A 72089-nucleotide genomic window follows, 5' to 3' on the forward strand; every position below is an offset into this window, starting at 1 on the left:
ACTTGACATAGAGGTAAACTGAGAGGGGGGTAATAAAGTCCGGTAGAGCTAAAAGCCTTCCTGAATGGATGAGTTTTGAGTTGTCTTTTAAAAGAATTCATGGAGTCAGCTGATCTAATTAATTTCGGTAGGTCATTCCAGAATGTGCTCTCTGTGTGCAGTTTGCATTCTCTGTGTAGAGTTTTTTTGTGGAGATATGTATGTTAGGTTAATATGTGATTCCAAACTGACCCTATCTATGTGTGGGTCTATGTATGAGTGGGATTTGGTAGGGGCTGGCATCCAGTTCAGAATTGCTTTCTGTCTTGTGCTCAATGCTTCCAGGATAATCTCCAGGCCTCCTGTGACTCTGAATTAATTAGATTAATCAGGTATGAGAATATATCTATGTACTGTATATATGTACAGAGACAGCACTATTAAAATATAAGCTACTGAAACCTAGAGCAGCAGCAAAGACAAAACAAATGAATAAATGATCTGTTGTGCAAGTGACCAACATTATTTCCCTTTTGGCCACACAAGTACAGAGCACACCAACAGATTTAAAATTGGAGACTTGAATTACATTTTTTATTGTAAATACTGTAAAATGCACACAACAATTAAATCAGGTATTTACAAAAGTGCCACACCGCAACACCCCCCACACACATGGATACAATACAAAGCTCTCCATTAATAAAGCACAAATACACACGTAATAGTCCAAAGGATTCAGATAGAATAAGAAAAAAGTTCCTTTAAATGTCTATTTGTAGAATTACCATTCTCTTTTAACGTTGGTTATTGGGAGAGTTACGCCTTTCCATACTTCAATTCAGGGAAACATATATAACCTATTGTCTCCTTACACAGGCATGTCAGGCCCTCTCCCAAATACTACCTTAAAAGGGTAAAAGGATCCCTTATGCTGTGAAGTTCTCTTGCCTTCTATAAAAATGAATCCAGGTTCACTTCATATCTTCTGTAGGCGACATCATTTTTCCCTTAAGATATGCAACTTTCTCTCTGGTGCTGTTCCCTGCCTCTCTCTTCTTTGCTGCTGTACCTTCATTTTTTTTTTGGTATGGTTAGCTCTTCCCCTTTTATCTTTTATTGGTCCTCCAAGTCAGGTGCTCCTTCCCAGGTAGTCTAATACCTATTCATATTCTTTGCTATTTAGACTAATGATGAAAAGGGATAACCAAACAATGATACTAAACATGCATTACAACAATTGCATATATATGATCATGTCATGTCATTTTCTAACCCACTTAGTCCTGAACATATTTGCGGGGGGCTGCTGGAGCTTATCCCAGCTAGCAGAGGGAGCAAGGCAGGAACGAAGCCTTGACAGGGCACCAGTCCATTGCAGGGTGAACTCACACACTCACTAGGGCCAATGTAGTATCACCAATCCACGTAACCTGCATGTTTTTGGACCATGGGAGGAAATTGGAGCATCCAGACACAGGGAGAACATGCAAACTCCATGTAGGTAGGACCCAGGACGTGAACCCCAGTCTTTTAACTATGAGGAAGTGGTGCTACCACTGTGTCGCCCATATATAATCATGTCATGGTTTATTTAACCATATCTTATCCCTAGAGTTATAAATTCTAAATATGCGGTTATACACTATGAAATATTTTATGGATTCCTGAAATGTTTACTTTACCACAAATTAAAATATATGGAATGAAGTGGTGTTATAGGAAAAAGTAGTGGATACCTTATTTCAATTTTTTATATTTGCCTACAGTACAGGAGGCAGAAGTAATCACGTATTTTATGGATAATTTACAATTTCTTATAGTAGATTGAGTTCATTAATCCAATTATTGTACAAACATGCTGTTAAACAGATTATACAGACAAAAACCACAGTGTTGTGACTGAGAAATAAGGACAATTGTCCTGAATGTTGTAGACTATTCTCATTACTTTTTCATACGCACAGACAATTTACAGGACAAATGAGAAAGCTTCCTATTTCAAGTTCTTAATTTAGTGAAGAAATATGAAACATTTGGATATATCACTTAATGCATCCCTAGATATTTCTCACTAATGAAAGCAGTTTGACTTTGGCATAACATGTTGATGGAATTATTTACTTTTTTAAAGGCTTAAGAGTTACATTTTACTGGGTACAGAAGAATGGTAACAGAAGGCACAATTTCATTACTACATAGGAAATGAATCCATTTTAATGACATTAAATGAAGAAAAAGTGCTGGTATCAAATCAATTATTTTTTCTACAAAATTGTATTTAAATGTGCTGCATTTTGCATTTACTCTCTGTCTACCATTTCTATATTGATATACTGTACATTACATCAACCCTATATACTTAATCTTATTTGTATCATTACACATTACTATTACACATGGATTTGTTATTGAAAAAGCAATCTACAGAGTAGTAAAATGTTATGTCCTAAAAATGCAAGGTGAAAGCAGCTGACACTCCTGCAGTTGTTACAGTGAAAAACTCTCAACATATGGCCAGGGTACCAAAAGTGTAATTACTAATGCCTCATTCCAGTTTTCAAAGCAGAGTACAAGCAGAGAATGAAGTGAAAAACAGTGAGCCTACAGGCAGAGTGAATGCTTTACCTGCTTATCTTAATCTTCTAACGAGAGCTCTACAAGAATTGAGAAAGCAATGTTATGCTATCGAATTCAGCATGTTCACCACACATGCAGTCTAAACGGCTTCTTGCTTGTAAAGCACAAATCAGAGAAGTTGGTCCTAAGGTAATCAATGAGAAATTGTTTGGCTGTTTGCAAGCATTAAAGCCAGATTATTATTCAGAAAAAAAGAGCTATTGTGCAGCAGAACGAAAGCACAGATTGGAATACAGTAGGCAGTAAAGAGGTGCCCAATTGAAGATAATTTTAGCGCTGCTGATATCAGCTAAATAATTAACTGATCTGTTCACTTTTGAATCTTTATAGAATGCAAAATTAGTGAGTCCTGACAGGATGATTAGGTCTGCTTTTGAAACAACAAAATCACCTCATGCAGCGCTATCAAATAGCTCAGCATAATAACAGAGCAATCAAAAGCTTAACAATCATTTAAAAGTAACAATTTCCCTTGCTGCTCAGTATCTTGCTGTTGGGGGGAATGAAAAGGTTTTTGAACTCCTTTTTTATCTACCCATGCATGCTCTTTTCAAGTGATCAAAGATTGATGTGACAGCCTTTCATTTTAACAGAAAATTTGAAAATGTGTACACATTTTTTTCTATGAAAATCTTGAAAACTCCAGCTGTATGCCTTTTTATTTTAGTTTATTTTTAAATAAAGGTTTATTTTTTATTCGACTCTGGCAGGGATTTTCTGAAAGAATTTTTCCATTTCTGAATAGCGGGGGCTCAGAGTTTTTACTTTAGCCCTGGGCACTGTGGTGGATGGCTGGGACCCTTGTCTGATCGCGATGCCTCTATACTGGAAGGACTGGAGGAGAGAGCTTATCCAGGGCATTACCTTCCCCAGAATTCTAGAGCGGCTGCCCCCCTGGCTTGCAGCAGTGCCACGGGTTTGAGGCATAGAAGGTCAACCCACCTGAGGCTCGTGGCCACTGCTAGGGTGTACCTAGAAAATTGCTGAGCCCTTGGTTGCAGCACTTCCAACACCTGGAAGTGCTGCTGGAAGAAAGTTATCAAACACTTCCAGGTGCCCTATATAAAGGAAGCCAGCTGCTACTACTCAGTGAGCTAGAGTTGGGAGGTGGAGGACGAAGCTTGCCAGGAGGAGTCATGGTGGACAGAAGAGAAGACAAGAGAGGGAGAAAAAAAAGAAGAAGAGAAGTGTGTTTTGTGTACTGTATTTCTGCTGGGAACTGTTCAGTGAAAGTGGGAAACGATAGAAAGCGTTTCACACATGTGCTGAACTTGTGTCCGCATCTGTCTGTCAGGGATTAGGAGGCAGGAGTGCCCTCTAGTGGCCACAGCACTAAAGGCAGGAACCAGATCTGACCATCAGTGGGCACACCCCATCCAGTTTTGAGTGGCCAGACCATTTGATCAGCATGTCTTTGCGATATGAGAGTAAAATGAACTACAAGGTAAAACTCTGCATTTATACTAACCACAATGACCTTCAAATCCACTTTCCTAGAAATGGGAACCACTGCACTATCTGCCACACATTTCAGTATTTACTAAAATAAAATTATCGAACTGAAATGAGCCATTGCTACTGTGTTTTCTGGTTTTTAGTCTGAAGTTTGTGTTTGGTTACAGTATTCAAGTTTAGCATGGCACCTCTCCCCTCTACTGCGGTGGGCTGGCGCCCTGCCCAGGGTTTCTTTCCCGCCTTGCACCCTGTGTTGGCTGGGATTGGCTCCAGCAGACCCCTGTGACCCTGTAGTTAGGATATAGTGGGTTGGATAATGGATGGATGGACCTCTCCCCTCTATTATATTCTGAAACAAACATTGATATATTCAGTCTACAACTGCATTACTTTGTTCATAAATTGTATCCCTGTCTATTTGATGTGAGCTATCAAGGAGGCTTACAATACCCTGTAAAGAGGATTTATAATGCACTATGCGAAAAATATGAAAAGTGTATGGTCATGAAAAGCCACATCCTATCCTGGCAGAATTGAGTGAAACACAGGATGGGACACCAGTCCATCTCAAGATCAAATTAGTAACCTCAATTAGCCCTTCAACATTTTCATGTTTCTAAAAAAAAATCAGAATATTCTGAGACAGACCAACATAGATATAGGGAGAACATGCAAAATCTGCACAGGTCGTAACCAAGTATTGGATTTAGATTGTTGACCTCGTGAGATGACACTAAACTCACAAAGTAATGTGCTCTATAAAATAAAAAATAGTTAGATTCTCAAGTTGTCAAATGCTCTGTGAAACATTTTGCAAAAGGATTCACTTTAAAAGGAGCATTTGTAAAGTAATATTATAGGTTACACTTCTGACATTGTGCTAGAACATTTAAAATTGTAAAAGAGCATTTTAAAGTAAGTAGAAAGGCAGAGTTATATTTGTATATGAAGTATATGTTATTTTTAAACTTTCAGCAGTACTCCCATATGTATAATGTGCCATATGCTTCTGTTCTGTTATTGATGTATAGGATTTTTCCAAGCAACAATTTGATTAAAGTTCTAAATTACTGTTTAAAATCTTATTTTAGAATATCAATCAGTACCCATTTTTCAGCATGTGATTGAGAAAATCATGCTGCCAGTAGAGTCTCCCTATAACCACATGAGACAGACATTTCTAAAAATGGATAGATGGAAAAAAAAAAATAAATATACTTTTTTCCTTATTTCTTTAATTTTTTTTAAACTGTATGCATTCCACACTTAAAAAGCTATCAGTAAATTGCACATTTAATAGGTTCATCAAATACATACTGCATGAGAAGTGAACATAAGTTGCTATCAAATTTTAAATTGTCAGCTCGGTGTAATTTCGAGCCCCTTATGGAGTCTGTTGATGATGCATTTGTTTGTTTTTTATCTAATTTCTTTAAGTTTGGAGTGCATTTACTCAGATATGTATTATGAGATCTGCCCATCCATCTATTTTTTATGTGGTTAATCCAAGTTGAGGAGTACTTTGGCGACAGCCTACCCTGAAAATTTAAGTTGCAAGGCAGGAGACAGTATTGGACAGAATACCAACGCATCACCTAACATATTTTGTTACACACTCAAACATACCAATAACAGGTCAAAGCAGAGTTACTAGTCAACCGAATGTGTGTGTCCTTGAGAGAAATATGGCAGGATGAGAGAAATATGGTGGCATATTTAAACTGAGCACAGGAGAGACGGTAAGGCTAATACCGGAGGCCTGACAGGTACTGTTGACCCAGAGGAAGATCTGTTACCCCAGCCTCTCTTCGTACACCTTCCTGTTTTATTGGAAACCACTGAAAAGACTCAGACTCTGGATCAAAGCATCCAAATAATTCAGCACAACTGCTTTTGGAGTGAAACTCTCCTCACTACTTCAGTCTCCAAGCAACAATTAAATGAGGTTCAAATTTTTCGCCTGTTCTGATGTTCTCTTTTACAATGTGCTATACCCATCCACATGCAAAATACTGAAATATTTAAGCAGCATGTTTAAATAATAATTTAACAATGTACAGTAGATTTGATCAGATTGTTCTTCATTCACTAATATGATTTCTATGAAATTTTGATTATGTTTTGATAGTCATTCATGCAGAAATCCAAACCTTTTCTCGTAACTCAATGATTATGTTCAACTGAACCACTTAAATGCTGTAGAAAAAATGTTGCATATACAGTATAAGGTACAGTATGCAGACCAAGCAAATTAGAAAACATGACATTCTCAAATGTAGCAATCTAGTTCAGGGTCAGAGGATCTCAGCAGCCCTGGGTGCAAGACAGGAGCCAATCTGGACAAGAGGCTAGAAAATCATTCTTGCATACCCCTGCACAGGGACCACTTATAATCCCTCAAGATGTGGGAGGAAATCAAGAGTACCTGGACAGGCAAAGAGAACAGGCACAAAGACAAACACAGGTGCAAGAATCATATGTGAGACAGAAGTCCAAACCATTTTTATCATCTGGTAAGAAAAGCATAACCATAGGATGGATGAACTAATAATTAGAAAAAAACTTATTAGTAACACAAAGAAGCCAATTTGTATGCATTACAAAAGAACTGTGAAAGGGTTTCTTCTCATTGTCACAGCCAAGTTAAATGGAAGTTTTATTTTATACAAGTATGCTTTTTTCAAATATTCTCATATTTCAAATATCAAAGCCTATAGTGCCACACCTTGTCAAATTTAGAAGAGTAAATGTCATAAAATGCAGATACATTATAGAAATCACATCTTATTTTGTTCTTTTTGATATGCTTTATAAAAAGATTCTCATGTAGTTTATCCAGTCATCTTAGTAATGTGTAGATTTGAAAATTCACTGCATTTTCAATAAAATGAATGCTAAACAGATGCTGTTATCTTTATTTATCCTTTGTTTAGGTATTAATAATTCATGTTGGCTTTGTGGATAATATATTGTTAGGGTGAATTCAGTATCCATATACAGTATCAAGATCACGAAAAAAATATTTGGGTTTAGGGTAATTTTTAGTTCTTTCCTTTTACAATTTAATTTTGGACGCTCATCCAAATCCTTAATAATAAGGTCTTAATAGCTGAGCAGCTGTGTTAATTTAACACCTACAATTACTGTCATTCTGTAGTTCTCTCACCCACATTGATCCTTATGTCTGTTTCCCTGTTCTTATTTCTTATTAAGAAATGTTCCTTATCAACATATCCTGAATAAATTTTCACCTGGTGATTAGTTCTATAACATATATACCTTTCCTTTTTTTGTACATCGTGTTTAGAACAATGAATCTGAGAACAATGGGTCTAATTTTGTTGAAAGGAAAATGAAAAGGTGCATGCCTACTGTCGTAAAATTGTATGTGCTAATTACAAATACACTTTTGTGAGCATTTAGAAAGTACATATTGTAGTGAGGGGAAAGCTTTGAGTTGTAGGAATGGTGTGGATGAGAAGAATCAATTGAGTGAAGTTAATCAATGAATTAAGTCATTGTTTTGTCTTTGACAATGCAGTGATCAATTAGATAATTCAGTAAGGTTTCCAATTTATTTTTGTCACTAGGTGGGTTTTCTGGCCATTAGAGTTACATCAAGGTAATTTAAGCAAACTTATTTTTAGAAAAAGTATAATGTAATTTAATGATATTCATAAGGATTCGAGAAATAATATAACTGCTTATGTATCAATACAGAAGATGGGATGTTAGGCAGATGAGACAGATATACATGTAACACACAAAAGGTTGGCTGTTTTTAGCTCATTTAGAGTTTTTCTAGATTTTCTTGGTTTTACAAGCTTATTTGTTAAATGATTTGCTTTTGAAATTTGAGCATGTCATCACTATTAGCTTGCCCCTTGTTGTAATACATACTCTTTGGGAGAGAGGGCTAAACTGTAAAATAGCAGTTCAAGACTTTTATTTACAGTTTAGTTAAAAGCTTGTAGAAGTTATCAGTTTTTTTGACACAGTCATGAGCTTGTTAAATAGTAATAGTCACACATGGGAAAATAGACTTATCTTGACACAGATAAACAATTTTATGATACCAGCTTTGTAAAGATGGTGCTGTGTAGAGTTTTGTGTTATTGCACTGGGTTCAAACAGACAGTTTTGCTTGTGTTGGAGCGCACTCTTTGTCTTTACAACTTAGTCCTTTGTTTGTGGTGTAGTTTTGCATTCCTCAGCTTGTTGCTAGGCTCTTTGCTGTGTCCTTGTGATGATGCCCTGGGTTTCCCAGGACATCAACAGTCATAACTGAGGAGAGACCAAGACAATGAGGACACAAACAACAAGGCAGTGTCCAAAGCAAAGTGTGGCGCTATTCAAAAAAAAAATTCAGTAAATTAGTAATCTGTAAAAACAGTGCTTGGTGAGAAAGTTGAAATAATGACCATAAATAATCTGTTAAAATCAAAGAAAAAGTCAGAGTCAGAATTGGTCTTTTATCTTATTCCACAGTATTTCCTTCTCTCTTGTCTTGCCCTACTCACTCGTCATTCAGGTATACTCATCAGTGCTAAGACCCCCCACAAATTCAATCCACAAATATAAAACTCCTGCCCTAGCGACCTCACCCAGTCACTGCTGTGATCCTCCATTAGCATCTGCAGGTCCTTTGGAGCACTAGGTTGCTCCTAATTCCACACTCAACAGAGTTATCTAGTCCACCCCTGGAGTGCCTCGTATTATGCACCTCCATGGTCTTTTATCCCACTGCTTCACCATCTTCCATTAACATTTGCTCTAACTGAATTTTGCTTTTCGTCATTACACCAATCTTTCTTCCTCAATGGGTTTTCATTTTTTTTCTCAACCCTTCTTTCTGTCCTACTAATGCCCCTTATATCCTTGTGGGTGCAAGTGCTTTCTCTAACAAACTGCAAAGTTTTAATTCTGGAATGTCTGCACAAATTGCACCCACACGTGAAAGAGCAATCTGCCAATTTCCTCATCAAACACTCTGTGGCCAAACAGCTCTCTCACACCTACACTCACAAAGTGTGTGAGTCCAAACCCATGCTGTTTTTAAAATCGGTGCATTGCCATGGACCCTGGACACACTGCACCACAGTCCTCTTCAAATTCATAGTTTAAATGTGACTCTTTGTGTATAATTGTTTAGGTGCTGAAGTTCCATTTTTGAAGTAAGGTTGCTTCTTAGTCTTCCCAGACTGGTTTCAATCATTGGCACAGAGCTTAAACTTGGAGATGTGGATTTTAGAGATAGTTGAGTGTGTCCAGCTCCAAAGCTCTAGTAACTTCCAGGCCCAAAGAAAGTGCTTTCTTTCTCCCAAAAGAAAGATTCAGCTTCTTGCTTCAAAAGAGACTTTTATAGTTCTCTTTCCAAAGAGAATGAGTCATTAGTATCCAGCTCCAAAGAGACAGAAGAGATGGATGCACATAGTTTGACTGCATCAATGTCCCTACCAGTTGCAGATCCAGTGTATGCATAGGAGCATTAATTGGTCTGTTAAAGTCAGTGTTCAGCTTGTTATTACTAGCTTGAAAATGAATGTATTTTTGGGTACCTTTGCCTCTAAAGGAGTCTCTGCAAACATGTCAGCTGATCCTTGTTTTACACTTCTGTAATCAGATGAAATACAGGGCTGACTAAAACATTGTAGTTTAGCCTTTCATTTTGATGATAAAAATAACAAGCTTGTTTGACATAGAAGAGGTGAAGGTCTAGAGCCTAGGATAAAAGTAAGGTGGAAAAAATCAAACCTGTCCTGACTTTATATAACAAGAAATGTTTGATTGCTTATATATAAGATTTATGAACTGTTACATCTCATGGCAAGTCATGGTACTGTGATATTTTGGATACTGCAGATAACTGGCTTAAACCTCTTATTTCAGACACTGTTTTACTGTTGGATGGGTTTCATCAAACATAGTGGAAAAAATAGGAAGGGGATTGCAGATGCATGTGAATAAGCAATGGTGAAAAAGGCAGCACAGTACAATTAAAACTAAATGTGAAATCCAGACATTGAAATGTAAACTGAATTCATCCACGTTACTGCCCAGGAAAATAAGTTACATTATCCTGGTTGACTCAGGAACAGAAATAATTCACTTTGTATCAATAGATTAATAATGAATCGTTGTGAATGCTGGTGACTTCCAACAAGGAAACAAATGTCAAGCAGCATGTTCCATTCATGGACACAACAAGCAGGGCCTGCTCTATTCAAAAGTTAAGGCTTTTTAATATAAACCTGTGGTACAATCTGAGCAGATCTAACCTTATCTTACTTCCACTTACAACCCTGTTGTTGACAGCATCTAGGCCAGAAGTGCCTACGTTTGCTTATATATACTGTATATATATAAATATATGTATTTTTTGAGCTCATGGAGACACATAAAGTACAATCTAATCTAATCCTAAAGTGTGGGATATGCATGGAACCCAGTAAGTGTAATAATAGACATTATTTTATACATTTGTGGCATATACAGTACATTCTGTTTTTGATGTCTTTCATTTTAATTGATTTTGGAAAAATTCAATTTGACAACCATTATAGTTATATTTGTTTATGTGACACCATTGATTTGCATCAGGGGCCTCATGTTTAAACAGTGCGCAAAAATGTTGCGTACACCTGTTTCCACACTCACATCACAATGTATAAAAACTAAACTTTGGCTTAAAGCCACGCACATTCTCACGCCAGCTCAATCCATTGAGCTGTTTTCACCTCAGTTTTGCAAACTGGCAGCACCCAGGGTCAAAGCAGTGCTACTGTTCCAGTGTGGTTTCCCTTTCTATTTTAGATTCAGACCCCTGACATGGCTTTATCAAATACACGGAAATTTGCTGCATATCACTTTTTAGTCTATTTGAACTGCTCCCATAAGGCAAACTTTTCAGAGCCTTTCCTTTAGGGACATTGCGGTTCAGAAACAGTTTCATCCCAAGAGCTCTAAACCCACTGAATCATCATTCTATCAAGTGCTCCTGGTAGAACAGTTTGTTCTTGTAATTACAATTACCTCACTGTAAACTTGCACTACATTTGTAATATTGCACAACCTGAGCCACTTTATGAAACATTTCACTACCTGCACTATACATACATGTATATTGTACTTACGCTTTCATATTGTATATTTTTCATTGTTTTTTATCGTATTATTATTATTTTATCATTTTATAGGAAAATTATTTTATGAGGGATTTGTATACTGAATCTCATTGTACCATACATTAACAATATTCAATTCAATTCAATAGAAGAAAGTGCGTATTTACATATGGCGATGATGACTGACTTCTAAGTTGATTTAGATTTCCAAGCGCTATCTTCTTGGAGTGCTTGATATCATTTTTAAGATGAAATGCAGTACAGTATGTATATTACATTATATAGATAAATGTTTTACTTCATTTAAATAATGTATATTTTAATAATTAAACATGTGAGGGTGTGGGAGCGCAGCGGTAGCGATGAGCTGGCACCCTGTTCAGGGATCGTTCCTGCCTCATGCTGTATGCTAGCTAGGACTGGCGTAACCCTGGATGGATAGATGGATGGAATAATTAAACATGTGCTATGAGGATATTTCAATGTTCCTTAAAATTTTTGAAGAATCGGTGTTCTAAGCTTGCAGACAGCTTGACATTTATTTCAGAGCTTGTGTGGTGATTGGTTACTTGGAGAAAAAAAAGGAAGGACAGGAATTGGTATGTTCGAAAGAGACAGTACTGCTGCAATAAATTATTTCATCGAGGGTCACACACGGCACAGCAAGCATTTTGTGGGATGCAGGAACAATCTCTGGGTAGTGCGCCAGGTCGTTGAAGATTAAGTTTTTGATGTTATACTTTAATGACAAATAAACTATGAGATTAAAGTGGAAATTTTGAGTTTAAGTTGATATTTAGACCTTTTTTCCACTGTGTCCCTTTTTCTTTTTTGCTTTTCTCTGTACCCTAGTACACTTCCATATGACACTCAGACAGTGGGCTACAACTTGCCTTTTCACGGCAACTTTGATATATGACCACTTCTATTTTATTTTGGGCACTGTGTGACTTTCTGAACTTGAACTTTCGAGTTTCTCTGCCAGCCTATGTCACTCGATCAGCTTCCTTTTATTGTTTATACCACTGTTTAAACCAACAAATAGTACGTTTTCCCTGCCTCCACTTATTAACTGAAATTCTTCTATTTTTCCTATGCTTTTGCCATTGCCTTTTCACACAACTCTGAACTTAAGGGGCTATTTATATTGATTTGCATATTCAAAGAGGCGTAATTCTAGGAGGAGTTGAGGGGGGGTGACAGGCGCGTGCATGTGTGTTACATTTCACGCTGACCGGGATTTATGTAGCAGATGAACATGCAAATTGGCGTATGCACAGATTTATGCATCTGGATTTTTTTGTACACACACACGTTTCTGTTTTTGTCTGAACGCCATGTTTTAGTGTGAATTCTATGCACGCCGTTATACATGAGGCCACTGGTGACCTGATTATTGTGTTTGTGACATCATGATTATTACATTATAAAATTAATGATGGATAAAATATGTCTTATTTTGTGTGGCATAGTTAGCTTATTTTCCCAGTTCGACTCTAGCAGTTGTTTTTTTTTTGGCTTTTTGACTCTCATTTTTTTAACCATAAACATGGAAATTTAGCACTGCCTCACCATGTTGCTCTAAAACATTTGTTTACATATTACATTTACAGTAAATGGGTGTGCCCATGTATCCAATACTGATTCAAAGATTCCAGTAGCCATTTTATTTTACAAACATAATAGGCAGTATAACAGGGGACTAACATACACACAGAGAAGCATTTTCATGCTAATTGATAAAAATGACTGTTTCTTCAAGACCACAGCTCCGTAAATTAATAAAAGCAATACTCAATACCAGCTTAATGACTCAAAGTAGTACATTTAATGCACCATTGCACACCCCGGTGATATTTCTCAGAGATATAGAAAACATACCTTAAATTGTAATTCATAATTAAAAGTAGTAAATCAGTGAAAATGCAGTTACAATTCTATAGATATATGATTCATACACTACTTAAATAACAGAAAAATTATACAGGGTTTAATAATGACTTCTTTGGCAAGTGGCCAAAAACATATAATGATATAAATAAAAACTGTCATTTTTTTTCTGTAGATACTGGTATAATATATTTGCAGTGTATATATTTTACAGACTGAAATGCATTTACTAACAAATAATAACTATGCTAATGATGAATACATGCAAAAGGCACACCTCTTATTCGTCAAAATACTTCCTAAGAATCTGCTACTCAAATGGATTTGATTGCAGGTATTCACCTCTCCAGCCTGAACTGATCAAAATGCGGCTTTTTTCCTCACTCATTCACTCGGGTCACCACCGAACAAACACAGGACAAAACACAGATTTTTATATCTGCCCTCCCTTTTTTTCAAATTACTAATTTTAAACATAAATACATTGTTACGTGTGTGTGATTCAGAGACAGTGGACGGGCTCTGAGGATTGTAATTCTCCTCCAGAACAGGGGTAGGCGCTGTTGCTTAATGCCTTTTCTTCTCCCTCTGCAGGATGGAAGATTGATACCTACCCACCTCTGACATCACTTCTGTCATACGCCCTCCTGGACCAGCCCCTTCCTCCCTGGATTCCATATAAGCCACACCACACCACACACCTCAGTGATTAAATTGAAAAAAAAAGATTTTTTTGTTTTCCTGAAAATATATGGGGATCATGGAAGTGCCACAACCCTTTATGACATGTTCTTATATTTTCTTGCAACATACATTGTCAAAATTGCTTAATTTAATGCAGAATTGAGGGGTCTTGAAGCCAGCATTTTCACCAATCAGGTATAACTGCACATCACTGTGTGTAATATTCTTAAGGAGGTAAGCTCACTTATTACATGCAGCCCTCATATAGTACAAGTCCACACACAAAGACATTATCTTTGACACTAATACATCAACATAAAATATCAATATTTCCTTTCTTTTTGTATGCACAGTTTGCATGTTGTATGACAGGACATGTTTTTACCTAATGTGTTTGCAAGTTTTTCACAGATCTTTTGCACACCAGAGAAATCTCTCTTTGTAAATCCATACCAAAAGAAAAATTTCTATCATATACTGGATCAGCTGGTTTATTATCTACTTCTAGCTCAATCCCAAATAAAATAATATGAGCTCCACAAATACCTTGTCTTATTAAAATTTGCTAAAATGAGGTTGTATAATAATAACATGGAAAACATAACGACATCAAAACAATATAATGGAAAAGATAAATGTCTGTACTATAGTTAGTTCTGTATGTCAACCTCCATATTACTGTGTGGAATGGCTCACTAACTTGCTCCATACATCTCTTGGTTTTCATATCTGGCCTTTCTACCTTCCTGTCAGTGTAAATTTACCCATAATCATTTACTTTGGTGTTAATGATAATAATAATTTATTATACTTATATAGCACATTTCTTGATACTCAAAACACTTTACAAAGTGAGTGGGCAGCCTCTTCAACCACCACTAATATGCATATTCCACCTATTAGGTGGTGAAGAGATGAAATTTGTGCATTTTCTGGTATACATTTTGTATTCTGTGTGTATGAATGTTTTCAGACTGTTTCATATAACAAGGAAAAGTTTGTGAAACGCCTTAGAAACAGAAATTGATAATCCTTAACCAAAGGAACTAATTTCAACAGACATCCCACTTCATTGAGTTGCTACAGCATTTACCAAATCTATTCATATGAAAATGTTTGAAGGACTCTCTGCTTACTAATGACATTTTTAAGGAGATTGTAACATTCTTGTTATAAATTTGCAGTTCCTCTCTTGCTTGATTGTTGAGAGACACCTACTGCCATCATTGTAAGCTTTGAATTGATTTAGAAAAATATAGGTATGTGCCACCATTTCCTCTGCACTTTTTTATATATAGACTGTATTCTTAGATGATTGCAAATGTGCTTTCCACTTACTGAGCTTGTCACAAAAAGAAACCCAAGCTACTTTTATTCTCAATTATATGTTCAATCACTTCAGGATCAGAATGACAGGAAATTATTGATTATCAGGTAGTGCAGTTTTTAGTTTATGTTCCCTGTCATGCCACAACAGAGTTATTTCCTTTTTGTAACAAAAGCCCTGCCTCCATATCACTGTGATTTGAGAAGAATCTGACATTTTAGACTTTTAAAAGGGAGTGAATATGAGTCATTGTTGATGTAAGAAATCTGTAGACTGTTACAGCGAACGAGACATCTATTCTACATTCCTCTGACTTCTGTTCTTGGGAAAGAGTGAATGCTGAACATAATTTAAGAACGTGTATTATATGCTCAGGGAGACACTTGTTATAAAAAGAGATGATTTGATATCTGACAAAATAAATAAAATTGCAACAGAACACTCATGACAGCTGGCAATCACTGTGTGATCTTCTACTCAGAGATGAACTAGCTACTGCATCTGTTCTATCTGAGGAGAATCACTTTAATGCAGTTGCAGTGATATTATCTTTGCCATGAACATCTATTTTACAAATAGCACAAATAAAAACAGATCTTTGAAATATAGCTACTGAACCACAGATTCTAGGAACTGGGAAAGGGTCTTAACTGTGGTCATTGTGCAAACCTTGCAGATCTTCCCTTTGATCATATTTGGTTTCCACAGTTTCCTGCTAAAATAAAAAAATATGAACACACACTGTAAGGTCCATTAGTAACTATCAAATAGCTTGGGATAAGTTAGTGTGTAAGTGTATATAAATGTGATTTGTGTTAGAGCACAATAAAAAGTATATACAGTAAATCAAAATATATAATTTTGACATACTAAAATAACATATATAGAGATTAACAGCTAAATCTAAACAGACAATTTTTATTTAATATATTAAAGTCTCAATATTAAACACAATAATAAGGTAAAAATGATTATTAATGGATGGTTCATCAAACTGCCATGATTAAAAGTAATACTTTTTAGATAAACATTGAAATCAAGCGAAAGTAAGTTATGCAGTAACATCATAATTTTTATATGTGTTATAACATTGAAAGTTATTTTAAAATGAAGTTACACATTTGAAATTAAAAGCTGAATTTATGATGTAGAAAGGACAATGAGAAGATTAATGCCACTTACTATCCAAACTATGTCTTGTTTTTACCAGTTGTTGTAATTATTGAGGAGATGATCGCAATAGCCTTGATACATCCTGTGAATGTGACAGTAGCCATCTAATTCACATTCGGTACCCTTTTATTATTTCAATCACTCTAGATAAAAGACAAAGAACAGAAAATATAAAAGCAATGTGATATTTATTAATGCATAACAATACCAAATAGAAAAAAATATAGTGAAAAATAAAAAGGATAGCAAAGTTTGGATAAACAGTCTTAGAAAATCTTACTAAGAATCAGAAGTTTCAAGGGTTTAATGTCCTGGCCGGCTTTTGGTTTAGCGATCTCTTATGTCACCCTTTTGTCATTGTTTTTTCCTTTTAGCCAAACATATGCTTAAATTCACACATGGGGTTTTGGGACCTGTGACGTTGCATACATTTGATTGGCTATCTTGTCCAAATGATGAATGACTCTCGTAAAAGGGTTTGATCTTTTAAGTACATCTGCACTCCTTCCTTTTCCAAGCTGTAAACTAATTCAGTAATTCCTAGTCCTACGACATCCATCTGTTTGCAAGTAATATGTTAATTAAAACAGGTTATGTGGCATCTGTGCTTATTTCCTGGTCATAAAGCTATTGAAAGTTATTGAAAAAGAAGAAGATTGGAACAAATGAATAAATTACTGTTATAAAACAAAAGAATGCTTGCAGTGCCTTAATTAAAGTCCTGTAAATTCAGTTCAATTAATAAATAAAATTTACTATGAACAGTTTGCAGTTTAAAAACTGAAGATTTTCCAAACCAGAACACCAGTAATCAGTATATGCTATGTATAGTGATGGATCAGAAGCTGTGGATAACAGTTAGATGGGTGATGGATGTTGCCTTACAGAACTTTCTCTCTTGCTGTACATTCCACGAAGATGGTTTGCTGAGATAATTGAACAGTAGAGAAGTGCCATTCTATTCTCATATTTTTCCAAATTTAATAAGCAAACGTACAGTAGCAAATATATATGAGGACATTCCTGGGTCATTGGTGTCAACTATAACAGGGAAGCTGTCAAAATAATTCATTATTATGCAGCAGCTGGCTTAAATGAAGAAATAATGAATCTCACTAATAAAAATTACCTCATTATTTTCATTAAATTGAAGTTTAATTGTTATTTTTGTTTATGAGTTATCATTGTCATAAATGAATATTTTTTTAATAGGAAGTTTACTTCCTACATTCAGATTTAAAAAGATCTGTGGACTTTGCAAAGCCTGAACAGATGGCTAAATAGCATGCAGACAGTGTGGTAGCCTTCTTAAAACACTGTGATTCAAATTTTCCATTAAAGCCAGACAGTAGTGTAGTAACCTGCTGAGTTCTTTCGTGGCTTTTATTGGGCAGTAGCAGAATTAGACATTATATCATCGCCAGCTCGAACGCAATGTACTTTAATGAAGCTCCCTTTAACAATCCTGTCTGTGCAGGGCAACATAATTCTTTCTCTTATGTTTCTTCCTCTCTCTCTTTTATGAACACCTTCATAATAAATACAGTTAGTTATCTGTGAACAGCAAATTCCAACTGGCCCACTGAGCCTATTTTACCTTTATTAGAACATAGAATAAGACAATCATAAAATCTTGCCTCGGTGGTGAAAGCTTTCTTTGTTTGTTTTTTCCTTATTTAAAATTTTATTTGTTTATGTTTATCTAGTACCTCACAGCTTCAAAGCCCTTTGCGACTCCTTCAGGGAGATTGCATGGATTACATGACCAGGACAGGACCCAGCAATGTCCTAGGAGAAAGGAAAAAATCTGCACTGTTAATGGGGAATACAAAGAAAGAGGTCAGCACTGAATGAAAGGAAATTTGGTAAGCTTTGTTTATAAACTTGGTGCACCAGAAGGGCAACAAGCAGTGCAGCAGGGAGAAGTGCACCCTGGGAGGATAAAGGCTTATGCTTACTTAGTATTCTAGGAAGCAAGTGATATGGAAGGATTTTAAGAGACTGGCCACGAACTGTTTGCAAGAGGACAGAATTCTGTTCTGGCTGATAAAAGGGGCAATATAAGATTTCAGATAGAAAGAATCTGGGAATCTGTTTGAATTTTAAAGGTGGTGTCTTTGAATACCTGCAGGTAGCCTGTTATTACCCTCCAGCTCATTAGGGTTTAAAGATCTAGTGTCTCATGTATAAACAGTGCATACGCAAAAAAATGTTGCATACGCTCATTTCCATGCTCACTTCGAGATGTATAAAAACTAATCTTGGTGTAAAACCACGCACATTTTCACAGTAGCCCTTCATCTTGCGTACGCATGTTTCTTCTTGGTTTAGCAAACTGGCAGCACCCAGCATCAAAGCAGTGATACTGTTTCTGCGTTGTTTACCTTTCTCTTTCATATTCACATCTATCACAATGGCTTTATCGAATACATTAAAATTAATTGTATATTGTTTATAAATTCAATTTACTTGATTGTAATCAATCTTTAGCAATATAATGGTGTACAGAATGGCCAAACTATTCCCACTACTGTACTATAGCTGACATTGCAAATAGACGAATTAGAAGACAGCGCGTATTTAAAGATGATGGTGACTGGCTTCTAAGTTCATTTTGATCTTCAAGAGCTATTCCTCTTGGGCTTTACAAAGGCAGACTTTGAAGAATTGTGCTCTGCGTTTTAGCCACTGGAGCTTTTCAACATAAACTTGCTGACTGATCGGGTATTTCACAAACATCATTGAGTTGTGCAATGCCAGCTGTATGGGATGCTGTTAAACGCTTGTCATCCAGATATATAAGATTTCCTTACACTGTGGTTATACTGGCAAACATCAAGGCGCAATCTGCAGAAATGTATGGTTTTCCTAATGTAATCAGATTGGTCAGCTTCATGCACATTGCTATTGTAACAGCGCTGGACAATTTACATCAGTCAGGGATGGATCACCAAAAGAATGAGCTGGCATTACATCATCTATTGCAGGAGATCATATAAAAACGGCAGCTCTACATAGATGCAGGTGCTTTTTCCAAATAATGTGGCAAAAGGCAAGCAGTCCTTTTAAAGATAGTGAGTCACTTCAAAGAGCCATGTTAAGAGTAGAGAATCAATTCGTTGTGCCACTCTGCACTGACGCTACACTATAAGGGCACATTCAGAGAATGAATTTGCTTGTGTAAATAAACAGCATTTCCATTCTATTAAAGTGCTGCTCTATAGTCAACAAAATGTGTGTCACATTGTGCAAGCATGTAGCGTGCTTCATAATGTGGCACACAATCGTGACTTGCCCATAGCTGAACAACTGCAGTATGATGAACCTGACCCTGACCCACCAAATGATCAGTCAAATAAGACAACATTACAACTTCATTTGAATGTAATTAGCAAAATGTAAAAACATTTAATCAGATGCAGTATTTATGATAAAACTCAGATGCACCAGTATTTATTATAAAACTGTCCTGCTCCACTGACAGATTGAGGAGATTGTTCCTTCCCCAACCTATGTGACTCTTCAATTCCACCCGGGGGGGTAAACATTAACATTATATAAAATTATTGCCTGTTTGTACCTGCATTATTATCAATCTTTAATTTAATATTGTTTTTTGTATCAGTAAGGTGCTGCTGGAGTATGTGAATTTCCCCTTGGGATTAATAAAGTATCTATCTATCTATCTATCTATCTATCTATTTTTTATCCAATTCATTTAAATTGTGGTCAATATCACATAGTACAGGCCTTACATTCCTTAGTTCATTGGCCACATCATCCACTGTTGCATTTTGTGACTCCAGAACAGTGTCTGTCAGCACACAGCCAGCTGGTCGGTGATTTCAGAGGCACAGCAGCACCATCACTCCATGGAGTTGCGTCATCGGCACGGAGGTTAGCTTTTGTAATTTTGTCTTAAACAGAATAAACAGATGGTGGGTTGCAACTCGCCTTTTCACGTCGACTTTGATATCTGACCACTTCTTTTTTATTTCAGGAAATGTGCGACTTTCTGAACTTGAACTTTCAAGTGTCTCCGCCATGCTGTATCACTCCATAACTTTCTTTTCTTGATTATACCACTGCTCAAGACAACAAATAGCACATTTTTCCTTGCCTCCACTTTGCATTCTCTGAAATTTTTCTTTTTTCCATGTACTTTTGCTGTTGTCTTTTAACAAAACACCAAACAGAAGGTGATATTTATATTGATTTGCATATTAAAATGTGCAGACTTCTGGGATGAGTCGGGCTGTGGCTGTAGGCACCTGCATGTGCATTAAATTTCACGTTCATTGGGATTTTTAAAGGGAAAGTGTGTGGAACTTGTTACGCACATTTCCATTTTTGTCCGTACACCATGTTTTGGTGTGAATTCTATGCCCAGCATTATACATGAGGCCTCAGGTCCTTTAAAGTGCCACAGAAGGTAGGTGCAGAAGTTTGGTAGCCCTGACACTCTAGAATAGCCCCAAACTCTAGAGGTAACTGAGAAGCTTTGTTGGAAATAATCTCAGTAGGGAACTGAAAAGTGTCTCAAATCTGTTGAGCTTAAGGATCAAGAAGAAAATCATGGCAAGGGCTCACTACCAGGAGAAAGAAAGAAAGAAGATATTTTGTATGTGCAAAATGAGAAGGTAGACAAGCCATTCCACCAGCGAAAAATGTACTGTTTTCAAGATCAAGAGAGGCTTGATTTGTTTTCTTTCAAGTTACTTTATGCTTTGTGCTCTCCCTTTGTATTGTTCCCATACCTTACATGCCTTTTCAGTAAACACACCATTACTTACATGTTTTGGCCTCCTAGGGACTTCTGAGTATAGAGTGTGGCTAGGAGGGTATCCTTTTATCACAGTGGGTTTAGAAAACGTATGGGTTAAAGGAAAAAACAGAGTGGAGTTCTGGAGTTTGCAACAGCTTGTAAACTCTGTAGGTCTAAATAAAAACTTGATGCATTTTTTGAGTCTTTGTAAAGTTTAGCCATAGCAAAAAGGTCAAGTTACCATAAGGAACCATTAATGTAAAAACAGAATTCAAAAATCACACCTCTCCAGTGGATGAAAACTAAACAAACTGACAGTGTGGGTAAGATGGAGTACTAACCTTGTTGCACAGTAAGCCCTTTTGTTTAGCTAATTTCTAAGTTGTCCCAATATCTTATCCAGATACTTCTTAAAGGTTGTCAAGGTTTCTGCTTCAACTGTACATTTCTGATAAAGCTTATTGGACTTGTTTAAAATAATAATGGTAGGTATCTCTGTAACAAGAAATTAACCTGTTACTTCAAACGGTATAATGTGAACAGAATGTTCAAGCAAATATATACCCAGAAATTCATATTATTTTTGTCAGATGTAGAAGAAGAGTGTTTTAAGGGTTTACACCATATGTGACCCTTTGGTATTTAAAACTTAATTACTAGTACTTGTGTTTAAAATCTTGTCGACTTGTTAGTCTTATAAATAATTATTTTAATGAAGCCAGGGGAATTTTTTTTCAGACACTTGGCATTTGACATAAACTGTGTAAGGCATGTCATTCTCACAAAAACTATAAGCTCTTAACATAAACAATACTCAAAATAGATATCCAGAAGGTTAGTGCACCATTGCACCATTAAAGAAGTACTCCACACAAAAATGATATTTTTAATATGTTACGTACCCCATGTGTATTGTAGAAATGACTGAGTAAAAATATGTAATCTCTTGTTTTCAAGGATAACAAAGATGAAAAAGTTTAAGTTTGGGATTGAGGTTTTAAACTGAAGACAGGCCTCTTGATCAGTGAATGAGGGGAAGAGACAGATCTTTAGATCAAAAATTCAGTCCCATATAAATTGGGTTTCCTGTTTGTTCCTATTTGTGATGTGCACTGATTTTTCCAAAAATATATATTTAACAATACTTTACCAAAAAATGTGTGTGTTTTGCATGTTGTAAACAAATAACTGGATAACTGACATGTGGCTTATGTGACACAAGTAACAGTGGATTTTTTTTCTTTATGTAATGTTTTCACTCCATTTGCCATTGTACAGCAATCATCATTAGTGGCTTGCATTGTATAATACACTTTTTTATTTTCGTTCTCCATTAAAACATACAATATTTTTTTCCTCTGTCATTACTATTATACACACAGGGTAAGTAGCATATAATAAAAATATAATTTTTGGGTGGAATATTCCATAAAGCTTTATATATATCTTAGAATATTGTGAAAGGAAGCTAAATAGCATTGCAGTAGCTAAAACTATATAATCAGAACATGATGGTCAACTATAAATATATTATATTTTTATTAATACTGTAACTAGTATGTTATTCATGTTATAAATAAAAGTTAAATATTTCAATAGAAGAAAAAGTATAACGTGATAAAGTGAGGCAGTTACTGCTATCACAGTTGTATAGTATTATAGGCTTTTCACATTTAACAAAATGTTTTTAGGGCCTTGAAAGTCTACTGATCATGCTCCAGACAGATGTTTTGAGATTTAAGACATATATTGATATCTTAATTACATACACACAATCTATAACAACAACAAAAAAACATGGAAACTTCACATTGTTTGGTATAATGGCAATGATTTTTGCCTTTTAGTGTCAGTAAAATAAAGGGAAATAACTGTGGCGACTTTAGGTGTCTTGTGCCTATCTCAATAATGAAATTACTCTTGAAAATGTGAATAGCCTATAATTCCAAAGGGATCCACTTCTATGACAATCTTATAATAAAAATCAGAAAAATATAACAAGGCAATAAGGAGTTTCCAGCAAGGACAATGCAAGACAAATAAGTCTCAATACACAATTCAATGATGAAGTGAAAAAACAGCGATATGGTCAAAAATTGAATGAATAAAAATTGCAAAGCACAGCAAACGTAAAAAAAAAGAAAAAAGATAGGTAAAAAAGACAGAAGAAGTGACTGGATAGTAGCAAAGAAAGAGGAATTGTTAATAGAAGAGATTTAACAGAAATATTTATAAAAAATATTCAAGGCTGTCATATGAAAGAAAAGAGAAAGGGGGATCAAGAAGGATAGTGATGTTTAAAGCTTGGTGTGTATAAGAAAATCAACGTGAGCCCAGTAAAAGAATAAAAGAACTGTTTTCATCTTCTTTAGAATCAGGAGAATAGAAAAGGAAACCACCCAATATAAGTAAGAATAAGGTGATAAAACAAGGAGTATTTATGCAAAAAAAATGTATGAACAAAAAAGACAGATGTGGTTCATACTGGGGGAAAAAGCATAAAATATAAAAATGAAAAATAAGGAACCAATATGGGTAAAGGTAGGAAATAAAGGAATAAAATAAAAATTTCATGTCGAACAAAAAAGAGGAATAAATCTAAATATTACTACCATAAATGTCAGGAGAGTAGAGTAGAAGTACAGATGCAGGATTATTTTTTTCTGTTTCTGTTGTAGCAGACATCTGTTTGTAGGAGTGTCATATTCCTTTCAGTCATAACAAATGTATGACATCAACTGGAATAAAACATGTTTTTTCTAGGATTAATGGAATATAAATTCACTAGAGGGACTATAAAAAAAGAATTAAAGTATATGAGTAATAAAGGTGAAGTTAGTTTTTAGTTAATGATGAAATGGTATTAATCTTTACAGAAATATAACACAAATAGGAAATGTTTGAGTCTCTAGATGTAACAAATTGAAATATACACACAACATAATTGGATGATTTTAATTCACCAGTACAGAGGAAAGAACACAGACATTAATAAACTTGTTAAAATTACAAAGTTAATAATATGTTAGATTTAAAAAAATATAAACATAGTATACTTCTAATAAACAGTACAAATAGGAAAATTATAGCAAATATAACAAAGTCTATTGCAGTCAGTGCTTTTATTTATTTATTTTTTTGTATTTTTTTGTAAATCACTAGAAAATGATAGAAATGAAAGTTGAATGTAAGACTATAAAAAAGCAGTTTTGAAAGTTTGGTGAAGAAAAGCAAGTTTTAAAAAGTACAAAACTGATAGAAAAAAGGACAAACATTACAATAACAATGAGAAAGGACTTTTGTTTTCGGTGAACAGTGTTTTAAAATAGATAGAAACAAGAAGAGCAAACCAGAAATTTGTGTTTTTAAGACACAAAAAGAAAGACAACATTTAAGTGGAAGGCAAATGTGGGAAGGGAACATAACATAACATATATAACATTTTAAAACCTGTTTAATTCAGTTCAGAGATGCAGTTCTGACAGCACTAGATGATGTGGAATGGGGCTGGGGGTTAGTTTGCAAGGCACAAAACAGCCTTGGACAGAATTATAGAATGGTTCCTGTGTTCACAAATGTTTAACCTAATATTCCTAGTTCCTTCTACTTCCCAGTCATTTCTATGTCAGGATTGTTGCTGATTTTAAATTGGCCAGATATATAGTTGTGGAACTAGCAGTAGTAGTGTTCTTTGTACAGAGTACAGTGAAATTCTTACTTGTATATCTGACTAATATGCACCCTATTGCCGCTCTCTAGTGACATGATAAATAAGAATGTATTGAAAAACATAACTATACTTTATCTCTACCCTGTGGGGTAACCTCACTTGCCCATTATGTACCAAGAAACACTCCTTTCTCACACCCCCAAATTCTCCCACACTCTGTCTCTAATTCTCTCAGATCCTCCATCTTTTTGTCATCCTCTTTCTCTTAAAAGGACTAGCTTGATCATCTTCTTCAAGTATGAGACTACATGTGAAACTGTTGTAATAAAAAAGAAGAGTTGCAAAGTAGATATAATGTATTTGGTTATTGAGTTGTATTGTGTATTGTCTGGACACTGATCAATGACATATATTTCCTATACTATTAATGCAATGTCACTTCTCACTGTACCTCCCCCCACCACCCCAACTTTATTAATTTACATCTAACATCAAATATCCAAAGTCAAACTCTGTTCATGCCCATTTTCAGAGAGTTATTTATCACATCCAGAAGTGGGTGGATGTATAGGTTTGCTAAATTGGCTACTCTGATTAATTTAGTATCAAAAACCATCCTGCTTGTTATATCATACTCATAACTATTCAAATAAACTACAAATGCATTAGCTGTTTTAGTACTGATAGAACTAAGCAATAGAGCTAGAATTGTAGGTGTCCATCTTTAATATATTTGGGAAAATGCTTATTGAACCAGGAAGTATTTTATAATGTATTCAACTTCTTGACTTTTGAATTAGACCCTAATATTGATTGTTTCTTGCCTTCATTAACAAATTGCCTTACCACGTCTACTTTAGAACTCTATAATCTCAGCTTTGATTTACCATTGCTGCACCTATACATTCCATGGCTACTTCCTCAAAACATCAAACTGTGCTGTCACTTTCCAACCAGCCAGTTCATTCTCAGCACTGCTTTTGGATTGTAAGTACTGCTTCTGAAACTATCTGAACTGCTAATGTATGTGGTATATTGTATGTTAATAACCAGTATTGCTATACATTTTCTGTAAAATTCAAACATTTAATGTTCTTTATCTTAAGGGTTACTTTTGAAAGTGATTAAGGGATTGGTTAGGAATTATACTATCATTTTGCTTGCTAAAGAATGAAAGAAGATACTGACCGTGAATAGAAATTGCAAACCTAGAGGAAAGACAGCCTTCTGAAAATGACATTAGATTCAGACTGAAAATAGTTGCAGTAAAGATAGAACTAAATTCACATTTAGAAATGAACCCTGAGAAGGCCCCAGAATGGCACAGGCGGCTTATTGAGCATTCTGGGACCTGCTGTCTTTCGCCTTGCTGCAACTACAATGTAGAATCCCCAGCTACATTTTCCATTAAAGTATAAACACAGTAGTTGATATGATTCTGTTCCAGCAAAATAAGCATCCCTGTTGGATTGAAACTATCATCCGTTAACTGCCATTACTAATTAAATTAATTGTGGTAAAACAAGCACTATTAAGTCCCATTTGGCTTCTGATAAAGCTCATAGTTTTTATATTATTTATGATTTTTGCCTTATTCTGCCTATTCCACATTTTAACATAAGACAATTAAAAGGCATTTGACCACATTTATAAATTAATTTTACCTTGCGCTACACTGGATGAGATTATACTTAAAATTAATCTGCACAGTTAAAACTGGGTACTATACTCACTCAGCATTTGCTTTAAACAATTCACTTATCTTTATATTCTTTGAGATTAAGCCTTGTTCTAGACAGGGATTCCCGCTCTCCCGCCTTTTGTTTGCCATGTTGTTGGATCTTAGGGCTCTCACTGCTAGAAGCTGAAACAAACTATGGAGTGATGCATATATTTGACAGAATTGTGAAGTCTATTAAATACACCAAACCTTAGTCTATTTAACTCATTTATAAATTCTTCCATTTTTGTTCTCGCCTTCAATTACATTTTTACATCGTCAGATTATAAGTACAAGTAGAGCATCCCTTCCTATCTTCATAAATATCCAAACACTGTATCAGTTCAATGGTGTAGATTGTGTTGAACACTACAGTTCTCACAAAATATGTAATGGATTACTTGCCTCACTTCAACAAAGATAACTGGTAAATAGGAGAGGGTGAAAGAGAGTAACTTACCATTGGTATGGAAGAAAAACACCACCCAAAGAGGAAGGAAGTCTGTAGAGGTATAATTTTTAACGTATTGAGTACCACTACTGAGGAGAAAGTCTCATAAATAAAAAAAATGTTTGCACTTTTAAAGTTTGTTAGAATCTTTCAACACCTCAATATTCAAAGGAGTAAAGGTTAGATTTTTATTGCATTGCAGAATAATGTTTAACTCAGACCTAGGACTGGGATACCAGTGTGAGCTGGAGACTATTGTTATCTTTCGGGCCTATGATGCCTAGTTTGCCCACAGATGGAATTTCTTTCTTTTGCATCCCGACATTGATAATTATGAAACCAAGACATACGAGGGTGAATGAGAACACATTACAACAAAAGGCCGTGTAAAACTGATCAGTTCTTTTAATTTACAAAAAGTGTTCAAACAAAGTGCCATGCAGTCTTCTAAATAAATACGTAATCCAAGATAAAGATAGTGACTCCATCAAGGTAAAAATCAGTTAATATATAATCCAAAAACAGGTCAAAATCAAAAGAATAAAATGGTAACTTCTCACTTTCGAGTCCATCAGGTATCCTCAGTTGGGAGCTGAGACACTGGCATATGTGGTCAACTCTTAAAATGGCTGCCCCTGCCACCTCAACCAGTCACCAATGGAGTATCCTAAGTCTGACTCTATTGTCTCATCACCATAACTAGCAGATATCTGCAGGACAGTCCGCTGAGCCCATCAGTCACTGCTGCATCCCTGGGTATTGTGGAATAAATAGACCTTGACACCAAAAGAGGTTTGTGGAAGCAGCTGCTTGATCCCATATTATCCTCTCTCACTCCTGTCTGTGTCTCTTTCTCTTGTAAGTTTGTTCTCCTTCCCCGCCCCTTCAATTATATTTCCCCCATCTCGCTATTCAGGCACCCTTTTATACTACTGTGGGGTGAGTGTCCTAATTCTGATCATTGGAGTGCTAATGTGGAACACTGTAGCAACGGTAACAGCTACAGAGCGTGAAACATTCTATATCTAAAAACTTGCACACTGACATGGACCCATAATGTGCATCACCACAGGGCCCAAAAGTGTAAATAGGGTACCTTATATTTGTGTGTTATGTAGCATATTTGGGATAAACATAATATAATGTTTATCCTATTTATACTGCATGCACTGTGTATTTCAAAGTAAGTTAGGGAAGGCTGAATATAGTTGAAAATTATTTAGAGTGGGAGTATTACTATTTTGCCATTTGGTTTTTGTGTGTTACAGAAAAAACAAGCAATAAACTGTTTGTTAAAAATTAAATAGGATTTGGTATAAAAATATTGTAGTGGTAACTAATTTGTAGCCTTCAAGGGCACTAAATGGTACCACATATAGTTATGAAAATATGATAGGAACAGATTTTGGTTTTATAATCATTATCTTACTTTTCCAATTTCTTAAAATTATTACTCATTTTTTTCTTTGTATGATCACACTCTGCATATTCTACTTAAAGGTATCTGTTGCTACTATACAGTTTTTACATTCCTTTTACTGCTAGTGAGTATTTTAAACAGTATTTTATTGTCATGTTTAATTATTTCTGCATCCACATTAATGTTTTTCATATAATTTGAGCTCTCCACCATGTTTTGTCCTAAATATTTTACTAAACATATGCAAATATAAAATACTTCAGTGCCTTCCCTGCTGAAATGCAGGTCATATCTGTTCTAAACCACAAACGAGGGTCCCATACATCTATGTCAGTCTTTTATCTTCTCAAGATTTGAACCATGCACTTAATCATCTCATCTCTTTAATATTATCATATTTAAAACACTGTAATGCAGTATATCTCTGAGATTACCTATTTACCATATTATCCTTTCCATTTAGAAATTCCTGGTTGAAATGGCAACTTAGATTTACCCTTTTCATTTATTTCAATGTCAACAATGACATCTGGATTAATTCAAGTTCAGATCAGCGATTTATCCATAAAATAAAAAGAATCTTTTTTTTTTTTTTGAAGTAGACGAACAACACATTGTATGAAACTTGCTATCATTGGCACATATTTCCATGTTGCTTTCCATTGATATAAAATGCTTGCAATATTAACAAAAGCCTATTTTTCCTTGAATATTGAAATAGGTCATTATTGTAAATTTATTCATCCATACATTTGCCACAGGCAGATACAGTACTGTGATGTTACAGACACAGATAAAGACTGAGACGGAGAGAGAGAGAGAGAGAGAACACAAATACAAAGGGGACAGTAGGAAGCTTTAGTCCAGATAGCATGGAAGCAGTTTCTTGGAAGGATTAATAAATTAAAACATTTCATGCAGGGGGTAAAGAGGGAGAGAGGGTAGCCATCAGGAGGCAAAAAAGAACTAGAAGGAGCAGAAAGTTTTGAATGTGGTGGCTGGCTTGGAAGGAGAATGCGAAAATCTGGCTAACTTTTTAAATCTTCCCACAATATCTACAACAGAAATTGTACTTTCTAGTTGACACAAAGCTATAGGCTGGTATATTAAGTATTTTCAAACAATACATGCGTTTTGTAAAAAATATACTGTAGCACCAAACAATCAGAGACAGTGTTAGAGATGGGAACTTTCAATTAGATGTAAAGAGAATGAAAGGAGTCAGTCCTTGATAAAATAACTCAGCCCAATTCAAAATTTTACATTGCACAAATTACGGTTTACTCAAACTATTCAAAATATATCAAGGTCAAGAGAATCTTTTGAAAATGCCGCCTGCTTAGACCATTTTGGAATAAAATCTTGGATAATTTATAATTTTGTTTTTTGCTATTGTTTTGCATTTTTTAGATTATTAGGTCATTATTCTTTTCATGCCATTTTGTTTTCTGTTTTTGACTGGGTAACTGCCATTTTGTGCCACCATTATTTCATGGCTGTGGCAATTTTTTTTATGGTTACTATGTCCTTTGTTGGTGATGTGACAGTATGTGTCATCATGACAGGCCAATAAAGGATGGCAGTGCACATCTTCTGGTATCCATGCATTGTATTTGACTTTTATGCTACAATTTCTATTAGCATTAGGTTAAAGCCGCTGATAGCATCAAGACCTTCTGCAACATTTTCCTTTACTTTATGTTTGGTTCTATAAATTGGCTTTGATCAAAGTTTTCTTTCCACTTTTTTGGTTTTTGGTTTACACACAGCCTGCTCCACTTCTGCTGCTTCCATACCAGACTTGGGGAAATGACAACTTATGTGTCCTTGCCACTAAGAAGACTCAAGTTTAAGTTTCTTATATGTTATTTCTTTTTGTGTTCACCTGCCTTCCTCTTGATCTTGTGCAGATCATAACAATAATAACCCTCGTCCTTTAACAGAGGATTAATTGTGTACTACTTTGCTTGCCCACAGTCTTTTATTATAAACTAGAAGAATTCTAAAATGGCTAACACAACTGAATTGAAAAAGGAATAGAAGAAAATAAATTCACTTTTATATAAGGAACAATGTTTTTGACAGTGTTGTCCTCAATTTATTAAATATTCTAAACACTTGCTAACCTTATGTTGATATGTCTTAGCCTCAGAGTGACTGCATCTTTAAATAATTCTCCGTTTTTTTCTCCAGATTGGTAGGAATATTTGATCTGAATGAGAAGTACTATTTTATGTCTTACTAACTGGTATAGTATGCATTATAATTAAACCTGGAAATCAATAAAATAATTAAATAGCCTATGCTCTACTAGTTTCATTCCTTGTTTAACATTTGAATATGTTCTCTATTCAAATTTATAGTCCTCACCATCACTGTTGAAGAAGAAGCATTATAACTATGAAATGTGAAACATAAAATGTTCAATATAATTTGTATTGTCTATACAAATTATATTGAAATGTATAGGCTGTGTATAGAGTCATGGTGGACGGATGTGTTGGTTGTGATGGAGACCAAGGGCATCAGCAAGCCCCAAAACCCTAAACACAATTACACCAAGTCCTGGGTTCAAATAATGGAAGGTTTATTAAACAATTCTTTCACAAAGTCATATAAGCACAAACAATTTTCTCTCTCCATAATACTTTTCCTTTTACCACCGCTCTGCCTTCCTCCAGTTGAGTGTTGCTCCACGTCCTCCCAGCTTTGACTTGCTAGGAATACTTCTGGTGCCAGGGTGGTTGCCCGATGGAAGTACTTCAGGGTCACACAGAAGTTCCATTAAGACCCCTTGCGGCACCCATGTTCCCCTAGCTCGACAAGTAAAACAGTCACAGAAAAGAAGTGCAAAAAATAGTGTGGGGTGTTCCAATCACAATATAATTTATATTGAACAGGTTTCTGCCAATCAGACGGCCAGAAAATCCTGCCGACTATGGCAATTGTGATGGAAACTGGGGATGTCAGTGAACCCCAAACCCCAAAACATGATCACACCAAATCACGGGTTCAAATAATGGAAGTTTTATTAAACAGTTCCTCCATGAAGTTGCCCTTTTGGGAATCAGCAGGGAATTCTGGGAGATGTAGTCTGGCAATACAGCCCTGCTGGAGACCATGGGTGCCTTCATGGAGGGCTGCTGCTGTCTAGTGTCTGGGGGGAATAGAAATCCCCCAACAACCTCTTCCACTTCTCGTGGGCTGTTTTGTCCCTCTGTTCTGGCCATCTCTTCTGGGTCTGGTTCCTCTCTCTTCCCTGATTAGAATGCCTGTCTGCCTTCTAGGAGCCTCCTGTCCATGTAAGGAACCATCCCCTCTTATGGCTGCAATGCTGGACCAGCCGAGCATTGTGGCATCTACATGCTCCAAGTGACTTAAAAAAACTCCTTCAAGAATTTACTTTGGTGTGAGTTGAAATGGTAGTGTCAACTAATATTAGGAAATTGGTTGGTCTACGTGCTCTGGCACATTCATAAATGAGATATGTGAGATAGTTAAACATGTGCAGGTTAGGTTTTGTGTGTCTGCTGCAAAATGGATGGGTTGAGAAAAAAGCCCTTTGAGCTGCTGTCTAAAAAAGAGTAGCTAGGATTGGGGTAATTAGGGGCATCAATAAGCTGTCTGCTTCCACACTAAGTAATAGCAGCAGATGATCTAATGAAAGCATTAGCAATTCAGCACTTCTACTAAAAATAGGAATTTGAACTGCACACTTTAAGAAATAACAGTCTTCTCTTGTTAGTGGAAATCCAAAGCATTGTGTTCTTGCTTAGCTTCACTCGGAGAACATTGATCGAATGATTTCTGCTTCCTAGAGAAACATAAGGAATATAAGAAAAGAAAAAAAAAACAGAAGAACTTGTCTGACTTGACTTTGTGATTATTCTTTATTTTGGCACTCAAGGGCAAAATTTATTTCTGTTTGGGATATTTTGAAGAATCTCTTGTCATTGTTATGACTTCTTGGATGGATTTCACCCTGATTACAACAGTTTTCTGGATTTCAATGGTAGCAAACAAACTATGTTGTTTGCAGCAAAGACCTCCATTGCTATTGTGTTATTTATTTTAAAAGGTAGTGCATACCATTGTGTTATGTGAACATTACAGTAAAGAAAACAAAAGACTTTTAGGACCTTCTTTTTGTTTATTTGACTTTGTCTTTTGTGATTTGGGCTTGGACAATTGACTATAGTTTGCTTCTTATAGTTTCCTGACTCCCACCTATTTAAAGACTTTGCATGTACTAGCACATTCTACTACCTACATTTCCTGGTCATCCTATTCGGCCACTAAACATGTACATTTTCGAAAACCCTTTGCTTGTCTGGTGGGTAGTTGCATAAGGCCTACTACACAAAATGAAATATAATACAAGTAACTGTCAGCCCTGCAGTCAGGAGGACAAGAGGATTCTCCTGAAATACATTCAGCATGGCAAGGACACTTCTCTGTGTCAAGTGTAAGATGAGAGTGTCTGTGAAGTAATTCTTACTTTAACCTTTTCTATATTTCTATATTTTAACCTAAATTTTCTATATTCTTCTGAATTAAATAGATCTGTCTTGGACACTCGGGTGAAGAGAGGGGCGGAGCTGTCAACTGATCACCACCTGGTGGTGAGTTGGCTTCGATGGTGAGGGAGGATGCCGGTCAGGCGTGGTAGGCCCAAACATGTTGTGAGGGTCTGCTGGGTCTGCTCCCACCTCCGGCAGAACTTCGACCACATCCCGAGGGAGGTGGGGGACATTGAGTCCGAATGGGCCATGTTTTGTGCCTCTATTGTTGAGGCAGCTGACCGGAGCTGTGGCCGTAAGGTGGTCGGTGCCTGTCGTGGCGGTAATCCCCGAACCCGTTGGTGGACACCGGCGGTGAAGGATGCTGTCAAGCTGAAGAAGGAGTCCTACAGGACCCTTTTGTCCTGTGGGACCCTGGAGGCAGCTGATAGGTACCGGCAGGCCAGGCGGAATGCGGCTTTGGTGGTTGCTGAGGCAAAAACTCGGGCGTGGGAGGAGTTTGGGGAGGCCATGGAGAACGACTTTCGGACGGCTTTGAGGAGATTCTGGTCCACCATCCGGCGTCTCAGGAAGGGGAAGCAGTGCAGTGTCAACACTGTATATGGTGGGGATGGTGCGCTGCTGACCTCGACTCGGGACGTTGTGGGTCGGTGGGGGGAGTACTTCGAAGACCTCCTCAATCCCATTAACATGCCTTCCAATGAGGAAGCAGAGCCTGGGGACTCAGAGGTGGGCTCCCCTATCTCTGGGACTGAGGTCACCGAGGTGGTCAAAAAACTCCTTGGTGGCAGGGCCCCGGGGGTGGATGAGATACGCCCGGAGTTCCTCAAGGCTCTGGATGTTGTAGGACTGTCTTGGTTGACACGCCTCTGCAACATCACATGGACATCAGGGACAGTGCCTCTGGATTGTCAGACCGGGGTGGTGGTCCCCCTCTTTAAGAAGGGGGATCGGAGGGTGTGTTCCAACTACAGAGGGATCACACTCCTCAGCCTCCCTGGAAAAGTCTATTCAGGGGTCCTGGAGAGGAGGGTCCGTCGGATAGTCGAGCCTTGGATTCAGGAGGAACAGTGTGGTTTTCGTCCTGGTCGCGGAACAGTGGACCAGCTCTATACCCTTAGCAGGGTCCTGGAGGGTGCATGGGAGTTTGCCCAACCAGTCTACATGTGTTTTGTGGACTTGGAAAAGGCATTCGACCGTGTCCCTCGGGGAATCCTGTGGGGGGTACTCTGAGAGTATGGGGTACCGGCCCCCCTGATAAGGGCTGTTCGGTCCCTGTACGATCGGTGCCAGAGCTTGGTCTGCATTGCCGGCAGTAAGTCGAACCCATTTCCAGTGAGAGTTGGACTCCGCCAGGCTTGCCCTTTGTCACTGATTCTGTTCATAACTTTTATGGACAGAATTTCTAGGCGCAGCCAGGGCATTGAGGGGGTCCGGTTTGGTGGGCTCAGGATTGGGTCACTGCTTTTTGCAGATGATGTTGTCCTGTTTGCTTCATCAGGCCGTGATCTTCAGCTGTCTCTGGATCGGTTCGCAGCCGAGTGTGAAGCGGCTGGGATGAGAATCAGCACCTCCAAATCCGAGACCATGGTCCTCAGCCAGAAAAGGGTGGAGTGCCCTCTCAGGGTTGGTAGCGAGATCCTGCCCCAAGTGGAGGAGTTCAAGTATCTCGGGGTCTTGTTCATGAGTGAGGGAAGAATGGAGCGTGAGATCGACAGGCGGATCGGTGCGGCATCCACAGTAATGCGGGCGCTGCATCGGTCTGTCGTGGTGAAAAAGGAGCTGAGCCGCAAGGCAAAGCTCTCAATTTACCAGTTGATCTATGTTCCTACCCTCACCTATGGTCATGAGCTATGGGTAGTGACCGAAAGAACGAGATCGTGAATACAAGCGGCTGAAATGAGTTTCCTCCGCAGGGTGTCTGGGCTTTCCCTTAAAGATAGGCTGAGAAGCTCAGTCATCCGGGAGGGGCTCAGAGTAGAGCCGCTGCTCCTCCGCATCGAGAGGAGTCAGATGAGGTGGCTCGGGCATCTGATCAGGATGCCTCCTGGACGCCTCCCTGGTGAGGTGTTCCGGGCACGTCTAACCGGGAGGAGGCCTCGGGGAAGACCCAGGACACGTTGGAGGGACTATGTCTCTCGACTGGCCTGGGAACGCCTTGGGATTCTCCTGGAAGAGCTAGAAGAAGTGGCCGGGGAGAGGGAAGTCTGGGCATCTCTGCTCAAGCTGCTGCCCCCGCGACCCGACCTCGGATAAGCGGGAGACAATGGATGGATGGATGGATAAATAGATCTGATGTATGGATTTATCCTTAGCCATCCTCTGAGGGGTTCAGGCAATTAAATAGGACTGGGATGACCCTGTGAGCGCTTTCCAGTCAGTTATATAGAAGAGCATACACTAATCGAGACAGGCAGCTAAGGATTGTCAGATGTCAAAAGCTGAGAGCTTAACCTAGGTTTTTTTGTCTAGGTTGAAGAAGTTTACCTTTATGACTGGTGATCAGCTGCTAACAGGGCTCTTGCTGATTCACAGAAGTAAAAGAAATGTCACAATCTCCCTGTCAGTTGGTGCAGATTGGTTTCCATTTGCTCTTTCTAGAGTCCTGGAAATTTAGGAGCTGATTAGGCACTGGCTATAATTTTCTAAGGGTTTTCATCACTCTTCTCTTTGCATTTCATCTTCCTGTATGAGCTAGTGTTTCCACTTCTCTTATTTGCTCACTGGGAAACCTCACCAACCATATTTGTTCCTGTTGTTGCCCACAATGAGAACACAAAGTACAAGAAAATAACAAGAAATAAGAAACAATAATCATATATTAGGTTTAATGAAATAAACATGCAAGCAGAAAATATATTTTTATTATGATAACACCACATGTCTGCTTAGCAACATTAGTATTGCTGTGATCTTCTGGGTTGTGATATTGTATATGTAACACATAAAAGATTTGAAAGATAGCTAATGAGTGTTATTAGCATACAGGCAGCAGTGAAATCTAAATTAGTTAATTATGCTCTCCAAAGAGATGCAAGTACAGTGTACAACAAATATAGGCTCTTCACACATACAAGCAAGCAAAGAGAAACTACATTTTTGACTTTCCTATGATGAAATGCATATACAGTATCTGAAAAAGTAACTCTTACAGTGATAATGTTCAAATTTGAAGTTTCTCATATATTTAAAGTGCTGTACAGTGAAATCTTACTTTCATGTTTGACCAGAATGTCACGGGAGTAATACAGATGCTATACATGTCAAATCTATCAATACAGAAGAAACTAAGTCTATTATTCCACAAAATTATTGCAAGAATAGAACAAATGCAGAGTTGTTGGAGAAACATAGATGGCTACTATGGAGGATACAGTTGTATAAATGCAGAAAGAACTAAAGCAATAAATGTGCTTTTGGATTAGTAAATATCAAACACAGGTGTGTGACAGTGAGGGTTGTAGCATTCAGGAGCCTCTTGAACCCTCCACTGTCTATAATGTAACTGAGGGATGAGCCAACAGATAAGAACAAACACATACATAGCTAGGGGTTGGTGCATAAAGGTGCCAAAGTGCTTTTATTAAAATCCAACAAAACAATAGTGTCCAAACCAATGCAGTTCTCTAACAGTCAATAAATTAATAATTCGTACAAACAGGGTAAAGCTGAAGGTTAAAATACAATAAATATCCATCCATCCATTTCCCAACCCGCTGAATCCGAACACAGGGTCACGGGGGTCTGCTGGAGCCAATCCCAGCCAACACAGGGCACAAGCAGGGTGGTGTGTCAACCCACCGCAGCAATAAATAGCAATTAGCATTACAATACAGAGACAGTCAATGAAAAAAATGAGCTCCAATGCTTTCTTCTCAAAATCGGCAACAGATACAGTTACCTTTCAAATCCCAGCTCAGGTTCCCATTGCCCGGTCTTCACCAGTCGGGGGGTGCCACGCTGAGCTGCATATGTCCCCTACCACCAGTCCCTTGGCGTCTGCAGGAATACCGCATATCAAGCCACACCTACTCCCAAGCAAACACTCAGTGGGAGTGCCCCATTTCCACAGCCCCGAGACTCACACCCGACCACCTGCCTCACTCACTACAGAATTTTTTTCTCTCCTCTTCCTACTTTAATTTCCTTTGTGTCTCTCCTCCCTTCTCTCTCGCTGGTCAGAGTATTTCTCCTTTCGTCCCTCCTTTTTCTCCTGCCAGCTCTGTTCGTGCAGTGCTTCAATTGCGCACCGCAGAAAGCCGATGAAGCAGTTGAGACAGTCCGCACCCTCACATGCAGGTGCATCTCACCCCAATTACCTCACCAACTTCCCACAGCTGCATGAGCACAAACATCCACGGTGATCGAGTCGGCCATTCAATTCGTTATTCATTTAAAACGAGTCATTAATTTCCCAGCCACGGACCTACTGTTCCACAAAGTGCAATATAGCAATTGACTAATGAAAGTGAAGAAAGAATAGAAAATGTTGTCGGTATCCCATTAGCTCAATGAAACAAGATACCCAGGAACCTGGATTGGACTGGCATTCTGTACTGGAGTTAATTTCTACTTTGTGCCTGATACTCCCTGCATAGCTTCTGGGTCTTTGGAAATTCATTTTAGAATAAGCAGATTTATAAGCCCAAGGAATGAATGAACGAATGAATGAATGAAAATTAAAACAGTTCAGAGATAATGTTGGTTAAGGACAATTGCAATGTAGTAGTTTAAAAAATTGTTGAATTGAAATGGTTTTATGAAACCTTTGAGTTGAGTAACCATGTTCACTTTACTCAGATCTGAGTTTTTGCCTTAATATGACACAAATCTGATGTTTTTGGGGCTGTGTGGACATAGAAATCCGATCTTTTAAAGTCAGATTTAAATCACTTTCATATGTGGTCTTAGATCGAATACGTATCGGATTAGTTGCTGTGCAACATGAACAAGAATGGCCAGATTGGAAGTCAAGTGTTTTTTTTCCAGTACGAATGGGCTAATCTTTGCCATCATCAGCCTGCACTGGCAGTGTGGCAAAACAACAAATGAGGAGATTTACAGATGTGACAACAGTCACAAACCCACCACTGCCAGCTACTTTCTTGTACCCACACATCTGTTGGTGCTGCAGAGCCAGCAATAGCACTTTGTTTGTTTTATTTTTTGTCTTCTCAAACTAATCATATACAGCTGACAAATTGTTGTCCTCTAGAGCAAAATGAGAGGCATGCACTAGCTATTCGTGCATCCATTTTGCCAGTTTTAATACCATGAGTTGTCTTACATATGTGAAGTTTTTCAAAGTTTGTGACGCAGGTGACCCATGTGTAAATCTATCACTGTTCACAAGAGTGCCATCACAGAGGACAGATGTGTTCACATTACAGTTTGATACAGGTCACTTGTACGTATGAACATGAACCATCAAGATAGGCAAATCCGATCTGAGAAAAAAAATTTGGAACTGAGTAATGAGGCTTGTAATGTGAACATAGTGTTAAAGGCTTAGAGGCAGACACATTTTGAAACTTACAGCCGTGATGCAGCAGTGCTAATTATTGTGCCACTATACTGCCTGTTAAAAAAATAGGAGATGATATTTTGTGTGATGAACATAGAGAAAATGTGTAAATGCAATGTAAAAAAAGAAAAGTGTATATTTGGAGCACTTGAAATAAGACCCATAAGAGAAGACAAATAAAACATTAAAAGAGACCAGAATATTTGGTGGAAAGTGGGTTGAGATATCTGAATAAAAGTAGACTAAATGGAAGTTGAATAACGGAAAAGATTATCTGAAGATGAAAAAAGGGAGGTGATGAGATTGCAAATAGTAGTAGACAGACAGTGAATATGTGGGCAAAAGAGTTATGGGAATGAAAGTACAGGGGGAGAGAAAGTGATGGAGGCCAAAGCAGAGGTGAATGGACGAAGCAAAAGAAGATCAGAAGGAAAAGAGCTTGAAGGAAAAGAGCTTGAATGGCGAGGAGGTGCAGGACTGAGCTGTTTGGAGAAGGTTGATCAAGCACATCAACCCCACACAGAAGTGGCAAAAGATGAAGAGGAAGACGAAGAAGAAGATCAAGTGTGTTGTATTGTTGATGCAATGGTTGGTATTCAGAAAATGTCTAATTCAAGTTTAGTTTTGGGGGTACTGAAGAATATTCAGGCAATATCTGCCATAAAACAGGAACAAAACATGGACAACAAACTGACACAGCACTTCAGTGGCACTTTAAAATTATGTTCCATCTATCTCACATTGACTCTCTTCTGAAATTAGCAGGTTCAGAAAATGAATTGTATTATTATTTATAGTATGCACAAACTGCACAATGCATGCAAAACCTTGAAGACTAGAGAGATTTGTGTTATGGCAAAAGTAAAGAACTTCTAAATGACACTACTAATATTTTTCTGTGGAGTGGGAAGAATTGGTATTTGAATGTTTGAGTAATGTCTTCCTGTCAATTAATTGGTTATCCCACTACTATCTTCTAAATTGGAACTGTGATTTAGAACATTAAAGTTTTAAGTTAAATTAAAGGCATACTTGTCTTTTCTTGTTGTTGTTTCTGAAAATGTCTTTTCTTAGAAGAGTCATGATTTTTTGAAACACCTGCAGACATCAATATTCTTTTCTTAGCTGTTGCCTGTTGCCTACTTCATATTCAATACAAGATGCACAAATAGATATGGACACAAGAGAGGTGTCTGGAAAATTTAAAAGACAGGAGCCTAAAGGCGTTGCAGAATCCACAGGTTTAACAAGAATCTCCAGATTTTTCCTTTACTAAATATAGAGCTTACACCCCTCAGGCTGGAGCACCTGCCATGCTTTTGTTTCTCATGGCACACAGGGAAATGTCTTCATTGTATTTGAGTTTATATATATTTTTTTAATTTAACATGGCTTGTATGAAAAAAAAAATACACAAAGCATTCCCAGTGGCATCTGAAGACTTTTCCTTCTTGGCACAAGGTCATTTCATAAAGTCACCCACTTCTTCTCTCGTCATCTGTTTACTGTAGACTGTAGTGGACAATTTAGAGCTATATAAATTCATCCTGAGTGATAGGAACAGGTTAGGAAAATTAGACTAGTTTGAGAAACCACAAATCTGTTGCAGTCTAATTAAACACATAATAAGAAAAAACCAAAATTATACCTTATTTTTTCTTTCCTTCCTACACTCCATATATTGCTTGTGCTTCCCTCCCCTTCTATCCTTTCCAACTTCTGCCTTTACCCCCTGTTCCCTCCATCTGTCTTCCATGGTCTAATACAGACCAAACAAAATGCCCCTTAATCTTTAAGAAATAGCCAAACCTTGAAACCCTGGGAACATGTTTTGAGACCACTGAGGGGAAATTTGGAATTAATAGATGAATCTTTAGACTCATAAACAGTGAAATTCCTGAATCCTTTTCTCATAGTTCAGTCACCTCTATATCCCGTTCTTTGCTTATTTTGTAAAATAGACATAAAATTGCACAATATTGCATATACTCTTAATCTTGAAAGAATCTGATATATGTGGAGGGCTTAAAATTCACTTATTCCTCCTACTTATGTTACACACATTGAGAATGGGTATTATGGTGTACTGTTCAGTTCTTTGTTTCAATGATGGCAATCAGTTTGGGACAACTCTTCATTTTGTTGCCTGATATGAATTTGGCCTGGTAGAAACCTTTTTGCCTTTTTGTGGTTGACTGTATGGCTGCACTAAGTCTATGCCATTTTGAACTGAAATAATGCAGAACATTGAACTATTAAAAAGAGTACTAATAACTTTTTATCAAAGAGGAGCCCAAGGTAAGATAACATGTGAGCTGCTTTTGCTCACTATAATTGCAATCATATGATAACCGTTAGCTTATAAAACCTTATTGATAAGCAGGAACATCTTTGAATGTAAGTTTTTTTAAAAAGGATGACCTAGTACCGAAGACCTTACCTATGAATCTGTTTGTTAACAATTTCTTGAAGGTCTGGAGATGTGTGGTGAAGGAAAGACTTAAGACTGGTGCCTTTTTTGTATGTTTGTAGTCTCATCCTTCATTTCAAATCTGAAACACAGAAGGGGAAAGCTGGAAAAGTATGGTTCATGCTACCTAGCAAACTTGTGAACAGCTGTTTACAGCAGGCATCCAGTCTAAGTTGTCCAAAGTGAACTGATGAGAAAGATTATCCTCACAAGTGTAAGAAAATGGGCAAATCATTCATAGCAGACATCCAGTCTAGGTTGTCCAAAGTGACCTGATGAGACACATTGTCCTCACAAGTGTAAGAAAATGGGCAAATCAAAGTACAATTATGTGTTTTTTAAAGGTCATATGTAACATAAGCCTGGAGGATTAGAAATATCCGGTGTTTTGTTTAAAATTATAAGATTTAATACAGTTAAACCTTCTAGAGGATTCAACACTACATGAAGACAGGACAGGTCATTGCAAGAGTCATTGCATCCCCTTGGGATTAATAAAGTATCTATCTATCTATCTATCTATCTATCTATCTATCTATCTATCTATCTATCTATCTATCTATCTATCTATCTATCTATCTAAGAGTTACTTTATAAGGGTCATCATCTACTTTTCCTGAAGTTGCATTAGCAGAAGCATTTGGCTTTCAGGTTTTTATTTCTCGGCAAAGCAGACAAAGTGCATATGTTTGTCATCAAAATTTGTTTCCATTGAGCACCCATATGACTAGTAAGACCTGTGCAAGGCGGAGGCATAGGCAGCCAGCATACCAAGAGTTGTGGAGCCAGGATGCAGCAGAAAATATATTTGGAGAAGTTTGGCCATTACATTTAATGTTACCTGGTACAGTGAGCATTTTTGTGCTATTTATTCAATTAAATAGTGTTATACAGTTTTTCAGTGTGACAGTTTGCAATATCAGTGTTTTTAGTGATTTGCTTGATTGTATCAGATGCTTAATAATTAATACACTCAGCTCATTTCATGTAGCTAAAAAATAAATAATTTGTACTAGATATGAAAAAATTGGGGGAGGCAGTAGTGCAAGGGGAGAGTGGATAATGAGAGCAAGGCAAGATTGCAGTGTTCATAAAGCTGTGATTCCCATCATCCTTAAAGTTTTCTAATTTAGTCCAGTGAGGTAACAGAATAACATAAGCATTATAAATGGAGAAAAGGCTCCCTCCTAATCCTGGATGGTGAGTTTCCAGAGATGGCAAACATTAGGCAAAACAATTATATCTATTTTAGTAGAAATTAAAAGCTACAGAGACAGTTCAAAAGTAGCCAGAATCAGCAACAGAAGGTGCTCTGCCACATTTCTACAATTTTTATTTTGTTTTATTTTATAGTGTACAAACATAAAATAAAATAGCATTCATTTGCATTCTTGCAATCTGGCAAGTGGAAACCTTCACTTCAATAGCTTGAATATATTGGAGTTGTTAATTTATGGTGCGGGATTCACTTGGGTCCTAGTGAAGCAAGATTAAATTTGATGGTGTTTTCTTTTTGTAAAATATTGCAAATGAGCTTTGACACAGCTATGTTAAGATCTGTGATCTCAATAATGTCTGATACACTTCAAGCATTCATTGATTGAATCACAAGAACCAAGGTCATTAGTACAGCAGCTTGAAAATAGTCATTTCTGATATTTTGTATCTCCCAAAGAAACAAACACCAGTACACTGGAGGGTCCTGGGCCGACATATTTACTCATAGAAGTGTTGGCCCATACCTGATGATGTATTGTTCTGTGACAGATATCTGTTTTTAGTGAATGTTCAGCTGCCAATGCATTGTGGTGAATAAGATAATAAGGATATCCACTTGGACGGATACACAAAGGGTAGCGTTACCAGGCGCCTTTAGTATAGGGGTATACAATTCGGTATGTACCTGTTGTCACGCACACGCGATTAGGGAGCCGCAGAACGACCCAAAACGTGACGCGACATCGTATGTCAGACGGGAATGGCGGGGTACTAACCTCTCTCTCTCTTTGTTTCTACAGAAAGAAAGACGCACCGCCGCCATGAAACCACCTGAACACATCAAAACAATACGCCACTTCCACCTTCCTTCTGTCTCACCCCGATGACGTCAGCAATCCCAGCATCCATCACAGTTCCTTCCCATCAGTCCATTCATCCATTTCCGGTCCCTCAAGATAAATGTTCCCCCATCCGCCATGATGGCGGGCTGTGTTATGAATGCCTATTGTATAATAACTTGTGCAATTCTTCATCAATTTTTCAGTATATGGGGCCGGAAACCCCAAACCTTTATGAGCGTTTTTGTGTTTCTTTACAGTGGCGTAGTCGGCAGGATAGAAAAAGTGTCCGAAAATGTCTGAAGGACAGGACCTGAATGAAGTTTTGACCGGGATGGCCTCCCAGATCCAGAACTTACAGATAGCGCACGCCGCGACACAACAGGAGTTGGAGGAGACCAAGGCAAGGCTAACCGCTGCAGAATCGGTAAGACCGGAGCCCACTCAACCTCTGCCTCCCCCAATGGTTCCGCTGACAGATGCAGACAATATTGAATTTTATTTGGGCATATTTGAGAGGACAGCCTCTCAAAACCAGTGGCCACGGGGGGAATGGGCGTACATCTTGGCTCCGTACCTGAAAGGTGCTGCGCAGCGGGCCTATTACGACCTCCCCGAGGAGGAGGCTGCGAATTATGACCTCCTCAAACCGGAGATCCTAAGCCGCTACAGCATTACAACGGACCAGCAGGCGAGTGAGTGGCGAACCTGGCAGTTCGACCCAGAACAACCTGCCCGAGCCCAGGCTTTCGACTTCTGGGGCAAGATGGGTCACTGGCTAAGGCCAGAAGGACCATAGGCACGCTGAGTAGTGGAGCAGGTGGTGTGTGAGGGATTAGTAAACGCTATGCCAGGATACCTCGCCCAGCAGGTCCGTAGACATCCTTACAAGGACATGAAAGGACTCCTGGAGGTCCTGGAGCATCAGCTCACGGTCCACCGAACCGGGGGGTCGGAAAAGCCGGCTCGTGGTGCCCGACAGGGACGGTCCAGCCACCCCGAGCCCACCCGTCGCGCGGCAGAAGCTCCGGCGAAGCCCCGAGAAAGACCGGGTCCGCCACGCTGTTTCAAGTGTGGGGACCTCGGTCACCTGCTGCCTGCCTGCCCTCTCTATCAACCGCAACAGGAGCCAATGGACTGTACTTGGGCCACTTCGGAGAGGTATTGTGCTCTGTCAAACCCTCTGGCTATACCTAATACGGGAGTGGTTCTAATTAATGGTCATTCTGTGCTTGCATTGTTTGACTCCGGCAGTAACATCACCATTGTTGCTCGCCGTTACGTTTTACCGCAACAGTGGTTACATCAGCATGTAAGTGTAACTTGTGTACACAGAGAGACCAAGTCTTATAGGTCCGCGAAATGTTTTATATCCTGGAAAGGTTGCTTGACTCAATTGACGGTTGCGGTGTTACCCGAGCCTCCTTTTCCAGTCATTTTGGGACACGATTGGTCATATAATAGCAACGGTAGATGGAAAACCACTCCTGGGGCTAAATTGGGTCTTGTTATGGGTGGGCGAGGCGCCATCCCCGCAGCTCCCACGCCGTGCACACAGGCGAACAATGATGATGACAGTGACCGGAGGGAAGATTCTCTGGCGTCGAACCCTGACCCGGAGGAAGATCCGGGCGAGGGTCCGAGCCAGAGGACCAGTAGCTCTCCTACACATGCGGACCCTTTAGACTCTATGGCTAGTCAGTTCCGGTCTACCCCCACGTCATTTAAAAGAGAACAGTGGAATGATGATTCCCTGAAGTTTGCCCGGAATGCAATTGTTTCCGTAGATGGCCAATTGTCAGACAGTTCCTTGCCACCGGAGCCCTACTTTGTGTTGGAAAATGATCTGTTATATCGGGTCGCGAATCACGAAGGTGGAGTACGGAAGTTGTTGTTAGTACCACGAACTTTCCGGCGGGAGGTCTGCGAACTAGCACACTCCCATCTCCTGGGTGCCCATCTGGGAACCGAAAAGACGCTGGAGAGAATCAAATTGTGGTTTTATTGGCCAGGAATAAATGAGGAGGTCCGACGCTTCTGTCAGTCCTGCCCGGAGTGTCAGATCCGTCAGATACCTAGGAAGGACCGCGCTCCTCTGGTTCCTATTCCCCTCATTGACATTCCCTTTGAAAGGATCGGTATTGATCTTGTTGGACCCCTTGAACCTTTGAACCATGGCCAGAAATATATATTGGTCATGGTGGATTACACGACTCGGTATCCAGAGGCGGTGCCCTTACGCTCCGCCAATTCGAAGAATATCGTTCGGGAATTAGTCAAGCTTTTTTCGAGAGTGGGAATACCAAAAGAAGTCCTCACGGACCAAGGTACTCCCTTTACTTCGGATACGTTCAGGGAGGTGGCTAAGTTACTCCATATTAAACATCTGAAAACGTCTGTCTATCACCCGCAAATGGTAGAGCGCTTCAATCAGACGCTTAAGCAGATGTTACGCAAGGTAGTCAGCACAGACGATAGAAACTGGGACGAGCTTTTAACTTTCATGCTGTTTGCTTACCGGGAGGTGCCACAAGCCTCCACGGGTTTTTCCCCTTTTGAACTCCTATATGGACGCCAACCCCAGGGACTTTTAGATATTCTAAGGGAAGACTGGGAAGAGGAAGCTCGGCCCAGCAATAATATTTTGGAGTACATCGCGCAAATTTGTGATAGAATGAACAAGATTCGGCCTATTCTTAAAGACCACATTATTCGTGCTCAAACAGCGCAAGCCCGGTGTTATAACAGGAATGCTGTCCTCAGGGAATTCCACCCCGGGGACCGCGTGATGGTGCTCGTGCCCACGTTCCACTCCAAATTACTGGCCCATTGGCAGGGCCCTTATGAGGTAAAGGAGCGAAAGGGGCTGGTGGATTATTTGGTGAAACAACCGAATCGTCGACCGAGCGAGAGGGTGTACCACGTGAACTTATTAAAGCCGTGGAGAGATCGGGACGATGCTCCGCCCTCCAGTACAGCCCTCTCTCTTTTCGCAGAAAAACCAGCCCTTAACCTCGGTCCAGACCTAACACCATTCTAACGGCAGGAGCTGGAACAAGCGGTCCGAGCCGTCCCCGAAGTGGTCAGCGAGTCACCTGGCCGTACTTCACTGATTGAGCACGACATCATTACCGAGCTGGGTGTGGTAGTCAGGGAGAGACCCTATCGCCTCCTGGAGGCAAAGCGTGCAGAGGTGGAACTTGAAATCCAGCGGATGTTGGACATGGATGTCATTGAAGAGAGTTATAGTCCCTGGTCCAGTCCTATCGTCCTCGTTTCTAAGCCTGACGGTTCCTGGAGATTCTGCAATGACTTTAGACGTCTGAACCAGGTCTCCAAATTCGATGCCTATCCCATGCCCAGGGTAGATGACCTATTGGAGCATTTGGGTAAGGCACAATACTTGACTACCTTGGACATGACTAAAGGGTACTGTCAAATTCCCTTAACGGCATCCGCCAAAGAGAAAACAGCGTTTAGTACCCCTAGTGGACATTGGCAGTATAAGGTCCTCCCATTTGGACTGCACGGGGCCCCCAAGACCTTCCAACGTCTGGTAGACAGAGTGCTCCGGCCCCGCCAGTCCTACTGTGCCCCCTACTTGGATGATGTGGTCATTTATTCCAGCACCTGGGAGGAACATATACTGCAGGTGTATGCTGTTCTCGCCACACTAGCGAAGGCCGGCCTCCGCATCAATCCCTGCAAGTGTTTCTTCGGCTTGAGGGAGGCCAAATATTTGGGCTACCTAGTGGGACGGGGACAAGTGAAACCACAATGCTCCAAAATTAAAGACATCCTTGAATGGCCCCTTCCGATAACCAAGAAACAGGTGCAAGCCTTCTTGGGGTTAGCGGGGTACTACCGCCGGTTTGTTCCCCGTTTCTCTGAAAGGGCAGCACCCTTGACAAATCTCACAAAGAAAGGGGCTCCTGTGTATGTGGTATGGAACCATAACATGGAACAAGCATTCAGTGACCTAAAGAAGGCCTTGACATCGACACCTATATTACACACTCCTGACTTCTCTTTACCTTTCATTCTCCAGACCGACGCTTTGGACACAGGCCTGGGTGCCGTGCTGAGCCAAAGCGTTGACGGTGCAGAACACCCCGTCATATACCTGAGTCGGAAACTGTTGGACCAAGAGACCAGGGGCCTCATGTATAACGCCGTGCGTAGAACTCACACTATAACATGGTGTAAGCACAAAAGCGGGAATGTGCATACGCATAGAAAAATCCAGATGCAGGAATCTGTACGTACGCAAACTTTCACGTTCTTCCACTACATAAATCCCGATCAGCATGAAAAGTAACGCACGTGCACGCGCCTTCTGTCCCGCCCCAACTCCTCCCAGAATTACGCCTCTTTGAATATGCAAATCGATATAAATAGCCTTCTGAGAAAAGACAATGGGAAAAGCACGGGGGAAAATATAAGAATTTCAGCGAATACCAAGTGGAGGCAAAGGAAAACATACTATTTGTTGGTTTAAACAGTGGTATAATCAACAAAAGGAATTTAATGGAATGACAGAGTGTCGGAGAAACTCAAAGCTCAACTTCACAAAGTCGCACAGTGCCCAAAATATAAAAGAAATCACATATCAAAGTCGCCGTGAAAAGGCAAGTCGTAGCCCACCGTCTGAGTGTCATATGAAAGCTTATTAGGGTACAGACAAAAAAATAGGCACACAGTGGGAAAAAAGCACGAAATGTCAACTTTAATCTCAAATTTCCACTTTAAATCACGTAGTTTATTTTGCCATTAAAGAAGAACATCATAAACTTCATCTTAAAATCGTTTAATTTACTAGTTTCTCAAATCCCATTGTAACTAAAGTAGGACGGTAAATGCTTTGTTCTGTATTTGATCTTCTTTGTGCTCTGTGTGTGAATCACTACCTGCTTCTTAAACAGGCTTTCTCTTTCTCTGACAGGACACATAATCCATTACATTCGTGATATTACAGCTCTCTGAATTATTAAAATACTGAGATGTATACGTGATATCTTTTTCATGATGATAGGAATGAAAGCATGTTATTAAACATGGGAACACGGTGGCGCAGTGCTTGTTCATATCTCACGCAAGAGGCTTGCTGCGCCATGCGCGACCTTCAATGACATAATTTATCACAGCAGTACTGTCTCTGTCAAACATACTAACCTCCAATTCCTGTCCTTACTTTTCTTTCTCCAAATACCCAATCGCCACACAATCAGCTATGTAATAGACGTGAAGCCATTTGTAAGCTTAGAATGCCGATTCTTCAAAACTTTTAAGGAACATTGAAATATCTTCGTAGTAGGTGTTTAATTATTCTATCCGTCTATCTTTCCAGTGTCGCGTCAGCGCAAGAATACAACGCAATGCAGGAACAATCCCTGAACTAGCTAGCGCTGCGGCACCGTGTCCTCACATGTTTAATTATTAACAATACAGATTATTTAAATGAAGTTAAAGTTTTATCTGTATAATATAATCAACATATTTTGCTGCATTTCATCTTAAAAAATGATATCGTCATCATATGTAAATACGCGCTTTATAAAGTGGCGCAGTTTGTGCAATATTATAACTGTAGTGCAAGTTTACAGTGAGGTAATTGTACTTATAAGTAAACAGTTCTACAAGGAGCACATGATGGACTGATTGAGTGCGTTTATAGTTCTTGGGATGAATCTTTTTCTAAACTGCGAAGTCCATACTGGGAAGTCTCTAAAGCGTTTTGCCATGGCTGAGTCAGCGTCTGCTTCATGCTGTATACCGATAATTCTCTTTCCGATCAGCTACTGCTGTGATTCCCCACTCAGATACAGTGATATAAATACTCAGAGTGGTGCAGTGAGAGCAATATGGAAAAAGATGATCTGCTGTGACAACCCTTAACGGGAGCAGCTGAAAGAAGAAGAAGATGCAGTGAGAGTTACAACGCTAAAGCAGTTATGGTATTTGGAATACTATGGCTATTCCCTGGACCATTATATTGTTACAGGCTAATTACAATCAGATGCATTACACTAATAAACAATATGCAGTTAGTTTCAGTGTATTTATAAAGTCGCGTTAGGAATCTGGAGCTAAGAAAGAAAGGGTGACCACACAGGAACAGTAGCACTGCTTTGATGCTGGGTGCCGCAAGTCTTCAAAACCGAGCAGAGAAATTGCGTACGTCAAGGTATGAGGTACTGTGGAAATGTGCGTGGCTTTACGCCAAGTTTAGGTTTTATACATCGCGATTTGAGCGTGGAAACGTTCGCACGCAACATTTCTGTGCGTACGCACCGTTTATACATGAGGCCCCAGGTACGCGGTGGTGGAGAGGGAGGCCTTGGCCATTAAGTGGGCGGTGACTCATCTGCGGTACTACCTGCTGGGTCGGGAGTTCACCCTGGTGACGGATCATGCTGCTCTCCAGTGGATGGCCCTACACAGGGAGTCAAACCCCCGAGTCACCAGGTGGTTCTTGGACCTGCAGCCTTATAAGTTTACCATCACTTATCGCCGAGGTCCCCTTCAAGCCAATGCTGATGACCTCTCCCAGGTTCACGACCTCTCGGTTCGGTTCGGTCCGCCCGACCCGATGGGTCTGGGCTGATGGGGGGGTCATGTCACGCATGTGCAATTAGGGAGCCGAGGAACGACCCAAAACGTGACGCGACATCGTATGTCAGACGGGAATGGTGGGGTACTAACCTCTCTCTCTTTGTTTCTACAGAAAGAAAGATGCACCACCGCCATGAAACCACCTGAACACATCAAAACAATACGCCACTTCTGCCTTCCCTCTGTCTCACCCCGATGACATCAGCAATCCCAGCATCCATCACGGTTCCTTCCCATCAGTCCATTCATCCATTTCCGGTCCCTCAAGATAAATGTTCCCCCATCCGCCATGATGGCAGGCTGTGTTATGAATGCCTATTGTATAATAACTTGTGCAATTCTTCATCAATTTTTCAGTATACGGGGTCGGAAACCCCAAACCTTTATGAGCGTTTTTGTGTTTCTTTACACTGTATATAAATGCCCTGCCACATGTAAGAAAATATAAATCACTTTGAATATCAGTGGCCAAAATGTAAGCCAAGCATATTTAAAATAACTACCCTAATCCTATCAATGTTCCATGTGGCAATATAATGTTCTGTCTTGACCATTCTGTCATTAATATCTTCTACTAGTCCTTCCTGGGGTACTCCCAGGAGGTCCAAGACCAATCATGATATAATCATCAAGAGTGTGATGGGTCTACCTGTGTCTTCATCCAATGGGTCATACATGATATAACTTCCATTAGAGACATCCAGGGGGCATTCCACTCTGTAAACCACCTCAACTGCCTCCTGCCATCACACTGGATCAGAGATACTATTCCATGGTTCTTCTCTTTTACTCAACTCCTCACATATCCCAGAAACATTTAACAGAAACCTAATTTCAGCCACTTGCACTCATGGACACATTCTTGTGGCCAGTACCCAGAGTTTGTAAACATTAGGTTGAGCACAATGATTTAGTCTGACCATAATTGAAAAGCTTCTTCCTAGGATCTAGCTTCTACATTGAATTATATAGTTCAGCCCAATGTCTTTAAAACTGCTGCCACTGCACCATTTTGTTATGTTTTCATTTCTGCTTCCTTTTTTTTCTCCTGTCCTTCACATTAGCCATTCTTGTTTGTGTCTCTTGTGTCTATGTGTCAGTCACATGATTGAGGGGGTTGGTTCATTAAAAGGAGAATCTTGGATACAGCCCTTTTTCAAAAACTCTTGAAAACTGTAGCTCGATTTTCCAATATTTCAAAACATCTTCAGCTATTGGAAAGGTTAAGGTATTGAGTATGATACAAACAAAAAAAATCTGCATTCTCAAGTGTCTTTGCTGTAAAGGCTTTTGTGACATTATGACATTATGTCATTGTCAGCAAACTGTATGCCTCTGTACCTTTCCATTTGCAATATCTATCTATCTATCTATCTATCTATCTGAATTGTCACAGTGTCAGATTCCATTAACATGCTACCATACATGGAATGAAACAGCAACTTCTATTATCTATGCATGTAAGTAAAATTAACATGCCATTATAACCAAGCAAACACTTGAATTTAACATTAACATTAACTTACCATGATTGGCTCCTAAAGAAACCTTTGTATGTGTTTCAGTGACTTTTCTTCTAGTGGTTTGTACTGTTTGAACTTTGGTCCTGTTATTTGATTTAGGCTTTGCAATTCTGTCCATGTTTGGATTTCCAGTTAATATTGTGTTTCCACTTTTTGAAAATGTTTTTGAATGTGTCCTATTTTGGTTTTGTATCCTTATCAGCTGCTTTCACTGGTTTTTTGGATTCACATTTCATGTTATGGACATGCTTAAGTAAAATTAATTAATTTATTTTACTTGGTTTATTCCCATAATCACTGCTACACTCACTTGTAGACATGCTACTCATTTCCAAGAGAGGGTTGTGACCTCAGATTTGCAGGTTTTAATTCTCATCCCAACCACATTACCCTCAGCTGCAAACTTCTACGGTTCACACTGGAGATCAGTCTGATAGAGACAAGAGAACAAAACATTCTGTAAATTTTAGAGATTCAACACATTGATTCCCAAACTGGATACTTTCTTTACTTTAGCTGTCCCTTGATAGCCTTTCTCTGAAAACCATTAACAGGAAAGAGTACAAGACATACCTTTGGCAGTGCCCAAAAAAAACATAAAAATGAATGGACTTGACTTAAAGCTGTGTATGCAGACACAACTCTTTCTCCACAAATACTGCAATGAAAAGGTATGCAGAAGAAGCCCCAGAGCCCGATACACTTAAGCGTCTGCCACAAGACAACACTGGTTGCATCATCATAAGCTTTTTCCTTGTCCATTAAGCACAGGTAGATGAGACAGACTAATTCTTATGGCCTCTGAAATATCTGTCTAATGACAATAAATTGGTTCTCTGTTCTGTGGCCAAGAGAGAATCCATATTGCTCCTCTTGATTCTGCTGTTAGACAGAGTCTCCATTACAGCACCTTTGCTTATTCTTTTCCAGAGAAGCGGAAAAATGTGATCACTTAGAAACTGTAACACACTCTCTTTTTCTTTTTTTACAAATGGGCACCAGTATTCCATTTTGTCAGTTCCTAGACACTGTGTCACCATGTTACAAGTAACATCAAAGAAAAACATATTATCTAAAACAACCCAATAACATCTAATGCATTCGGTATGCCTGGTCTAATTTTATCCACCCCTGTTACTATTAAGTCACCGCAGACCATAGATGAGCTTCTAACACTGCCTCCTCCAAAAGTCATTACTCATTTCTTGAATTTTTCCATCTGCTAGATCAGAGATGGAATTACTGAATTGGATGCAACTTTTCTTTGCTATGGAGTTGGAATATATTTTTTTAATTTAATTTGAAAATTACAACAATTACAATAAGAATTAATCCTATCAGCTCATCAATCTCTGTTTACCTAACACTTGCAAAACAGCATAATTTTGAGTTTTGAATGTTCTTAAGATACCGCTGTATCCTACACTGCTTGGTAAATTATTCCATGTACATATGATTCTCTGCGTGAAGAAAAATATTTTAATGTTTGTACACCATTTACCCTTTTGCTAAATGTGTTCTTGTGTTCTTGTTGAAAACAGCTGGAATTGGCCGTACTAATTCCTTCCATAATTTTAAACCCTTCTGTCATGCCACCTCTTTATCTCCCATTGCTTAAATTGAAAATGTCAACCTTCTTCAATTTTTCTGTATAGCACATAATCTGCAGTCATGGAATCAATTTGGCCGCTCATCTCTGGACCTTCTATAGCCCTGCTACATCTTTTATATAATATGAAAAACAAACTTGCACACAGTATTCCATGCATTAATCATTCTAATCTAATCGGTCTTAGCGGGAGTAGAACATGGCACAGGCACAACTTCTGAGGTGACTTTGTCTGTTATCCTCTTCAATTTATCACAGAGCTCTTTATGTTTAAATTGAGGAACTGACAGAATACCCTTACCTTTGCCTTTTTTTCCAACATGAAAAATGCCAACTAGATCCACCCCACTCTGACTATCAACCCATCCAGGAAAGTGTCCTACCAGTGCACAAAGAAGGAAAAACAACTTGAGTATCAATTCTCTTAATAACAGAGTCCCCCATACTCTCACTACTTTCCTCTTTCTGGTGACTTGTTTGGGGTGAGCTTTCTGCAGAAATGGTTGGACACTTCCAAAGGCTCTGGTTGATGCCTTAGGGGTGTGTATACCTCTTACCTTGCATTTTCAGTAGATCCATCTGCGACCCACCTTTCTCCTCCTTTCTGGACTGGAGACTAATCACATGGCACTTTAAGGGTGCACACTGTGTTTGTAAAGGACACCAGGGCAAAATCTTCCTATTGTCTAGTGCAGGGGTGGGCAATGTTGGTCCTGGAGAGCCGCTGTGGCTGCAGGTTTTTGTTCCAACCCAGTTTCTTAATGAGAAAACAATTATTCCTGATGAAACACTTATTGCTTAAGTGACATTTTGATGCTTCATTTTCGTGGTCTCACTTGTTAAGGTTCCCCACCCTCGATTACTTATTTCTATCTTAAACTGCTGCATTCAGTGTTTTAATTGCTCCTTATTAGCAATAAAATGTAAATGACAAAGCAGCCAAACAGTTCTCCATTTGTTTTCATTTACATCTGTGTGTGTTCATCATGCACTGTTTGATTTAATAAAATATATACTGTAATAGAAAATGTGACAGACTGAAAATTATCTGTTTTAGGCTTCAAATCATTTGGATGATATCCTTGTAGACTAACAAGCCATAAAATTATATAAGGTGTGAGACTGGCAAGGATTGGTTTCTAATTAAGCAGTTGGATTGGAATGAAAACCTGTAGCCACTGTGGCTCTCCAGGACCAACATTGCCCACCCCTGGTCTAGTACAACACACGCTAGCCACCTCTTTCTCAATCTTAGTGTTCGAGGTTTTGGATTAGGTGGATTCTACTGCAGATCCAGGCCTTCTGGAGACGAGTCTCCTCAAAGCAAACCACCAAAAAATCTAATATTGTACATGACTGCTATTACATTGACCTAATTTTAAATATTGAGTTGTTTTGACTGTTTAACCCCATTTAAAATGTAAATATAGGTTTAAGGAACTACTCTACTTGTTTTAAACATACTGACCCCCTCTAAGCACTCCCAATCTGCTGTTAATATATCTTCATCTTCTTCTTACTCACATTAGCTGCTTTCTTTCTCTGTCTTTATCTACAGTGAAGAATTTCCCCTTTCTTCTTTTTATTTTTATAGCTGATTGTCTCTTCTCTGCTTTTTTTTTTTGTTTTGCTTCTAGCCCATTGCCACTGCCTGCACTTCTCTTGATTAAATATCTTCCTCTCCATGAATGTGCCCTTTACCCCTGCTCTCATCCTCACACAAATGCTCACCAGCATGAATTGGATATAAATGATTTTATCTTTTTTCTGTATTTTAATTCCTTTTTTTCTTGGGAAAACATGCTTACTTATTTACTGTTAGTGGCTACAATGCCAGTTGATTATCTACTTGTTGTCTTAGTGCCTTTTTGTCATTTTTGTGTATCCTCTCCCCATGCTGCTGCCACCTTCTCACCAGCATGTGATTCAGAGGTGAACATAAACTGTTAACAGACAATAACATTGCTCTTGTACAGTTGAAGAGAAAACAAAAATGCAAAAAAACCCTTCTAAACAGAAAAAAGCTGTAAAAAGAACTGGTTATCTCCTTAGTGGCAACCAAACACAAACTCCAATATACACAGAAAAAATGATGACAGATTCAACAAGAATCTAAAGTTATAGCAAATTAACCAAGCTAAACTTAATTTAGCTGGCAATTAAAATGTTGGCAATGGAGGTGTGAATCCAAGCTCAAAATAAATCATTGACTAGTGGTCACACAAATTTCTGCTATTGGTGATGTCAAAGACTGGCAGTGGTCAGTCTGAACCAAATGCTATAGCATAACATACTGTAGTAGTGGACACAACATTGAGGGCAGCTCTGTCCATTTCCCACTCGAGATAAGAATGAATAGTAAGCATTGTATAACTATACAGTAGTTGCTGGGAAACTACAAGAAATGCAGATTCCAGGCTTAAACAAGAAGGTGCTGTTCTGCAGAAAAACACAACATCAAAAGAGCAGTGTCAAAAAATTAAAGATTATTGGAAAGTAATCCTTTTGTCTTTGTGTTTTTATATTTCCATACTACTGCAGTTTAAATAGCTTACTAATATGACCTCCAAGCCAGCTTATGAATCTGAGCTGTAACTTACCTAGAGGTCTTTTTATTGTGTTTTCTGAGTTTTTAAATATGTGTTTCTTCTTCCTCTTATTTTCTTTTAATTTTAATTTTATGACATTGATGTAATAGAGGTGCTATTTTGTGGTGATTTTTTTTTTCTTCTGGTGGCACTATTTCATGCATCCATGTTCTTGATGCCAATAAACCTACTGCTAGTGTAGCAATAGTACGCTGGGAGAACCGGGGGAGCAAGCGTGGCCAGAGCGTTACCTCCCCCGGATGCTAGATGGCAACCCCCCTGGGCTGCAGTGGTGCCTTGGACTCCCGCAGGGCTTCATGGGAGTTGGAGTTTGGTGCAGCTCTGTTGGGATTCGCAGGCGCTGCCAGGGGGTGCTGCAGCAGGAGTTGCTGAGCCCTTATGGGCAGTCCTTCTGCCACACCCGGGAGTGCTGCCGGAAATGAGTCATCAAGCACCTGGAGCACTTCCGGGTGCGTTATAAAAGGAGCCAGCAGCCACTACTCTCGGAGCCAGAGTTGAGAGGAGGGAGACAAAGCTTGCCGGAGAGGAATGGAAGAGAAAGAAAGAAAAAGAGAAGTGTGTTAAGGTGTACTTTTTGTGCATTGGGACTATGTTGTGTGCCTGTGGGAAACAGGGAAGACGTTGCCCACAGGTGAAGAAAAAATGAAAAATAAAAACATTAATTTGTTTTTATAAGTGTGCCGTCTGCGTCATTCAGTGTTGGGTTGGGTGGCTGGCACACCTCCTAGTGGTATTGGCACACTAGTCACATGCATAATTCATGAAGTGGTGATGTTCTCACACTGCCTCTATTTAAGAAAGTAGCTCTCAAAAGTAAATATTTTAGTTTTGGATCTTTTATATGACAAAACTTATTTCTATACCATATTTTAATACAAACATTGCAGCTCAAAGTGCTTTACAAAATATTAAAGAATAAAAATGCAAACAAAAAGAAAAATGATAAATAAGTATATAGTACTGACTTTCCAGTGCAAGTGTGCTTACCTTGTTTTGTGTCAGCCAATACATGCTGCCTCCAGATGAGCATCTATTCTTTGTTATCTCTAATGCACACTGAGCCAGCCCCTATGACTAAAGACAGAATTATACCTGTTTGATGTTATTTAATCGAGTCTTGGGCTAGTTCGAATGATTCGCTGGGCAAGTCACATTACACAACCAGCTCCAACTCACTAAGATTATGCAAATGGCCACTAAGACTGAAAATTCATGGAAAAGTCATGTAATATGATGTGGACTTTAGTTGTCCAATTTGATATTTGAACTTCTTTCCTGTCTGCAGACTGTGAATTTGCCTTTTCTTTTAAATGGTGTCCATCTTGTCCTGGTTAATTTTCATCAATTTAAACTAATCACTGAGTGGTTTCTCTCTCTAAGATGTATATAACACACTTGAACATTTACTATATGTATCTGTTCTTCATATATTTTTTCTTTCTGTTTCTTTGTAAAATGTTTAATTACTGTATGTACTTATGATCTCTGATATGACAAATTTTAAATTAGAAGAGTAAAATCTACCTATATAATATATTTAATAATTAATAATATTATTTATTAGTGAATAAAAGGGACCGGGAGATAAAATAGAAGTAGAGTCTGAAATGGGCTGGAGTCAAGAAAAACAAAAAACAAGTTAAACCTACGTATGCTTGGTGAAACAATCAGGTGTGTTTAGGGACTAAGTAAACTGATACAAAAATGAGAGCATTTCACATTTTTTAATTTACTTTATCCAATGGGCAGTTATTATATTTTTGATTACTGAATAGTTTTGTAACAATGAGTCCTATTTAAAAGTAATAATGATAATAGAATGCATTTACGTGTGTTAGCAGACTACACTAAATATGTGCTTTTAACAGCACTTTACAATAGAGTTAAAAATGGATCACAAATAGGTTTGTGGTAGCTCAAGATTACAATTAGACTAATGTGTGTTAGTGGTGGAGGGTCTTTGACTAATTGTTGTTCAATTTTCTTAAACATAACATTTTTGAAAGTACACCTGATAGAGTAGTATCCAATAATTAGGAACATGAAAAATATCGATTAATACAAAATGAGCAATAATAGAATAAAATTTCTATCAATATTACCCTATGAAAGGAGAAAGGTAACTGAAATGAGTTCCCCATCTAGGTGGTAATATTAGTTAAAACACAGTCATTCATTAGCATTATATAAATAAGTAAGTACTTGGAAAGGAGCTGATTATTGTATAACCAAAAATACAATGGTACACAATGGGCAAGACGTTCAGGGGCTTCCCACGATCTTTCATGTATATTTCAGACTGCAAGACCAGGGGTTGTGTGCCAAAGATCAGGGGCATAAGCCACTGAAGCCTTCCACCTCCCATTACCACTGTCCATTTCTGAACCTGTCCTATGTTTATATCAGTTAGGGCAGCTTCACCTTTCCTATGTTATTAATTAGTTCAGACACCATTTAGCTGCAAGTTGAAAATGTTTGTTATTTATAATAATAACCTGCAGATAGCACAGTATTGTTCAATCAATTCAGTCTTACTGTATGTATGTTTACATAATTGTTTCCTTTTCCATTTACTTCCAGAGAAGTGACTTTTATACCCTACTAGCTGTGTAAGCCTGTCCTGTAAAAAGCCCGGGGTCCTAGAAAGTATTGAAATCATCAGAAAAAAAATTGAAATGTAGAGATGTCAGGTAATTGAAAGGAACTACTCTGGGCATCTCTCTCCTAGGTTTCATTGTGCTGATGTGCTCGTCTCACTCGTGTATTAGCAGCAGGAGGAAAAGTAAAAGAGATACCATTTTGTCAATGTGTTCATTTCGCTTGTGTATTAGCGGCAGAAGGAAAAGTAAAAAAGATACCATTTTCCGATGTGCTTGTCTTGCTTGCGTAAGAGTTTCTCTCTTTTCTCGATGGTTTTACTTAGGCAACAGAGTCGCTTTCTTCTTCCGACTCACTAACTTGGGGCCACCTTTCTGGCTCTCTGAGCTTCATTCTGTAGTAGCCTCACACTTCCGGGTCGGAACGAACACACACACTTCCAAGCGTAGATGTTTAGTTTTCTATTTCCTTGGAGGTGGAGCCCTTACCCGACTCCACCTCTCACTTCTGGGCCAGATAGAAACACACACTTCCATGTGTAGACGTTTATATATAAGATTAGTTAAGTTACCTAAAGTAGCAGGAGAAGGGCTTTGCTGTGTGAGCTGTTTGCATGCATGTGCTCTGCCCAGCATCTTACTGACTTACATTGGAGCGGCTGTCAGATGAGTAAAAGAGGAAAATATACAAAATATACAAGTTGAAGCAATCACTCTCTGGGTACAATTGAAACAGTAAACTAGTTCCTAGTTGAAGTCACACAAAACATTTCTCCTTTTTAAGATGAATGAGCTTGCAAATTTGCCAAAGATTTTCAATGGGAAATTTTGAAAATTTAAAAACTTCATACAGCACAATCTGTTTGGGATATCTGGAAGAAAACTGAGTCATCTTGACAAATTTCTTTGAAGAATAAGTGTGCCACATCAGGAGACCAAGTTATTCATGCGGACAGACAGGAGACAAACAGACATACAGACAGACAAACGGACATGAGCTTTCACAATAGGTGCTTTACACATTATATGCGAAAGTGCCTAACAAAGAGCCCTAATACCAAAACTCCAATACCCTAAAAAGAAATGCTGAAAAACCTAGCTACTGCATATGCAGATGGCAATTAAACTTTCAGAAAGCTCAATAAACACAGCAAAATTGGTTTACTTTTCATCCAGAAACTTGGACATAGCAGAGCATACTGTCATTTTAAATACTGGTGACCTGCTGACATCAACAAGCCTAAGATTCTGTAATGACCTAGTAGGAACTGGAATTGTTGCTAATAAAAAATAGACACAAAATGATGACAACCAAAACGGAAACAAAACAGCTTAGCACAATCTAAACAAAATAATGTTAAAAATAACAACCAGAAATAAATTTCAAAGCTCAGAAACAAGTGCAGAAATACATTATCCACTACCTTAAACCTAGAAATTCCTAACATTTACAATGTACGTATATTCATGATCTATTACTTCACTTCTTTCATATAGGAATCCATAATAGATTCCTGTTAGTAAGTGATGTTAATGTTAATTAGACACAGTACTTGACTATTTGTCTACCTAAATTGGTGGCATCTCCAAGATATACTATAGCTAAAGCAACAGTTTTCTACAGGCTGTGTCCGTGGGCCATGAAACAGGGTGAAATCTTTTCTGTATTATTCTGATATTGAATATCGAATTGTAAATTTATGTTTTTTGTGTTTTCACTAAAGCACATAGATGCCTTGGTTGTATAAGAATGTGTATGTTCAGCACTCTGGAATGCTAATATTGCATTCTTTATCCTTTAGTGGGAAATCTGCAGTATCTTCTCTGAATCCATTACGGAAATGATAGAAATGTTGGCACAGACAGCCTGCTCTGCCAAGAGAAGAATAGCAGATACCTGCAGTTCATATAGGGTGCTTTAGTCACCATTACAACTTTTTGTGGTAGATGCTAATTGACTTTATAAGGTTAAGCTAATATAAATAAAGCATTGTGACATATTTGTTCATCTTTCCAACTTTAAAGCTTGAGTCTTTGCAACAGCATTTCATTAACTTAGCCTGCAGGCTAGGAAGTTAGCTGAGTTTTCTTTGTTTATCAGTCGGGCCTGATTAGTGACAGTAGTAAAGTAGTAAGTTGGCTAATTCATAACTGAATTTGTGAATACACCACTCTGGCACTTTCACTGGAGTCCTCCTGCATTAAAACAACGTTGCTGAAGGTAGCAGAAACATTTGTTTGTATATAAATTATAAAAAAAGAATAGTAGTTTGTATTCTTTAACTTAACTGAATAAGTTTGCCTTCTTTTCTATTTCTACGGTTTTCAAGTCACCACTGAGGAAGGGTAAAGAACCTGAAACGTCTGGTGCATTATTTTAATTTGGGTCTATGTTTTATTTGGAGTTTTTCTTCTTCTTGGAGAACTTTCCTGTCCTCTTTTTGTGTTGCAAGGCGTCTTGTTTAGTTTATGTACAAACACTGTTAAATTCATTGTTTGAACAGATATGTGAAAAATTGTATTAGTTTAACTTAAAAAAGAAACATTTATTAGAAGTATAAAACAAAGAGGATAACTTTCTTATCTAAAAAAAAGAATAAAGTTTTTTGAAGAAAATATATTTTTTACATTTTTTCGGTGGGTAAAAGAGGTTTTGCTGAAGAAGTTGGTGTGGGGGATGCTGAAAGAAGATGATTTGTTGAAACTATATAGAAAGAAAAGATCCTTTTTGTTGAAGTGTTTACAATTGAGAATAAAATAAATATTTTTATTTAAACTTAAAATGAGGATTAATAAAATCCAGTTCCTATTACCTAAAGAGTAGAAAACTAAGAAAGTAATAAAGAGATTTGTATTATACATCGTGGGTTGGTTTAAAGAAACTAGATACCTGAAAGAGCTTACTGAAATATTATATATACTTTGTGGCAGGCATGGAACCTGGCCGGGACGCCCCTGCTGCATATGGGCAGCTCAGTACCTCCCCAGGGACGCTTGGTGGCAGCCTCCCTGGCCGGCAGTGATGCCTCAACCTCCTGCAGGGCTCCATGGGAGATGGAGTCCTCAACAGCCCAGTTGGGAGCTGGGGTGGCCGACAGGGGGTGCTGCATGGATTCCACAGCCCAGCTGGACAACTCTTCAGCCCCACCCGGAAGTGCAATTGGAACCAGGTGGTCAAGCACCTGGAACACTTCCGGGTGGGCTATAAAAAGGACCGGCAACCACCACTCTGGGCCAGAATCAGGAGGAAGAGGATGAGGTTGCCTGGGAGGAGTGGTGGTGCCAGAAGAAGAGTGTTTGTTTGGTGATTTAAGTGCTTTTGGGACTGTGTTGTGGCTGGGGGGTTTATGGGGAAGACGTGGCTTCCATCTGAAGAAAAAATAAAGAGTTTTGTGTGTTTTACACGTGCCTCTGAATGAGTCTGTGCTGGGTCAGGCGCTATATAAATGTAATGAACTATTATTATTATTATACTGCGTCCATTTCACAACTTATTGTATAAAAATAATATTTTTGTATATATTTTTTATATATCTCTTTTGAAAAAAAAAATATTGTATATTTTGAAAAGAATAAGAAAAAGTTGTTGTTGAAAAGAACACAAAAAAAATTATAAATTAATATTTAATTATATAGCATCATGGGACTGCAGTGCTGGATTATTTTGGCCTTATAAAATAATCTCCTTTTACCATTTTCAAGTTACCCCCACAAATCACCACTTGATCGTTTTCATATCACCTCACAGTTAGTAAGTTGGATTTAGAAGGAACAGAAAGATAGATCTGATAAAAAGAAAAAAACTAAAGGGGTGAATACTTTTACTTTGTTATGTTGAAGAGGTCCATGATGCATGATTTGCGGTTCTAATGTGTTTGCTATTTAAGGAGTCTTAATTGCTGGGTATGCCTAAAGTGGTGATTTCCAGTCATGGTTCTGAAGTACAACTGTACTTTTTGGGTTTCGTTGCAATAAATATTTCATCAGATGTCAATTTATGCCTGTAATTAGATTTCTAGCTCACTTTGAAAATGTGAATTTGTATTTTTTTTTTACATTAAATGAGTCAATATGGGCGGCATGGCGGCACAGTGGTAGCGCTGCTGTCTTGCAGGAAGGAGACCCGGGTTCACTTCCTGGGTCCTCCCTGCGTGGAGTTTGCATGTTCTCCCCGTGTCTGCGTGGGTTTCCTCCGGATGCTCCGTTTTCTTCCAGCATTCCAAAGACATGCAGGTTAGGTGGATTGGCAATTCTGTAAATTGGCCCTAGTGTGTGCTTGGTGTGTGGGTGGGTGTGTGTGTCCTGCGGTGGGTTGGTGCCCTGCCCAAGATTGGTTCCTGCCTTGCGCCCTGTGTTGGCTGGGATTGGCTCCAGCAGACCCCCGTGACCCTGTGTTTGGAGTCAGCGGGTTGGAAAATGGATGGATGAGTCAATACAGAAATTGCCTTTCAGAGTTTGTTTTACTTTTCCATGGAATTTAGAAAGGATGTTTGTGTTTTATTCAGAGGAACTAATTAGATTTCCTAAGATAGTTATTTAGAACTTTACATTCTTGTTTCTTTCACAGAGACAATTATTAAAGCAGCCTTTTGATTATGAGTACCTAAATGTAAATACATGGTATTTAATAGCTCCTCTTCAGAACACATTTGTGTTTGCCTGGGTGTCTTTTGTTTATTACCAGTAAAGGAAAACATTTCAAACTAATTAAGCACATAATCTTTAAAAAAAGAAAATGAATGAACATCAAAACACAGGAATTCTTGTCATTATACTATGCCTAATTCCTATTAATTAAATCCTGTTCACTTACCTCTCTTTAGCATCCTTCTCCTGAGCCACCTAATTCACTGAAAATACGAACTGATCAATGCTTGTAGTAAATAACACCTAAATTTAAATGTCCTCTGGATGCTCCTCAGGCATGGGCAACCCATCTGTCTCCTTACTGAGGTTGAAAGCTAAGATAACAAATGTTCTATAACTAGTTTGAAATAAATCAGAACTACTTTTTTAGACCTTCACCCTTGAATGTTGTCTGTTTCTGTGAAACATTTTCAAGATCCAATGCAAATTTAAGATTAAAGGCCAAGTCACACTACATGACATTTTCAGCTCCAGACTTTATTTACATAATCTTAGCAAGCTGGTGGCAGTTGTGACACACTGTCATGACCACCAGTTGTGTACTGTTAAATACCTAGCAACTCACTGTAACTAGTCTGTGACTCACTCTGACAAAAAATAAATAGTATTAAGTTGTACAGGCAGGCCTGAGTACAAGAGAGCTAACAACCAATGAGCTCTCACCCAAAAGTACAATGCATGTAATACAGCTACAAGCAATGCGGAAAGCAGGTATTTTGGACCTTGCAAACAGAAGAGAGACTAGTCTGTGTCATGAGGTGAGGTTTGTGTCAAGGTAATTCAAATTCAAATAATAATAATAAAAAAAAAATAACAGTGCAGTAAGGCTGAGGATGGTGTGCAGGTGTGTTGTAGCATGGTGGAGTGACTGTGAGGTGTTAACGAGATGGTCAGCAGATCGCACAGTCAAGCGCACACATGCACAGTCTGGCTGATTGCCTCATTGGCACTCTGCAGCACTTAATTAAGCGCCTGTGCCCACCAATATTTAAAAGAAGTGCCCGAGCAGTGAGAAAAAGAGGTTGGAAAAGGAAAGTATGTTTTAAGAAAAGATCAGTGGTGCAAGTAAGCATGGACGAGGAGAGGAGACAGAGTGGTTGGGCACCTGCGAGAGAGCAAAGGCAATGGCATTCTGAGCTTAATATAAGGGTGGGGACTTAAGATCCGATACAGCATATGGGTAAACAATGGGCCAGCTAGGTGGGTCTATGCTGAAGATGAAAAAGGCCAGTTGGGTTGAGTCATTTGATGGGGACTGCAGCCGTCAGCATCGCCTCCAGGTGAGCGGACCCAGCAGAGTGAGCTGGAGAGAAAGATAGAGAGAGTGAGAGAGAGTTGCACTTATCTTGCCGAATAGACTAACCTGATGCCTTGAAGCAAGTATTTATTGAATGTTTTTAATCTTCATATCTGTAGTATGTTTTCTTTATGGATTATTTAATGATTTATTTATTTTGTGCACTGCATTTTATTATTTCACTTTTGTTTTAGTAAATTTTCAGAGTGCACTTTCATAACTGTTTGTCTCTCACTTGCTGCCATGCCCATCTTGGTTATGAAACTACTAGGAGGTCATGTGGACAGTTTTATGACAGGTTTAACCCGAACAGTCTTTTTGATGTGCATGTGTCACCTGCCACAACAGAATGGAAAAAATGAAAAAAAGGACTAAGATTGTAAGTGAACTTAACATACTGTTGAAGACTTTGCATTGAAACTGGCTGCTTTAGGCGGCACGTTGTTAGCTGTCAGAAAAAGCAGTGAGTTCACAATACTTTGGAAATGTGAAACTATGCTTGAAAACTGTGCACCCTCGTATAATTTGACATACCCTGCATTTTTTAACTTGTTATGTGGCATGGTCAGGCAACAAAATCGTCAACTGTAGTTGTCAGGTTAGAAATCTGCGAATACAAGTCACATAATATGACATCACTTAGTGAACTGCCTCGGCAGTAAAATCCAAAACATCATCCACTAAATGTTCATCCCGCACAAAGCATTGTGTGGTTTATTGTAAGCAGGATTTTCTACTTCCTTGACATCCAGGGATTGCAACAAAATTTAAAATATATCTACTTACTAGACAACATAAAACTTAGTTGACCTTATTAAAAGGATAAGAGTCTGTGTGTCTGTCTGTGTGTCCGTCCGGTTGCTATGTTTCTGTCATTCCAAAATATGGCACATCACAAGCACTCTTAGTAATAAAATGCACTGTATTAATCATTCCCATACATGGCGCATCACAAAAATTAACACTGCTTTTACGTATCCCATACCATATGACATATAACTGAGATATATGCATTTGCATGGTGCACTACAAATATTAACATTAAGGTCTACGTTGATTAATTAGATTTCAACCTGTCATAGATGGGTAGCACAGCTAGTCACATATAAAACAAAATGACAATGAATAGATAAAAGTGATAGAAGTGTTTCAGAGCTCCTTCTTCTGGTGATTCCTCCTGCCTGTCTCTTACGTTGCCACTTTAGTCTCTTTTGTAAGGAAGGAAGCAGAAATCGCCCCAGCAAAATTTTGCCTTTTCCTTCTGTCATGGATTGATTCCTCAGAAAGTAAGACCTAACCCAGTGGTTCACTGTTTTTCTTCTCTCCCACGACTCTACCAGTGATATTGCCACTTAGCTCCACTTTTATTCAGATGATAGTGACTACCATTGGGAGGGCATCAGCTGCACTGGAATGCTGCAAAAAGGTCCATATATTCCTATTCAAAAATATTTAAAGTGTAATAAAGCAACAGATTGCTTTGCCCCTTTTTAAAATTTAAAAACAGCCCAACAAAGGTTACATCAGCTTAACAAGTCATCTCCATAATCTCACCACCATATGTTGTGATTATTAACTGCTGGGCTTCACTCCTTAAAAATCCATCTTCACTCTGAATCAGAGTCTTGTCTTGTAGAGTAAAGCACAATTGAGAAGAAATGCACAAACACTAAAACACACACTACTAGCCTTCCACTGCATTCAGTCCACACTTTTTCACCAATACATCTCAGTCTCTTTTTCCTGTTTGCATTCCTGCCCTAGTTTCTATCATCTTATGCATAAAAATATATTACTCAACTACACATGTATATAAAATCATAATAGTATGAGAAGTTTGACATGTGAGAGGAGACCATTCCATTCATCAATTTTGTTTGATTGGCTAATAGCAAAATTTTCCCAATACCTCATTCACATACTTCATTAGAGGTTGTCCAGGTTTCCACTTCAAATACATGACTAGTGTAGAGAAGTGTTTCCTGGCTTCAGTTTTAAATACACTTTTCCTTCATTTCCACTGACATCCTTGAGTACATGATCTGCTATTTAAACAAAAAAAAATTCTGCTGGATCAACTTTGAGACTACATATGACTTTGCCAGCTAAAAACCTTTCAGAGCTGGACATTTCCTTTAGTTCGAGGTGCGCTTGTTTCCTCTGTTCTGCACAGCTTCAAGTGCTGCTATGTCTCATTTCTAAGCAGAACTGCACACACTATTTCAGTTGCAGTATCACTAGTACATTTTAAGTATATTTCATATTATACTGGTGTATTATTTAATGTACCAGAAACTAATTATTCAATTATAAATCAACTAGCTGTGTAAGCTCATGCTGTAAAAAGCCTGGGGTCCTAGAAATTATTGAAATCATCAGAAAAAAAACTGCAATGTAGAGATGTCAGGTAATTGAAGGGAACTACTCTGGGCATCTCTTTCCTAGGAGGATTCGTTTTGATGACGTGCTCACATCGCTTGGGCATTAGTGGCGGGAGGAAAAGTGAAAGGGATAACGTTTTGCCAATGTTAGTGGCTAAGCAATTTGTCTTTCTTCTAAGGTTTTGTTTTACTGACGTGCTGGCCTTGCTTGTGTTATTAGCGGTTAAGCGAGTTTTCTGTTTCCTCTAAAGCGTAGACATTTACATATAAGACAACGTTAAAACATAAGTAAAAAATAATAATAAAAAAACAGGCTCTGTGCACCTGTTAAACAACACTTACAGACGTCTTTAGATGAAAAAGAACTTACCTTGACTTTATTCACTCATTCATGTAACAGATTGTACTTCAAATCGGTGCTGCAAAACAGGAATACTTGATGTATTTGAAATATACAAATTTCCCATGTTTGTTTCTCTTTCCTCTAATACACTATGGCAGGGGTCGGCAACCCGCGGCTCTGGAGCCTCCTTGTAATGGCTCCTTTTGGCCTTGACAAAAAAAAAAAAAAAACATGAAAATGAATAACGGCAATTTCTTAATTTAATTTGTATATAATATATGTAATATATATAATGTTTATTTACTACTACTACTGTTATACACTTTAACATCTAATTTTTATTTTTATTTATAATTTGTCAACTAAAATATGCGTCACATCTACGTCTATAGCCCTCGCCTTTACCTGCAGGTGGCTTCTGGAGTGTGCGACCCCTGCACTAACCATGAATAAATCCCAAAAATGAAAAATCCCAGAAGAGAACAGAGAGTTTAATTCTGCGTGGACAGAAGCATTTGCCTTCACCGCCAACGACGCTGGCTTACCGGTGTGCTTAATGTGGCGATAAATTATCGAACAACAAAAAATGTAACGTTGAAAGACATTTTCGAAACAAGCACTCAGCATTCACTGAAAAATACCCAAGTGAAGATGAGCGAAAGAGAGCAATTTCGGAACTGCAACGGAAAGCTGAACAGAGCAAACATACTTTCAAAAAGTGGATCACTTCTCCACAATCAACTACAGCTGCTAGTTTTGTGGCAGCTCAAGAGATCGTAAGGAGGGGTAAGCCGTTCACAGACGGAGAATACATGAAAGAATCGTTCATAAAAATATCAGAGCATCTATTCTCTGACTTTAAATGTTTTGGTGTTTGAGCGCATGATGACAGTGTTTGCCAGAGATGTACAGAAAGGTACACTCTCTCACTTCCCCTCCCTGAGAGAGTTCAAAGCAGTGAACATTCACATAAATTGTGATTATTTCCACCGTACAATTATTGCAATGCAAGCTGCATTTAGAGAAAGATTCAGTGAGTTCAGAAAGAAAAAAAACACTCTCTCCTTCCCTGGACATCGACCCATCCCTGCTGAACACATCCGCATTCACAGGAGTAAGTAAGCCCGATCTAGAAATTGAACTGGCCGCATAGCGGATAAAGATTTATGGGTGTCCAAGTTCAAATGCCTGACAGCGGATCTTGAAGAAGTCGCCCGTCAGAAGGCTACTCTCGCTAAAGAGCACAAATGGACTGATATTGAAAACCTCCCCAAACCCGACAAACTTGTTTTCAATACATGGAGTGCCATTCCCGAAACATATATGAACATGAAAAAATATGCATTTGGAGTCCTGTCCATCTTTGGCTCAACATACTTATGTGAGCAAGTTTTCTCAAGAATGAACTTCATAAAGTCCAACTATCTCTCCCACCTCACACATGAGCCTGCAGTCCTGTGTGAAGGTCAAAGTCACATCGTATAGCCCCGACATAGAACAACAACATTTATTTATATAGCACATTTTCATACAAAAAGTAGCTCAAAGTGCTAGAGATGATCTGCAGCGAACTTCAGAAACAGAAGTCACATTAAACAGGTGAGAACAATAGCATTTAATAGGCTAATATTTAAAAAAAAAACAAAAAAAAACACATTTATTTCAGACCCGGAGCTGATGTAGGTTTTTTTGTATGTTCAGGTGCTTCAGTTGATTGCTGGCTGAGAGGGAAACCTGAAGAGGATGAGAGCACACTGAAATGGAATTTTATGTTTACTTTTTTAAAGCTGCTAAGCTACAGCTAAATGTTTTATTTATATTAAAGTGGGCTAGTTTTTATTTTAATTTTATACAGGTATAGGAAGGACTCAAATAGGCCTGCAGAGTTCAGTTAAATTTATTTCAAAGTAGGCCTACACATGCACACTGCACTTCTGTTTGTTGTATTCCGTGGTTGTAACATGTAAAATCTAAAAAAAGATTAAAACTTTTAAAAGTTTATAAGCTGTGTTATGTTTTGCGGCTCCAGACTATTTTTCTTTGGAGGAAGAGGGAGCAAAATGGCTCTTTTGATAGTGAAGGTTGCAGACCCCTGCACTATGGTCAAAGTGGTAAATCTAACTAGACTTTTTTCAGCAGATTAATTAAACACTTCTCCTTTATCTAACCTTGTCCACTGAGAAAAACAACACCAGAGTACAGCATTATTGTGGTTGCTGGTCTGATCAGTGCAACACAATTCATTTTAACGAAGTATTATTTATGCCATATATTTGTCATAATAAACATGAAATGCTCTGCACAAAATGGAATAAAAACTCAAGGAAATCTAAATAATGAAAACTACATTGCAGGCAAATGATGTAGAGAGCCCATTTTGTAGTCATGCTGCAGATTTGTTTGCAAGTGGTACAAATTCAGAGGATTAGCCATTTTCATGATGAATGCATGCAGTGAGTTAAACACCAGATTTCAGGGAATAAATAATCATTGTTCATTTTATAGCAGAGCATGATGTTTAAGTCTCACTAGAAATAGCTTTACTGCAATATTTGTCACCTTTGAATTTTTTTCAAGAATAAAACTGACAAGAGTGCTGGCATTCATGATGTGTTACCCATTCAGTACATCAAAAGATTTTGAGAACTCAGTTCATTCATATGGAGCAACCAAACTAAGCCATTTTTTTCTTTTCTTTGCTATCATGATCTTTATTCTTTTGTTTTAAAAACTGCTTCAGCATTGATGGATTATGCAATAAAGCGTGATGAGAATAAGATATTGCCTTGCTATGTATGAGTTCATATCTGCATTTAGAGTGCTGGTTAAATAAGTAATGTAGTATTCATAATTTTTAATACATATCACTTGTGAATATTGTTACCTTTGTGAAATACTGTAGTGCCCTTTATGTTTCTCTTTTTTTCAGTAAATGCTTTGTAATTTAATTAATCCTTTCTAGACACTTTTTCATGAGCAGCATATATTTAAATTACATTACATTTCAATTACAGCATTCTGAACTTGAGCTCCACATGCAGTTGTTGTCTGTGTGAGGTTTGCATGTTCATATCTGAAAGTGTTTTCATTACATAACTAATTTTCCTCCCACATCCCAAACACATACTGATTAAGATAACTGGCAGCACTAAGTTGGACTGTAATATGATGTAATTGTGATGTGAGACTGTAATGTGAGTGCGGGTGTGACAGCGAATGGGCCCTGCAAGGGACCTGCACCACATCCAGGGTTAGGCTCTGCTCAGTGTTACCCTTAATTAGATTAAATGGGTTGAAAAGTGTTATACAATGAGAGGCAGGTTAAATGGCACATAAATTTAGGAATGGCTCTTCAGTCCTTTTCTTAACTGTATTCATTAATGCTTATCACAGAAAATAGGGACTCTTGGAATTCCAAAGATAAATAATATTACTTGAAGCAGTGGAGCTTTTAGCTACAGAGTCTCTAATGTGTGGAATAATCTATGTGTCAACATAAGGAATCATCCAGCTGTTTTGGTGATTTGTTAATTGTCATAGCAAAAGTTATTCTAATTGGAAACTGTAGACGTTTTACTATGAATGGCATATCACGATCTTCTTTGGTGTCTAATGTTTTCTGTGGAAGATGTACTACATTACCTTTCTTGTCGCCTGTTAAAATTTTACATGCCAGAATTGTTTGACCAATTTTGAATACAACTAATCTTGTCCTATTGCATAGCCCATCACTCAGACATAAATTATGCAATAACATTATGATACACCCTTCTTTCATCAGTAATTCGGCCAGTGGAAGACAGGATAGTGTTAACAGTTGTAGATATTCTATGGGATATTGTAAGTTGATGTTTTCATCTTCCACACCATCACCAACTGTTTCAGCATAATCTATTGATACATATTTAACCAATTTGCCGTTTTACCGATCAACAATTTCCGCGTTAATTCATTTGACTTCAACGTTTCTCGGTGCTAGGATTGCCCGTGTACTCATTTTTTCTGTTGATAACCCTTCGGGATGAAATTCTTCAATAAGATTTGGACATAATAAGTCTTCTTTTATTGGGAACTTAAAGTGAGAAAAAAACGTAAAAATTTATAAGAGCTGAGAGCTCAAGAAATGTGTTTGACAAAAGCATTCACATGAATGAGAGGTGAGAGAACCGTGGACGTGGTTAATAATGGTTGAGAGGAGGGCAGGACTTGAAAAAATCTCTTGGCAATAGTCTTGTCTCAAGATTTTCTTTTATAATAGAGAGATATATACAGTACATACTGTATATACTATATATTCACAAAAATATTTTTAACTATAACAACATATACAATTTAACATTCAAATCTTTTAGGAGGTTTCCTAACTCTGTCAGGGTAACGTCCAGTGCATGTTGTGCTAGAACTATCAGCTGAGTTCTGACTCTCAGCTTGCGTTGTCTCCTGGTTGTCTGTGGTGATGGTGGACTCTTGACCATCACACTCTGGTACAGCCATGTCCTGTGATGAAGTTGGCGATGCTCTTCCTGTTGCTTTCTTGAAATAGCTCTCAAATAGCTCCATACAAATTCAGTTTTAGTTCGATAGTATGGTGAAAACAAAGGCTCATGTAAACTTTTGTCACCAGTTGTTGTGTCTTACAACATTCTACCTTATATAAAATAGAGAAACGCTGTGAGATAACCGCTTTTTATGTTTTTCTTTTTATTGTAACTTGCTGTATTCACAAGAGAACTTACATCAATGCGCATATGCACATATAATGGTTAACAGTATACATACACCAGAAAAAGTAGATCAATTAACACAATATACATAACAGCAAGTCATCAGATTTTAAAAGCAAACATTAGTAGTATGCGAAAATAATATAAAACAAAATAGGCTGACAGTTGTATTGAGTATAGCTGTTTGTAAGAGTCAGAGTTTATATTATTTAAAAAAGCCCTGCCCCATAGTTTGCCTCCCTATCTGACTGCCAAGTTCACCTAAATAGTAGAGCTGGTGTGGTAGAAATTTAACATTCTATTAAAGAAAGAAACATCCTTTAAACACAGGGCTTCTTAACTGGGGGTATCGGGGTATGGGAACCAAATGCTGGGGGTATGGGATTCGATCTCTGGGTACTGGTATTTATTTTATTTAATGTATTAATTTATACTTGGGTAGTACGTGAATAGAATGCGATAGAATCTTCGAGAACATTCGACATTTCCTGCAAATGCTTGTATTTAATTTTACATGTGTGTATTTACTACAACTTTAATCCATCCATCCATTTTCCAGCCCGCTGAATCCGAACACAGGGTCACGGGGGTCTGCTGGAGCCAATCCCAGCCAACACAGGGCACAAGGCAGGAACCAATCCCGGGCAGGGTGCCAACCCAACGCAGTACAACTTTAATTTAAAATTTTAATTTAATGCATTTTAATTTTAATATTTAGTTAATAAATGTTTATTTACTGAACAAGCGCGTATTTACTCGTTTATTGGCAATATATGTATCTCGAAGACTCTAGAAGTGCGTTTTGCATTGTATATAAAGGTGGCGACTGCGCGCCGCCATTCATTCTGGCAACGAATATAAGGAATGGTGATGATTAT

Source organism: Erpetoichthys calabaricus, chromosome 2, assembly GCF_900747795.2.
Source record: "Erpetoichthys calabaricus chromosome 2, fErpCal1.3, whole genome shotgun sequence".
In the NCBI taxonomy this organism is placed as follows: domain Eukaryota; kingdom Metazoa; phylum Chordata; class Cladistia; order Polypteriformes; family Polypteridae; genus Erpetoichthys; species Erpetoichthys calabaricus.